This window comes from Leptodactylus fuscus, chromosome 3 (genome assembly GCF_031893055.1).
Source record: "Leptodactylus fuscus isolate aLepFus1 chromosome 3, aLepFus1.hap2, whole genome shotgun sequence".
Taxonomy (NCBI): domain Eukaryota; kingdom Metazoa; phylum Chordata; class Amphibia; order Anura; family Leptodactylidae; genus Leptodactylus; species Leptodactylus fuscus.
Window position 1 is genome coordinate 242,409,221 of NC_134267.1, and position 72,089 is coordinate 242,481,309.

Consider the following 72,089-nt stretch of genomic DNA (forward strand, 5'->3'; position numbering starts at 1 on the left):
CCTTTTTCTGGCCCTGTACATGGTATATAACCCCCCTTTTTCTGGCCCCCCACATGGTATATGACCCCCTTTTTCTGGCCCCGTACATGGTATATGACCCCCTTTTTCTGGCCCTGTACATGGTATATGACCCCCTTTTTCTGGCTCCCCACATGGTATATGACCCCCTTTTTCTGACTCCGTACATGGTATATGACCCCCTTTTTTTGGCCCCGTACATGGTATATGACCCCCTTTTTCTGGCTCCCCACATGGTATATGACCCCCTTTTTCTGACTCCGTACATGGTATATGACCCCCTTTTTTTGGCCCCGTACATGGTATATGACGCCCTTTCTCTGGCCTCGTACATGGTATATGACCCCCTTTTTCTGGCCCCGTACATGGTATATGACCCCCTTTTTCTGGCCCCGTACATGGTATATGACCCACTTTTTCTGGCCCCGTACATGGTATATGACCCCCTTTTTCTGGCCCCGTACATGGTATATGACCCCCTTTTTCTGGCTCCCCACATGGTATATGACCCCCTTTTTCTGGCCTCGTACACGGTATATGACCCCCTTTTTCTGGCCCTGTACATGGTATATGACCCCCTTTTTCTGGCCCCCCACATGGTATATGACCCCCTTTTTCTGGCCCCGTACACGGTATATGACCCCCTTTTTCTGGCCCCGTACATGGTATATGACCCCCTTTTTCTGGCCCCCCACATGGTATATGACCCCCTTTTTCTGGCCTCGTACATGGTATATGACCCCCTTTTTCTGACCCCGTACATGGTATATGACCCCCTTTTTTCTGGCTCCCCACATGGTATATGACCCCCTTTTTCTGGCCCCCCACATGGTATATGACCCCCTTTTTCTGGCTCCCCACATGGTATATGACCCCCTTTTTCTGGCTCCGTACATGGTATATGACCCCCTTTTTCTGGCCCCCCACATGGTATATGACCCCCTTTTTCTGGCTCCCCACATGGTATATGACCCCCTTTTTCTGGCTCCGTACATGGTATATGACCCCCTTTTTCTGGCTCCCCACATGGTATATGACCCCCTTTTTCTGGCCCCGTACATGGTATATGACCCCCTTTTTCTGGCCCCCCACATGGTATATGACCCCCTTTTTCTGGCCCCCCACATGGTGTATGACCCCCTTTTTCTGGCCCCATACACGGTATATGACCCCCTTTTTCTAGCCCTGTATATGGTATATGACCCCCTTTTTCTGGCCCCGTACATGGTATATGACCCCCTTTTTCTGGCCCCGTACACGGTATATGACCCTCTTTTTCTGGCCCCGTACATGGTATATGACCCCCTTTTTCTGGCCCTGTACATGGTGTATGACCCCCTTTTTCTGGCCCTGTACATAGTATATAACCCCCCTTTTTCTGGCCCTGTACATGGTATATAACCCCCCTTTTTCTGGCCCCGTACATGGTATATAACCCCCCTTTTTCTGGCCCCGTACATGGTATATGACCCCTTTTTCTGGCTCCCCACATGGTATATGACCCCCTTTTTCTGACTCCGTACATGGTATATGACCCCCTTTTTTTGGCCCCGTACATGGCATATGACGCCCTTTCTCTGGCCTCGTACATGGTATATGACCCCCTTTTTCTGGCCTCCCACATGGTATATGACCCCCTTTTTCTGGCCCCGTACATGGTATATAACCCCCCTTTTTCTGGCCCCGTACATGGTATATGACCCCCTTTTTCTGGCTCCCCACATGGTATATGACCCCCTTTTTCTGACTCCGTACATGGTATATGACCCCCTTTTTTTGGCCCCGTACATGGTATATGACGCCCTTTCTCTGGCCTCGTACATGGTATATGACCCCCTTTTTCTGGCCCCGTACACGGTATATGACCCCCTTTTTCTGGCCCCCCACATGGTATATGACCCCCTTTTTCTGGCCCTGTACATGGTATATGACCCCCTTTTTCTGGCCCCGTACATGATATATGACCCCCTTTTTCTGGCCCCCCACATGGTATATAACCCCCCTTTTTCTGGCCCCGTACATGGTATATGACCCCCTTTTTCTGGCCCCGTACATGATATATGACCCCCTTTTTCTGGCCCCGTACATGGTATATGACCCCCTTCTTTTTAGCCTGTAAGCAGGATTTCTCTCTCTCCGCATTTTTTTGCTCTTTTTGGGCAGACACCCGGCGCCCTCCATTATCGTCTATATCGGGTCCGCGGAATTCCAAGGGTAAATACTATTTTAAGCGGATTATCCTTCTGTTCTGGGGGTCGCTGAGCAGGTGACTGTCGGTGGAATACCCTGATCAATTGCCCAGTGTACCCACCCCTAATGCCGGCCCTGTGTGTGGCACCTCAGAGCTGTCTGTGTCTGGGCTCAGGTGATCCCTATGGTATTATATAATGTGTGACATGGCCGGGGATCCTGAGCCTCACCACACAGCGCCACCTAGTGATCTCACACATACATTACACCTCCCATAGGATTGTACAGTAACCAAATGGCCAATGGGAGGACATCACCTGGGTAAGGGGAGGAGTCAGCTGATGACTGGTTCCCATAGTAACAGGAACTTCCTGTGTGTGTCAGTGAGGAGATTGTGGAGAGAAGCGAAGCCCCGTGAGGTAAACAGAAAGCTCAGTGCGGCTATACATACAGAGATAGGACCACAGGTATATACATACAGAGATAGGACCACAGGTATATAGATACAGAGATAGGACCACAGGTATATAGATACAGAGATAGGACCATAGGTATATAGATACAGAGATAGGACCACAGGTATATAGATACAGAGATAGGACCACAGGTATATACATACAGAGATAGGACCACAGGTATATACATACAGAGATAGGACCACAGGTATATACATACAGAGATAGGACCATAGGTATATAGATACAGAGATAGGACCACAGGTATATACATACAGAGATAGGACCATAGGTATATAGATACAGAGATAGGACCACAGGTATATAGATACAGAGATAGGACCACAGGTATATAGATACAGAGATAGGACCACAGGTATATACATACAGAGATAGGACCACAGGTATATACATACAGAGATAGGACCACAGGTATATACATACAGAGATAGGACCATAGGTATATAGATACAGAGATAGGACCACAGGTATATACATACAGAGATAGGACCATAGGTATATAGATACAGAGATAGGACCACAGGTATATAGATACAGAGATAGGACCACAGGTATATAGATACAGAGATAGGACCACAGGTATATACATACAGAGATAGGACCACAGGTATATACATACAGAGATAGGACCGTAGGTATATAGATACAGAGATAGGACCGTAGGTATATAGATAGAGATAGGACCATAGGTATACAGACACAGGTATATGAGCAACAGTATATGGACAAGGGTATGCATACCTCCCAACGTCCCGATTTCCGCGGGACATTCATGATTTGGGTGACAGTCCCGGTTGGAGGGAGGTATGTCCCGATTTCAACTCAGATCTGCGTCGAACACATATGCGGCTGAAGCAAGGAGCTGACACAGATCAGCTCCTCGCTTCGCCGCTGCGCGCCTCTCTCCCTGACACATATGCGGCTGAAGCAAGGAGCTGACCTGTGTCAGCTCCTTGCTTCAGCAGCATATGTGTCAGCGAGAGAGGCGCGCAGAGAGCGGCGAGGGAGCGGAGGAGAAGGTAAGTGTAATGTGGAGGTGGAACATGAATCTGGGGGCAGATGAAGGAGAGGACGGCATGACACTGGGGGCAGAGATGGAGGGGACATGAATCTGGGGGCAGAGATGGAGAGGACATGAATCTGAGGGCAGAGATGGAGGGGACATGAATCTGGGGGCAGAGATGGAGGGGACATGAATCTGGTGGCAGAGATGGAGGGACATGAATCTGAGGGCAGAGATGGAGGGGTCATGAATCTGGGGGCAGAGATGGAGGGGACATGAATCTGGGGGCAGAGATGGAGGGGACATGAATCTGGGGACAGAGATGGAGGGGACATGAATCTGGGGGCAGAGATGGAGGGGACATGAATCTGGGGGCAGAGATGGAGGGGACATGAATCTGGGGGCAGAGATGGAGGGACATGAATCTGAGGGCAGAGATGGGGGGACATGAATCTGAGGGCAGAGATGGGGGACATGAATCTGGGGGCAGAGATGGAGGGGACATGAATCTGGGGGCAGAGATGGGGGGGACATGAATCTGAGGGCAGAGATGGAGGGGACATGAATCTGGGGGCAGAGATGGAGGGAACATGAATCTGGGGACAGAGATGGAGGGGACATGAATCTGGGGTCAGAGATGGAGGGGACATGAATCTGGGGGCAGAGATGGAGGGGACATGAATCTGGGGGCAGAGATGGAGGGGATATGAATCTGGGGGCAGAGATGGAGGGACATGAATCTGAGGGCAGAGATGGAGGGGACATGAATCTGGGGGCAGAGATGGAGGGGACATGAATTTGGTGGCAGAGATGGAGGGACATGAATCTGAGGCCAGAGATGGAGGGGACATGAATCTGGGGGCAGAGATGGAGGGGACATGAATCTGGGGGCAGAGATGGAGGGGACATGAATCTGGGGGCAGAGATGGAGGGACATGAATCTGAGGGCAGAGATGAGGGGGACATGAATCTGAGGGCAGAGATGGGGGACATGAATCTGGGGGCAGAGATGGAGGGGACATGAATCTGGGGGCAGAGATGGGGGGACATGAATCTGAGGGCAGAGATGGGGGACATGAATCTGGGGGCAGAGATGGAGGGGACATGAATCTGGGGGCAGAGATGGAGAGGACATGAATCTGGGGGCAGAGATGGAGGGATATGAATCTGGGGGCAGAGATGGAGGGGACATGAATCTGGGGATAGAGATGGAGGGGACATGAATCTGGGGGCAGAGATGGAGGGACATGAATCTGAGGGCAGAGATGGGGGAACATGAATCTGGGGGCAGGGATGGGGGGACATGAATCTGGGGGCAGAGATGGAGGGGGGACATGAATCTGGGGGCAGAGATGGAGGGGACATGAAACTGGGGGCAGAGATGGAGGGGACATGAAACTGGGGACAGAGATGGAAGGGGGACATGAAACTGGGGGAAGATGAAGGGTGTATATGAAACTGGGGGAGAGATAGAGGGGGGACATATAATTTACGGGTGACTGTAGGAGGATTATACTGTGTGCGGGCACATGAAAAATTAACGAGTGGGCGAAGTCAACACAAAAGTGGGAGGGGCTAAATTTGCCGCGGCACGCCGCACATTTTGTCCCTCTTTTGGTTCTTCAAAAGTTGGGAGGTATGGGTATGTATACAGGTGTATGAGCCCAGGTATATGTATACGGGTGTATGAGCCCAGGTATATGTATACGGGTGTATGAGCCCAGGTATATGTATACAGGTGTATGAGCCCAGGTATATGTATATGGGTGTATGAGCCCAGGTATATGTATACGGGTGTATGAGCCCAGGTATATGTATACGGGTGTATGAGCCCAGGTATATGTATACAGGTGTATGAGCCCAGGTATACGTATACAGGTGTATGAGCCCTGGTATAGGTGTACAGGTGTATGAGCCCAGGTATAGGTATACAGGTGTATGAGCCCAGGTATATGTATACAGGTGTATGAGCCCAGGTATACGTATACAGGTGTATGAGCTCAGGTATATGTATACAGGTGTATAAGCCCAGGTATACGTATACAGGTGTATGAGCTCAGGTATACGTATACAGGTGTATGAGCCCAGGTATACGTATACGGGTGTATGAGCCCAGGTATAGGTATACGGGTGTATGAGCCCAGGTATAGGTATACGGGTGTATGAGCCCAGGTATAGGTATACGGGTGTATGAGCCCAGGTATATGTATACAGGTGTATGAGCCCAGGTATATGTATACGGGTGTATGAGCCCAGGTATAGGTATACGGGTGTATGAGACCAGGTATATGTATACAGGTGTATGAGCCCAGGTATAGGTATACAGGTGTATGAGCCCAGGTATATGTATACAGGTGTATGAGCCCAGGTATATGTATACAGGTATATGAGCCCAGGTATATGTATACAGGTGTATGAGCTCAGGTATACGTATACAGGTGTATAAGCCCAGGTATACGTATACAGGTGTATAAGCCCAGGTATACGTATACAGGTGTATGAGCTCAGGTATACGTATACAGGTGTATGAGCCCAGGTATAGGTATACAGGTGTATGAGCCCAGGTATATGTATACAGGTGTATGAGCCCAGGTATATGTATACAGGTGTATGAGCCCAGGTATACGTATACAGGTGTATGAGCTCAGGTATACGTATACAGGTGTATAAGCCCAGGTATATGTATACAGGTGTATGAGCCCAGGTATATATATTGTGAGAAGGTGACAGGCAGATTGCTGGAGTCCCGGTCTGGGTCTGTCCTTGAGAACTGAGTTTTGGCGAGACCAAACTAGGACACGTTCTGCTTCGTTTGATCATTTGGCCAGAAGTAAGCCAGACATATAGCTCGCCTGATTCTGTATTAGTTAGAGCTTGGACAAGCAGGGGTTTGGTTTTGTCTTTTTGCCTGAAGTTAAAGGGGTTTTCCAAGAAATTTTTTTATTTTTTTTTAAAAGGTCTGTTATTAACCTGTTGATATATATACATTTTTTTAAAAAGGTGTAAATTAGTAGTTAGGCGGGGGAAGGGGGTTTAGTTAGGGGTAAAGTTTTAATTTATCCCGGACAACGCCTTTAAGGCTGTATTTTATTTTGCTTATTTTTGTACCTGAGATGAAGGTTTATTTATTTTGCCATTTTTTCTAAATAAACCTGTTTGCACCACATTTTCTCTCCCAGTCTCTGAATAGTTGGGCCTGCACCATTGCTGCTACACAGCTACTTTCCCCAAATTTGGTGGAGAATGCGGGCAACCTAATTTTAAAGCAGTCTTAAAGAGACATACACCTTTTTTTTTCCGCTATGTCCCGGTTGAAGGCTGCAGAAGAGATTAATACGGAGACTTTGATGAGAACTTTGTGAAGCAGTTTTGGGCAGGTCATCCTACAACACCAGCAAGTGCTGTCATAGCAGGAGATAAACTTGCTCCTTATGGAGATACTGAGCAGAGGATGGTAGGAGAGTGTGCTGGTGAAAGAGAGATCCAGAAAGTACAGACTGAGCTGTCTTACAGAGTACCCTACAAAAGATGATGTCCATGTATGACGTGGAGGCATACCTTCGGGTTTTTGTGCGAGTGACCGAGGGAGAGAAATTGCCAAGGGATCAGTGGGCCGATGTAATGGCGCCAAGGAACCTCAGAAAGCTGACTCTGACCTGTGTGAACAGGAGGCTACGGACTACTTCAAACTGAGAGATGAGACCCAAGTATAGTTTTGGCACTTCCGGTTTGTGTTGAAAGCCCCTTCTTTGGCTCAACAATGTCATGCGCCAAATTTACACCAGAATCTGGGGCACATTGTTGACTATGTACGGCCCATCGTCAGCTGCCCGGACTAAATGAAGTGTCGGTAATCACGTCTGATCAATCTTGAATCTAAATTTAACCCTCTACCTGCTGGCTGTGATGGATCAGGAAACATCTATGACCTATCACTACCTTACATCCCAGGACCTACAGAAAGATCTCAGCATCACTCCAGGTGATGATCATTAATGAGATGGACACGCATGACATCCACATGAACATGACTGGAGTTGACCACCACAGTCCAGGAAGATCAGCTATGAATAATAGATACTAAAAGATGGTCTGTAAGGACCTACATTCCAGGACCTACAGACTGATCTCACCACCACTACCACAGTGCTAAAGGTGACATTAGAGAGCAATACATGATGAGGTCTACATTAGTGTGACAGGAGGGGGCCACAGTCCAGAAAGATGAGCTGGAGAACACAACACTGGACGATGTCTCGAAGGATCTACCTTCAAGGACCTGCAGAAAGTTTTTGCTAATACTGAGGTAAAAGTGCCGTAGGTGACCATTAGTGGGAGGAACCCACCTGACATCAACGCAAGGGTGAGTCCACCACTGTCCAGGAAGATCAGCTGAATAATAGAAGACAATGGAAGAGAACTTACATCCCAAGACCAACAAGCAGGTCCTACCACCACCACTGAGGTCTAAGTGCAGGAGGCAACCAGAAGAGAGAGGGGCAGACAAGACACTCACATGGAGGTGGCAACAGGAGACCACCACCATCTAGGAAGAAGACTAGAGATACTGATACTGATTTTCCAGCAGGGGGCGTTGTGTGGGGTGAAGACATGATGTGATGGATGAGGACTCCTCGGTCACACGGGATAATAGAGTTAGACTGAGCAGAGCTGTGACAGAGGAAGGGTCTGGATAAGTGGATTACCGGGTGACGCACTCGGGCCGCCTCATCACATTTATATCCTCAGACGTCTGACACAGATTGATGAGTCTCAGTACAGAGGACACGGCTGAAGTCCACTCTCCCGAATCATCGCCCGTCTTTTCTGCATCCAGGGACCGGGCGACACATCTATTTACTGAATCATCATCTCCATATGTCGTCACCCATTATTACACCGAGGACAAGTCGTCCTACAAACTATCTGGCCAAGATCACGCCGTCCTACTGTGTGTCCTCTGCTGAAGTCAGCTCCTCCCACTACGGGGTGACAAGGAGCAAAAGAAATCATAAGATGTAGAGGCAGGTCCTCCCACTGTGAGGTGACACAGAGCAGAAGAAGTTATAAGATATGGAGTAGCTCCTCCTAATGTAGGAGACATAGCAGGAACCATTGACCGGAATGTATCCAACAGCAGCCTGTAACCCGCAGCATCATATTCCCTGCAGCAGCCTGTAACCCGCAGCATCATATTCCCTGCAGCAGCCTGTAACCCGCAGCATCATATTCCCTGCAGCAGCCTGTAACCCGCAGCATCATATTCCCTGCAGCAGCCTGTAACCCGCAGCATCATATTCCCTGCAGCAGCCTGTAACCCGCAGCATCATATTCCCTGCAGCAGCCTGTAACCCGCAGCATCATATTCCCTGCAGCAGCCTGTAACCCGCAGCATCATATTCCCTGCAGCAGCCTGTAACCCGCAGCATCATATTCCCTGCAGCAGCCTGTAACCCGCAGCATCATATTCCCTGCAGCAGACTGTAACCCGCAGCATCATATTCCCTGCAGCAGCCTGTAACCCGCAGCATCATATTCCCTGCAGCAGCCTGTAACCCGCAGCATCATATTCCCTGCAGCAGCCTGTAACCCGCAGCATCATATTCCCTGCAGCAGACTGTAACCCGCAGCATCATATTCCCTGCAGCAGCCTGTAACCCGCAGCATCATATTCCCTGCAGCAGCCTGTAACCCGCAGCATCATATTCCCTGCAGCAGCCTGTAACCCGCAGCATCATATTCCCTGCAGCAGCCTGTAACCCGCAGCATCATATTCCCTGCAGCAGCCTGTAACCCGCAGCATCATATTCCCTGCAGCAGACTGTAACCCGCAGCATCATATTCCCTGCAGCAGCCTGTAACCCGCAGCATCATATTCCATGCAGCTGCCTGTAACCCGCAGCATCATATTCCCTGCAGCAGCCTGTAACCCGCAGCATCATATTCCCTGCAGCAGCCTGTAACCCGCAGCATCATATTCCCTGCAGCAGCCTGTACCCCACATCATATTCCTGAGATGGCGAACGTATGGCACCTGTGTGGTCTCCCGGATCGCTCACTAACGGAGAATCCAATACAGGATTCCCCATTGATGAGCGATGGCTGCCTTCAGTTGTATGTGCAAATGCACATACAGCTGAAAGCTGTCAGTGTAGGCTGCAGATCGTGTGACCGCAGCCTACACTGACTGCAGAGTTAGACCTCTGCCCCGATGCAGGCGCGTTGATGTGAGTCATCAGTGCCTGTAGTCAAAAGGAGGTGGATGCGGCGGCTCTTCATGGGTAAGTATAAGAGTGTGTGAGAGTCATATCTAAGGAGCATATAATATTGTGGGGGATACTGTGGAGCATATAATACTGTGGGGGGTACTGAGGAGCATATAATATTGTGTGTGGGGGCCACTGTGGAGCATATAATACCGTGGGGGGTACTGAGGAGCATATAATACTGTGTGGGGGCCACTGTAGAGCATATAATGTGGGGGTTACTGAGGAGCATATAATACTGTGGGGGGTACTGAGGAGCATATAATACTGTGGGGGGTACTGAGGAGCATATAATATTGTGTGTGGGGGCCACTGTGGAGCATATAATACTGTGGGGGGTACTGAGGAGCATATAATATTGTGGGGGGTACTGAGGAGCATATAATATTGTGTGTGGGGGCCACTGTGGAGCATATAATACTGTGGGGGGTACTGAGGAGCATATAATATTGTGTGTGGGGGTCACTGTGGAGCATATAATACTGTGGGGGGTACTGAGGAGCATATAATACTGTGGGGGGTACTGAGGAGCATATAATACTGTGTGTGGGGGCCACTGTGGAGCATATAATACTGTGGGGGGTACTGAGGAGCATATAATACTGTGTGTGGGGGCCACTGTGGAGCATATAATACTGTGGGGGGTACTGAGGAGCATATAATACTGTGTGTGGGGGCCACTGTGGAGCATATAATACTGTGGGGGGGTACTGAGGAGCATATAATACTGTGTGTGTGGGCCACTGTGGAGCATATAATACTGTGGGGGGTACTGAGGAGCATATAATATTGTGTGTGGGGGCCACTGTGGAGCATATAATACTGTGGGGGGTACTGAGGAGCATATAATACTGTGTGGGGGCCACTGTGGATCATATAATACTGTGGGGACCACTGTGGAGCATATAATACTGTGTGGGGGGGCCACTGTGGAGCATATAATACTGTGGGGGGTACTGAGGAGCATATAATATTGTGTGTGGGGGCCACTGTGGAGCATATAATACTGTGGGGGGTACTGAGGAGCATATAATATTGTGTGTGGGGGCCACTGTGGAGCATATAATACTGGGGGGGATACTGAGGAGCATATAATACTGTGGGGGGTACTGAGGAGCATATAATATTGTGTGTGGGGGCCACTGTGGAGCATATAATACTGGGGGGGATACTGAGGAGCATATAATACTGTGTGGGGGGCCACTGTGGAGCATATAATACTGTGTGTGGGCCACTGTGGAGCATATAATACTGTGGGGGGTACTGAGGAGCATATAATACTGTGGGGGGGGGGCACTGTGGAGCATATAATACTGTGGGGGGGCACTGTGGAGCATATAATACTGTGGGGGGCACTGTGGAGCATATAATACTGTGGGGGGTACTGAGGAGCATATAATACTGTGTGGGAGCCACTGTGGAGCATATAATACTGTGGGGGGTACTGAGGAGCATATAATATTGTGTGTGGGGGCCACTGTGGAGCATATAATACTGTCTGGGGTCCCTTCACTATTTATATCACACAGTATATGGTTTATAGCAGACATAATATTAGTACAGGCTGTAATAACATTACACGGTCACTATAACACAGATCTGTGAAGGACGTTCCTGACATAATACCCTTCTGACGGTGAAGAGCTACGTACCAGTACCGATAGCTCTTCACCCGGGGCACAGATCATGAAATTCAGCGCACTGTCAGCTTTCCAGTGGTTTATAAAACCGCCTGCGCCCCAACTGATGAAAGGTCCTCTTTAAAGATAACAACCTTTTATATCAATAAAAAAACAGGGCCTGGATGCCTTTCTCAAACACAACAATACAATGTCTACCAATAAGTATTTGGACACCGGTGGTCCGAGCGGCTCGAGAGGCAATTACAGCCTCAACCCTCCGGGGCTTTCCACAAGTCCTTGGATGACGGCTAGTGGTATTTTATTCCATTCAGCTTGGAGAAGACAGGTAAGCTCTTTCACCGATTTTGGACAGCTGCTGAACCCCTTAGTTCGGCGATCCAACTCGTCCCAGAGGTGCTCGATAGGGTTCAAGTCTGGACAGGGTAACCTGATTGTTACTGTACCAAGCCATGGTAGACCTCGCTACATGACAGCTGGAAGTGACATTGGTCCGACCCATAGAACCACCATAATGTAGGAAGTGCACTGTTATCTAAAATAGTGCAATAGGCGTCGATGCTGAGTTTACCATGTACTGGGACCAAGGGTCCCTACCAGGAGAAACCCCCCCCCCCAGACCATAACTCCACCTCCGCAGAACTTTAGTGGGTGTCCAAATACTTATTGGTAGACAGTATATAACAGTTATGGACTCTAGATTTAAGGACACGTTGATCCAGGGGATTTATACTGACTGCCAGATTTGGAGTCGGGAAGAAATTTTTTTCCCTGAAATGGGGCAATTGGCCGGAGCCTCATGGGGGTTTTTTGCCTTCCCCTGGATCAACACTGAAGGGGATTGTAGGGTTATAGGTTGTACTTGATGGACTGAGGTCTTTATCCAACCTCATCTACTATGTAACTATGTAAATAAGAGTAACGTGATCCTGTATAACGTGATCGGGTGTAACATGGTTCTGGTACAGACCTCACACTGGCACAGATTCTTACATTTATTTACTCTACCGAAAATACAGATAATTAGTGTTTTTGCCCCCCCCCTAGAAGTCAGGATTTGGGATCATCCCCCAAACCCTACACCCCACCAAAGTCTCCATGAGGGGTCGCTGTCCTCTGTCGTGGCCCAGAATCTACAAGAAAATGAGAAAATAGTAAATTAGTCTGATGTAAAAGTCACATACAGATCCATGCTGTAAGGAAAGGGGGCCGGGTAGTGACACATGGGGGAGGGGGGATAGTGACACATAGGGCGGGGGGGTAGTGACACATGGGGGGGTAGTGACACATGGGGGGGTAGTGACACATGGGGGGGGTAGTGACACATGGGGGGGTAGTGACATATAGGGCGGGGGGGTAGTGACACATGGGGGGGTAGTGACATATAGGGCGGGGGGGTAGTGACACATGGGGGGGTAGTGACACATGGGGGAGGGGGGATAGTGACACATAGGGCGGGGGGGTAGTGACACATGGGGGGGTAGTGACACATGGGGGGGGTAGTGACACATGGGGGGGGTAGTGACACATGGGGGGGTAGTGACATATAGGGCGGGGGGGGTAGTGACACATGGGGGGGTAGTGACATATAGGGCGGGGGGGGTAGTGACACATGGGGGGGTAGTGACACATAGGGCGGGGGGGTAGTGACACATGGGGCGGGGGATAGTGACACATGGGGTTTAAGACTTTAGCAACAAGTGAGCTCATCCCATATTTGGAGTCACTACTTCGTTATGTCACACTGTGTGACTGATGACATCATTGCTGTTGCCTTTTTGGCCCCGCCTCCACCTATTATTACATGAGGGGTGGCATATTTGACTATTTACTAGAGGATTGTGGGAAGTCGCTGCACAAAATGCTCTCCTATAGTGAGGGGCCACGACTCCCGTCCCCTCGGCTCTTACCCTCTGTAGTTTCAGGCCTCTCTTCTTCAGCTTCCACTTCCTCTGTATCAAATATGTCTTCTTCCTCATCCCCCTGAGACACTACAAAGTACAGACCAGGAACATGTGACCCCGGGAGGAAAAAACACCAAAATCACTGAATCACAAGCATATACTATGCAACTGTGTGATATTACATGGGCTGTGCCTGTATTACATGTGTCATATTACACTGAACTGTTTGTATTACATGTGTGATATTACATGGGGAGTGTCTGTATTACATGGGGAGTGTCTGTATTATGTGTGTGATATTATATGAGTGTTTCTGTATTACATGTGTCATATTACATGGGAACTGTTTGTATTACATGTGTGATATTACATGGGAGTGTCTGTATTACATGTGTGATATTACATGGGGAGTGTCTGTATTACATGTGTGATATTACATGGGGAGTGTCTGTATTACATGGGGAGTGTCTGTATTACATGTGTGATATTATATGAGTGTTTCTGTATTACATGTGTCATATTACACGGGAACTGTTTGTATTACATGTGTGATATTACATGGGGAGTGTCTGTATTACATGTGTGATATTACATGGGGAGTGTCTGTATTACATGTGTGATATTACATGTGGAGTATCTGTATTACATGTGTGATATTACATGGGGAGTGTCTGTATTACATGTGTGATATTACATGGGGAGTGTCTGTATTACATGGGGAGTGTCTGTATTACATGTGTGATATTATATGAGTGTTTCTGTATTACATGTGTCATATTACATGGGAACTGTTTGTATTACATGTGTCATATTACATGGGGAGTGTCTGTATTACATGTGTGATATTACATGGGGAGTGTCTGTATTACATGTGTGATATTACATGGGGAGTGTCTGTATTACATGTGTCATATTACATGGGGAGTGTCTGTATTACATGTGTGATATTACATGGGGAGTGTCTGTATTACATGTGTGATATTACATGGGGAGTGTCTGTATTACATGTGTGATATTACATGGGCTGTGTCTGTATTACCTGTGTGATATTACATGGGGAGTGTCTGTATTACATGTGTGATATTACATGGGCTGTGTCTGTATTACCTGTGTGATATTACATGGGGAGTGTCTGTATTACCTGTGTGATATTACATGGGGAGTGTCTGTATTACATGTGTGATGTTACATGGGGAGTGTCTATTACATGGGAAGTGTCTGTATTATGTGTGTGATATTATATGAGTGTTTCTGTATTACATGTGTCATATTACATGGGAACTGTTTGTATTACATGTGTGATATTACATGGGGAGTGTCTGTATTACATGGGGAGTGTCTGTATTACATGGGGAGTGTCTGTATTACATATGTGATATTATATGAGTGTTTCTGTATTACATGGGAACTGTTTTTATTACATGTATCACATTACACCGGTAGCGTCACCTCAGAGTAGAATTATTCGGCCTCCTCTGGGCTCAGGCTTGGGTCCTGATCCTCTTCGGGCCACTTCCGGCCTTCTGAATAACATCAGCAGTGATTGGGCCTCGGCATTCATGTTGTTTACATGATGTATAGATACAAGTGTCAGGATGCCAGTGTGACCCACATGACCACCTCAGCCCAATCAGAAACCTCAGCAGTCCCTGACATCATTCTGGCAGTTGGAAGAGGTCTGAAGAGGACAGGGAGCCATGCTGAAGCTCAGGGGAGGTGAGTACCACTGCTTGTCATGTTTACTCACCTCTCCTAGGCCTCCAATAATTATACTCTGGGGCCTGAAGTTCCGGTTTGGTCAAAATGAATGTTGCCCCCTGGCAACCTCAGTGCCCGGGAAAACCTTATTATAATCCCTCCCTGATTACATGTGATATTCCCTGGAGATCTCTGGAGAGGGTCAGTGATATCCAGTCTATATCCCAGCACAGGTAGGTTCTACCTACCTATAATAAATGGTGTTATTGGTGCAGATAATCGTTTAATACCCGGGGTCGGGACCTACCCCTCACCTGCGTGAAAATCGATGGTCCTCAGCATATCAGACACATTATCTACGTTAACACAAAAATGATCCATGTTTTCGTAGCCGGGGTCTGGGCGGTCTATTGTGGAAACCTTGGACATGTCTGTGATCCTGGGGAAAAAATAGAGATGAGTATAGACTACATACCGACATATATGTGATGGGTGGATGGCGAGACACTACAATTCTAGATAAACATGGCGAGACACCACTTGGCGGGACAGAACATGGTAGGACACAACAGGACGAGACACAACCTGGTGACACACAACATAGCGAGATACAATATGGCGGGACACAACCTGGCAGGATGCAACATGGCGAGACACAAAATGGCGAGAATCAACATGGCGAGACACAACACTGTGAGACATAACCTGGTGGGACACCACATGGTGAAAACCAACATGGCGAGACACAACAATGTGAGGCATAACATGGCAGGACACAGCATAGTGAGACATGAAGAAGATATGATGAAATATAAAAGATCAGAAGAAAAGACTGAAGATCAAGGAAGAATGTGGTGGGACAAGGCTGGACATGATGGAGACAGTAGGCAGGACATGATGAAATATGGAAGAAGATGGGGCGGCAGCACATGAGATGTGACGTCATAGGAAATGTCTCCATTTTTGTCAGGGTTTCTGGCCCTCATACTCACTTCTTGATCAGCTCCTTTGCGTGCTGTAAGAAGAGAGAAGACACATGAGATCCTGACCCTGCGGCGGGATTAGTCACTGACCGGAGTCATATCTATGGACGCGTCTCCACCACATGGCAGTCTCTCACCTGCAGGAATTGCGCCATCTGTGGTTCATCCATAGACTGTATTGATGACTCTACTAGTTTAGAGGTGACCTCCAGGTGGTCTCCATGTTGGCGGATCAGGCCCCGCACGTACTGCAGCTTCTCCTCCTGCTCGCGGGTGATCATCTGCAGCAGCTCCTTCTTCCTCTCCTCCAAGATGTTATACAAGGAGTCAAAGCGCTGGCTGAGGTGCTGCTTCTGTCTGCGGCTGTTGTCCTGTGTCACATGGGATAGGATTAGACACAGCTCAGTGGCTCCACATATATACTGTATATACTCACACACACATATACTGTATATATACAGGACTCCTGCATTACCACTCTAGAATCGGTGAGGGTTTCGAGCACTTACTTCGATACTTTTACAGATTTCCTCCATCTGGGTGATGATCGCTTGGATTCGGTCATTACCGGCCACCAACATGGCGATGCCGTCACTGAGGTCACTCTGCGGAGACACTGAGGTCACTAACAGTCTCTTCTGGTAACAAGTAACATGGTTCATATGGGGGTACAGAGGGCGTATGGGGGTACATGGTTCATATGGGGGTACACAGGGCGTATGGGGGGACCATGGTTCATATGGGGGTACATGGTTCATGTGGGGGTACACAGGGCGTATGGGGATACATGGTTCATGTGGGGGTACACAGGGCGTATGGGGATACATGGTTCATGTGGGGGTACACCCCAACATGATTGGGTCAAATATGGGGTTGTGACCACAGACCACTAGTGCACACTCTGACAACTGACTGCCCAGACTGGAGATGATTTTTACCACATTTAGGAGACTAAATGGAAAAAAGTTTCCCCGGGTGATCTACTGACGGGTGGTGGAATCTGGTAACACAAGTCACTGATCTCCAGGACCTGACCCTGACCGCTGAGACCCAGCGTTCAAGACATAGACGATCATAGACTCAGGGCGGAGGGGGGGTAACTGGAGACCACTGGTCCTTGTGGTCGGTGACGGGCTCACATACCTTCTGTCTCTTGTAGATGCTGGAGAGCGGGGCCACCTCACAGTCCTTGTGGGCTCCGAACACCTTACACATGGAGCAGGTCGGGGTCTCGCATGTCAGGCAGTAGATATTGATCTTCTCGTCCTCGTGCTCCTCACACATCAACTGCTGCTCAGTTTTGGTGTTTAGAGGCCTGAAAGGGGATCAGACTGACAGATTCAGTCTAACAGATGGGAATATCAAGGGCCACACGGTAATATTAGGGGCCACATGGAAACTCAGACAGAGGACTCCCACAAACGGCAAAAACTCCAATATGGAAATCCTCAACCATCCTGAAGTCATGGCTAAGGACTGCGGCCACCACTAGGGGGAGCTCACTACACAGATATATACAGCCGGAGCGGTCACGAGTGACACCTACCTGGAGGACTCCTGCTTGTAGATATCTATGATATTTTCCACCAGCAGATTCCTTTGTAGCCCGTACACCCCATGTCTGTCTAGAACAACCTCGTGTCGACATGAAGGGCAGCGGAAACGTCCTCCGGAGGATACGGTGCTGGATCCGCGGGACTGCCAGAGGGGATTTGAGGCCTACGGGAAAAAAAATGAAGGCTAATATCAAGAGCAATGTCAGGAATGAGAATGGATCATTTCTGGCCATTACTGGAAGCTCGAGGATGCTGACATCATGGCGGACAATAGTACATTAACCCTTCTCTGGCAGTACATTCCCCACCTCCTGAGTAACATCTTTGTTGTCCTCTGCAGCAATGTTCTGTATATCTGCTGGTCACAGATGTCCTCATGGTGTGGTGACACCTTCATCTGACCTAGGACTGGTTGGGTCTTCTTGTGCCACGTTCTGCTGAACATAATGGGAAACTAAAGGTGGTCTGATATACAGCCCTGTACACTGTGAGGACTACTACTACTCCTCTCCACCCCATACACTGTGAGGACTCCTCCTCCTCTCCACCCTCCATGATACGGTCTAAGCTGTAAGTCTGGGGTGTCCCCTGATATTCGCTCCCCCTCCTTATACATTCCCTTCCTGCCGCCGCCAGTTGTGTTCTAATGATTTGGCGATTTGGGGTTTTTTGTCCTCACATTACTAGACGTTATATTTTCTTATGTTTCTGGTGACGCGGCCATATAAGGGCTTGGTGTTTGCGGGATGAGATGTATTTTGTAATGACACCATGTTTGGGCGCCTGTAACTTATTGAATACATTTATTAACTCTTTCTTGGTCGAATAAAAATAATATTCAATTCTGGCATGGAGTTTTACTTTTTCAAAATTTTTTGCCATGCAGCGTACGGTATAAGTAACATGTGACCTTTATTCTGCAGGTCGGTACAGTTACGTCGTGTAGTGTACAGTATAAGTAACATGTGACCATTATTCTGCGGGTCGGTACAGTTACGGCGTGCAGTGTACAGTATAAGTAACATGTGACCATTATTCTGCGGGTCGGTACGGTTACGGCGTGCAGTGTACGGTATAAGTAACATGTGACCTTTATTCTGCGGGTCGGTACAGTTACGTCGTGTAGTGTACAGTATAAGTAACATGTGACCATTATTCTGCGGGTCGGTACAGTTACGGCGTGCAGTGTACAGTATAAGTAACATGTGACCATTATTCTGCGGGTCGGTACGGTTACGGCATGCAGTGTACAGTATAAGTAACATGTGACCTTTATTCTGCGGGTCGGTACAGTTACGTCGTGTAGTGTACAGTATAAGTAACATGTGACCATTATTCTGCGGGTCGGTACAGTTACGGCGTGCAGTGTACAGTATAAGTAACATGTGACCATTATTCTGCGGGTCGGTACGGTTACGGCGTGCAGTGTACAGTATAAGTAACATGTGACCTTTATTCTGCGGGTCGGTACGGTTACATCGTGCAGTGTACAGTATAAGTAACATGTGACCTTTATTCTGCGGGTCGGTACGGTTACGGCGTGCAGTGTACAGTATAAGTAACATGTTACCTTTATTCTGCGGGTCGGTACGGTTACAGCATGCAGTGTACAGTATAAGTAACATGTGACCTTTATTCTGCGGGTCGGTACGGTTACGGCGTGCAGTGTACAGTATAAGTAACATGTGACCTTTATTCTGCAGGTCGGTACGGTTACGGCGTGCAGCGTACGGTATAAGTAACATGTGACCATTATTCTGCAGGTCGGTACAGTTACGGCGTGCAGTGTACAGTATAAGTAACATGTGGCCTTTATTCTGCAGGTCGGTACGGTTACGTCGTGTAGTGTACAGTATAAGTAACATGTGACCTTTATTCTGCGGGTCGGTACGGTTACGGCGTGCAGTGTACAGTATAAGTAACATGTGACCTTTATTCTGCGGGTCGGTACGGTTACATTGTGCAGTGTACAGTATAAGTAACATGTGTCCTTTATTCTGCGGGTCGGTACGGTTACGGCGTGCAGTGTACAGTATAAGTAACATGTGACCATTATTCTGCGGGTCGGTACGGTTACGGCGTGCAGTGTACAGTATAAGTAACATGTGACCTTTATTCTGCGGGTCGGTACGGTTACATCGTGCACTGTACAGTATAAGTAACATGTGTCCTTTATTCTGCGGGTCGGTACGGTTACGGCATGCAGTGTACAGTGTAAGTAACATGTGTCCTTTATTCTGCGGGTCGGTACGGTTACAGTGTGCAGCGTACAGTATAAGTAACATGTGGCCTTTATTCTGCGGGTCGGTACGGTTACGGCGTGCAGTGTACAGTATAAGTAACATGTGGCCTTTATTCTGTGGGTCGGTACGGTTACGGCGTGCAGTGTATAGTATAAGTAACATGTGACCTTTATTCTGCGGGTCGGTACGGTTACGGCATGCAGTGTACAGTATAAGTGACATGTGACCTTTATTCTGCGGGTCGGTACGGTTACGGCATGCAGTGTACAGTATAAGTAACATGTGACCTTTATTCTGTGGGTCGGTACGGTTACGGTGATTCCTCATTTATATTATTTTTTATGCGATACTAATTTTGCAGAACAAACACATTTGTGGACATAAATCAGTGATTTTTGCATCTTCTGAGATGTGCAGCGTTTCTATTTTCCAATTTTCAGAGTTAGTTGAGGGCTTATTTTTTATGGGACAACCTGTGCTTTTTGTTGGTACTGTGTTGGGTACATGGGACTTTTCAATCCCTTTTCTTAGCATTTTCTGTTGTTAAAGGGAGCACCCCCTAGTGGGCTAGGGGGTGAGGTGCTGTCTTCCTATTTACATCATGAAAGACAGATTTGCATATTCTTCCCATGAGTGGAGTGCATATGACTTAACCCTTTCCCGACATCCTCCATACTAGTACGGCGCATGCCGGGTGTGTAACTATGGCAACCGCCCGGGAGCGGGGCAGCCGCCATAGCCGCTGGGTTTCTACTTCTTTACGCAGTAGACAACCGGTGCTAATGTCTCCAATCCGTCCCCGAACCGATCCGTCCCGATCCAAATAGATTGAAACAGCTGTCCTCGGCGGAGAGACTGTACTTGGTAAAATCCCACATCATTGCAGCAAAGGCCTCTGGGAAGGTCAGGCATGATGGTAAAGGGAGCGCCCCCTAGTGGGCTGCATGACTGAGGCACTGTCTTCCTATTTACATCATGGAAGACAGATTTGCATATTCTTCCCAATCATTCTTTCCAGTGTTTTTTCCCCCGACTTTCACAGTGCAGGTTAAATAAAATCTCAGTTTTATTGCGTTGGGTTGTTACAGACGCAGCCATACCAAATACCGTATATACTCGAGTATAAGCCGAATTTTTCAGCACAGTTTTTATGCCCCCCTCGGCTTATACTCAAGTCAGGGTCCACGGACCAGAGACCTGCAAGGACCTGCATAAATTAAACAAAGGGGGAGGTCCTTTAGTGCTACAGTAATGATATAGGACACTCCCCCTTCTCTAGCACTAAAGGACCTCCCCCTTTTTTTAATTTATGCAGGTCCTTGCGGGTCTCTGTGCTCTTTGGAGAGAGATGAAAGCACAGGAGGCCCCTGCTCCTGTGTCTGCATCGAGGAGAGGAAGCTTCAGTACAGTGACAGTAACACACAGGGACCTGCAGGGGTCACTAGTCCTAGTAATGTCAGGCATTTGGGGTTATTCATTTAGTTTCAGTAACTCCATGTGCCTCATATTACAGGACCTTAATGATGAAGATACCTAATTATTACCTCCATATGTCCCACATATCAGTAACTCTTTTGTGAGGCACACAGGGGGTTAATGTGAGGGACATGATGGGGTTAACTGCTATTACTATGAGGCCCATGGAGTTACTAAGCTGTAATACACATGACCAGACTATCTGCAATAGTGGATTTCCCCCACTAGGCTTATAACTCAAGTCAATACGTTTTCCCAGATTTTTATGGTAAAATTAGGGGCCAAGGCTTATATTCAGGTCGGCTTATACTCGAGTATATATGGGGAGGTAATTTTTTTTTAATATACATTTTTAGGGTTTTCTTTTATTTAGTTAATTTTATATAAGAAAAGGGGTCTTTTGGGGGCTTTGGTCATTTATTTTTATTTTCTTAACTATTTAGTGATGTCCAACTACAGGACCTGAAGCGGTGATGCTCTGAGCGCCGGCTCACCACTATGCAGTACAATACACCTATACTGCAGGGTGTAGAGGAAGTCTGTTCTGTGGCAGGATCAACCAGGTATTGGGGGCTCCGAGCAGCTCATGGTCACCGGCCAGACCCCGGGCTGCAGAAAATACATAACAGCTCCCAACTATCTCATTGCTGGGTGTAAGGGGGAGATGGATGGGGGACATTTACATGGCAGAGCCCTCTGGATGCCGCAGTCATGTTCCAGGGCCCCATAATGACCAGGGGTTTCCCTTCTTACACACTGATCGCTGATACGTGTCAGGATAGTACGTACAGGACTTACATAACACAGGGGCCAAACCCATCAGGTAAAAGGGAAATCCTCACCAAACAAAAATCATCAGATGTTTCCTTGCTTTGTTTTCAATGCATCTGAGACCGTTCTTGGCAGAAAGATGAAGCCATTGTATAATAGACAATATCTGCATATATGGGCAGTGCACAGTACTACTTCTCTTATATATATGGGCAGTGCACAGTACTACTTCTCTTATATATATGGGCAGTGCACAGTACTACTTCTCTTATATATATGGGCAGTGCACAGTACTACTTCTCTTATATATATGGGCAGTGCACAGTACTACTTCTCTTATACTGTATATATGGACAGTGCACAGTACTACTTCTCTTATATATATGGGCAGTGCACAGTACTACTCATATATATGGACAGTGCACAGTACTACTTCTCTTATACTGTATATATGGACAGTGCACAGTACTACTTCTCTTATACTGTATATATGGACAGTGCACAGTACTACTTCTCTTATACTGTATATATGGACAGTGCACAGTACTACTTCTCTTATACTGTATATATGGGCAGTGCACAGTACTACTTCTCTTATACTGTATATATGGACAGTGCACAGTACTACTTCTCTTATACTGTATATATGGACAGTGCACAGTACTACTTCTCTTATACTGTATATATGGACAGTGCACAGTACTTCTCATATATATGGACAGTGCACAGTACTACTTCTCTTATATATATGGACAGTGCACAGTACTACTTCTCTTATATATATGGACAGTGCACAGTACTACTTCTCTTATACTGTATATATGGACAGTGCACAGTACTACTTCTCATATATATGGACAGTGCACAGTACTACTTCTCTTATACTGTATATATGGACAGTGCACAGTACTACTTCTCTTATACTGTATATATGGACAGTGCACAGTACTACTTCTCTTATACTGTATATATGGACAGTGCACAGTACTACTTCTCTTATACTGTATATATGGACAGTGCACAGTACTACTTCTCTTATACTGTATATATGGACAGTGCACAGTACTTCTCATATATATGGACAGTGCACAGTACTACTTCTCTTATATATATGGACAGTGCACAGTACTACTTCTCTTATATATATGGACAGTGCACAGTACTACTTCTCTTATACTGTATATATGGACAGTGCACAGTACTACTTCTCATATATATGGACAGTGCACAGTACTACTTCTCTTATACTGTATATATGGACAGTGCACAGTACTACTTCTCTTATACTGTATATATGGACAGTGCACAGTACTACTTCTCTTATACTGTATATATGGACAGTGCACAGTACTACTTCTCTTATACTGTATATATAGACACTGCACAGTACTACTTCTCTTATACTGTATATATGGGCAGTGCACAGTACTACTTCTCTTATACTGTATATATGGACAGTGCACAGTACTACTTCTCTTATACTGTATATATGGACAGTGCACAGTACTACTTCTCTTATACATATGGACAGTGCACAGTACTACTTCTCTTATACATATGGACAGTGCACAGTACTACTTCTCTTATATATATGGACAGTGCACAGTACCACTTCTCTTATATATATGGACAGTGCACAGTACTACTTCTCTTATACTGTATATATGGACAGTGCACAGTACTACTTCTCTTATACTGTATATATGGGCAGTGCACAGTACTACTTCTCTTATACTGTATATATGGACAGTGCACAGTACTACTTCTCTTATATATATGGACAGTGCACAGTACTACTTCTCATATATATGGACAGTGCACAGTACTACTTCTCTTATACTGTATATATGGACAGTGCACAGTACTACTTCTCTTATACTGTATATATGGACAGTGCACAGTACTACTTCTCTTATATATATGGACAGTGCACAGTACTACTTCTCTTATACTGTATATATGGACAGTGCACAGTACTACTTCTCTTATACTGTATATATGGACAGTGCACAGTACTACTTCCCTTATACTGTATATATGGACAGTGCACAGTACTACTTCCCTTATACTGTATATATGGACAGTGCACAGTACTACTTCTCTTATACTGTATATATGGACAGTGCACAGTACTACTTCTCTTATACTGTATATATGGGCAGTGCACAGTACTACTTCTCTTATTCTGTATATATGGACAGTGCACAGTACTACTTCTCTTATACTGTATATATGGACAGTGCACAGTACTACTTCCCTTATACTGTATATATGGACAGTGCACAGTACTACTTCTCTTATATATATGGACAGTGCACAGTACTACTTCTCTTATACTGTATATATGGACAGTGCACAGTACTACTTCTCTTATCCTGTATATATGGACAGTGCACAGTACTACTTCTCTTATCCTGTATATATGGGCAGTGCACAGTACTACTTCTCTTATACTGTATATATGGGCAGTGCACAGTACTACTCTTATATATATGGACAGTGCACAGTACTACTTCTCTTATGCTGTATATACGGACAGTGCACAGTACCACTTCTCTTATACTGTATATATGGGCAGTGCACAGTACTACTTCTCTTATGCTGTATATACGGACAGTGCACAGTACCACTTCTCTTATACTGTATATATGGACAGTGCACAGTACTACTTCTCTTATACTGTATATATGGGCAGTGCACAGTACTACTTCTCTTATACTGTATATATGGGCAGTGCACAGTACTACTTCTCTTATACTGTATATATGGGCAGTGCACAGTACTACTTCTCTTCTCCTGTATATATGGACAGTGCACAGTACTACTTCTCTTATACTGTATATATGGACAGTGCACAGTACTACTTCTCTTATACTGTATATATGGACAGTGCACAGTACTACTTCTCTTATATATATGGACAGTGCACAGTACTACTTCTCTTATCCTGTATATATGGACAGTGCACAGTACTACTTCTCTTCTCCTGTATATATGGACAGTGCACAGTACTACTTCTCTTATACTGTATATATGGACAGTGCACAGTACTACTTCTCTTATACTGTATATATGGGCAGTGCACAGTACTACTTCTCTTCTCCTGTATATATGGACAGTGCATAGTACTACTTCTCTTATATATATGGACAGTGCACAGTACTACTTCTCTTATACTGTATATATGGACAGTGCACAGTACTACTTCTCTTATCCTGTATATATGGACAGTGCACAGTACTACTTCTCTTATACTGTATATATGGACAGTGCACAGTACTACTTCTCTTATCCTGTATATATGGACAGTGCACAGTACTACTTCTCTTATACTGTATATATGGACACTGCACAGTACTACTTCTCTTATACTGTATATATGGACAGTGCACAGTACTACTTCTCTTATCCTGTATATATGGACAGTGCACAGTACTACTTCTCTTATCCTGTATATATGGACACTGCACAGTACTACTTCTCTTATACTGTATATATGGACAGTGCACAGTACTACTTCTCTTATACTGTATATATGGACAGTGCACAGTACTACTTCTCTTATACTGTATATATGGACAGTGCACAGTACTACTTCTCTTATACTGTATATATGGACAGTGCACAGTACTACTTCTCTTATACTGTATATATGGACACTGCACAGTACTACTTCTCTTATACTGTATATATGGACAGTGCACAGTACTACTTCTCTTATACTGTATATATGGACAGTGCACAGTACTACTTCTCATATACTGTATATATGGACAGTGCACAGTACTACTTCTCTTATACTGTATATATGGACAGTGCACAGTACTACTTCTCTTATCCTGTATATATGGACAGTGCACAGTACTACTTCTCTTATACTGTATATATGGACAGTGCACAGTACTACTTCTCTTATACTGTATATATGGACAGTGCACAGTACTACTTCTCTTATCCTGTATATATGGACAGTGCACAGTACTACTTCTCTTATCCTGTATATATGGACACTGCACAGTACTACTTCTCTTATACTGTATATATGGACAGTGCACAGTACTACTTCTCTTATACTGTATATATGGACAGTGCACAGTACTACTTCTCTTATACTGTATATATGGACAGTGCACAGTACTACTTCTCTTATACTGTATATATGGACAGTGCACAGTACTACTTCTCTTATACTGTATATATGGACACTGCACAGTACTACTTCTCTTATACTGTATATATGGACAGTGCACAGTACTACTTCTCTTATACTGTATATATGGACAGTGCACAGTACTACTTCTCATATACTGTATATATGGACAGTGCACAGTACTACTTCTCTTATACTGTATATATGGACAGTGCACAGTACTACTTCTCTTATCCTGTATATATGGACAGTGCACAGTACTACTTCTCTTATACTGTATATATGGACAGTGCACAGTACTACTTCTCTTATACTGTATATATGGACAGTGCACAGTACTACTTCTCTTATCCTGTATATATGGACAGTGCACAGTACTACTTCTCATAGATGAGATTGTAAGGCTGATACGCTCTTCAGTGTGCCAGGTCTGAGATTCGGATGGACATGAAGGTCCTGGTGGATGGATAAGTCCCTGTATAATCGGGCAGTATACCGGTAGTAGTGACCACAATACTTAGTATTACACATCCACCATCCAGTTCCCCTACGAATAAATTCCAAGGATTGCCGGAGACTCCTGAGCCTCGCAGACAAGACACTTCAAAGACTAGGGATCACGTCTCAGGACCCGGCTCTTGGTCATGTTCTGATGATATGAATCCTACGAGTGGTAGAGAGGATTTCCTGAACAATTATTTCACAGACTCCTATACTAAACATAGCTTTGTTGTGACATCAGGTCGGGCGAGTAGATCGGGGCAGGCGAGTAGATCAGGGCGGGTGAGTAGATCGGGGCGGGCGAGTAGATCGGGGCAGGCGAGTAGATCGGGGCGGGTGAGTAGATCGGGGCGGGCGAGTAGATCGGGGCGGGCGAGTAGATCGGGGCGGGCGAGTAGATCGGGGCGGGCGAGTAGATCGGGGCGGGCGAGTAGATCGGGGCGGGCGAGTAGATCGGGGCAGGCGAGTAGATCAGGGCGGGTGAGTAGATCAGTGCGGGCGAGTAGATCGGTGCATCATCTACATTTACCACCACCAGGATGAAGAACAAATGTCATGATAATAATAACTCCTGAACTCTGGCTGGCGTGTTACTTCGGCTGAAGACCATCACGAGTATTAAAGGCCATCTTTGGTACAGCTCAGGTTATAGGCTCTTCCAAGACATCATTAGGGAAGACCTTACCCCTCTGTTCCCATGAAGGATCTTGGAGATCACCACAAGAGATAATTGTTCTTGATGGTAATTTTTTGTTCCAGACCACAATAGTCAATACAAGGATGAAGAATCAGACATGGAACCTGAAACGTAGAGCCTCGGGCTCATATTTTTTCAGTACATCATCAAAATCGGCTTATTGCAGAGGCAGATCTGGTAGTTCCTACAGCCCCAAGGACACCATAACTGTAGCTGGATAATGGGATTGGCAGTAAGGTCCCCAGATTCGGGATGATCCGCCTGCTGTACCAATTGGTGATAGGAGCATGCTTGCACAACTAGGGTAGACCTTATGAGCAATGGACTGATACATGTCAGAAAACATCAAAAGCAACCTTCTCGGTGTGCAAGGGTCATACCTACAGAATAAAGGAACATTAGCCTACAGGACCAGCTTTGGAAGTGGTCAACAGGCTGGGGACTTTTCAAGTCAGATGGTGAGACAACTATGGACCGATGTCAGACGTGACAGATTAACTGGAATAATCCATTCCCGAGAAACGTTCCTTTTAGACTAGGCACTGGAGATTCCCACCTTGACGACACACCAACCTACATAATGAGTAATCCCACCGCAGTAGAGATAGAAGTTGCTTCTGCATCCATGTTACACTGGTTCTTATAGGAATTCTGACACCCGAACCTGTGGAGGCCTTTGCAAGGTCCTGGATAAGAAATTCTCTTCTCGTGATCGGATTCTCCTAGATGATCTCTGAGCCATAAACTGAGGAGCTAGAGGATAAACACCTGCCAAGTTATCTTTGATTCAACCTTCTAAGCCCACCAAAATACCACTAGGGCCTCTTCGTTCCGTCAGACTTCAGAAGCTAGGGTGCAGAATAAGGTTGAGCCGATCTTGAGATTTCAGGATCGATTTTAAATCCGATTTCCGATCATTTTCCAGCCGATCCCGATCGTGAAATTTGCTCGATCGCCGATCGGGATCCGATCTGTTCCAACCCGATCGCACAATCCTAGTGCAGAATTAAACGGCATTTTGGCCAACAGTCACAGCACCCTGGCAGAGACGTAGCCGGAAGAATGTAGCTGAAGAGGTCTGGCCGGTTTCTTCAAAGACTGTGAGGAAAGGAGATAGGAACTCCTAAAGATTAGATGTAACCTGAGAAATTGGAGCAGTTGATCCTGGCAATTTCATGGATGGGTAACTTCTCTAACCAGGTCTTGTATGGCTGACAAGAGCGTGTCAACGGGATCCATGGTCCGAGCAGACTGTAATGGGAGCTGCGACACTAAACTGGTTAGATTTAGGGTTACTTTGGAGGGCATTGTGCAACTTCGGTACAGGGATCAGGTCTTTGTTGCTTCCTTAATGAGGGATGAGCTGGATGGATCAAGAAACACAGACGCAAGGCATGAAAGGGACAGATGAGGACATGGTCAGTAAGAAGCTGAGGCAAAGGCAGGCAGAGCCAGGTAACCCGGCAGAGGTCGGTACAGACGGGATGGGTTCAGATAAGGGTAAACAGGCGAAAATAAAGAAAGCCAAACACCTTCACAAGAGTGCTAGAAACCTTACTGTGCAGGCACCTTCACATGGTGTAAGGTGCGGAGGATTGGCTAGGACAAATGACATGAATTTAGGCACACATGGGTCGTAAGGTGTGAGGCCGTGACCTAGTGCCGCCAGAGACAGTCCAGCAAGTAGAGGAGATGCCAATGGGCAGGAGACACGTGAGATGCCACAGACAACCAGCACTACACCATCTAATAACACAAACTAAGGCTTCTCACTCCCTCCTTACCCCGAAGTGCCAGGACCTAGTACACATCACGGGGATGAAGATCGACCTACGGCTGACAAAACTGAGTCTCAATTTCTCCTATAAACTTTCCGTTATTACCCCATTACTGGGTGCAGTCAGAGCACCTGTAGAAAATCTGTTGTCAGGTTTCATGAGCTCCCCTCCTTACAGTTTACTCTCCACCACTGTTCTTTGGCCCACACCAGTCTGCGTTCTCGGTGTCCTCACTGTCTCGGCTTTGATTGGTCAGAAGTTACGTTATCACTGCCCGTCTGCGTTGCATTTGCTTCCATAACACAGATCTCACTTCTATAACAAACAGCAATAGCCCAGTCCTGATTATATTCATTGCCCTGGTTATCTACTGTTGCCCCAAGTTCTGCCCCCTTTACTTTTATCCAGATTTATAATACTCGGTCACCTTTCCCTGACTACGTCTTTTCATAGATGAAAACATTTATCGGATTCGAAACAGAATTGTGGGAAAGCAACTAAGTATAAAGGCAGGACTGTGTGTAAAGTGCTGCGGAATGTGATGGCGCTATATAATAATAATGATAGATCATGGAGAGTCTGCCGCACATTGAGTAGCATCAGCACTGGGGAGGCAATGTGTCAGCTATAGGTGCAGGTCCTGTCCAGGTCACATGACCACAACACTTCCATGTGCCAGGCTATAATCCCGGCTGCTAGCGTCATCATCCCAGTACTGGAGTCTTGTGACCCTAAAGATTGTTGCCATGGTCAGCAGTGCCAAAGGGTGGACACAGGCAAGTAGTTTCTATATTAGAAGTTAAAAACTATATAGATGGCTGAAGCCCTTGGTCTACTCTCCCCTCGACCCTTTAGAATCTGGTATTCACACCCTGACAAATCCTCCAATGATCTCCTAAATCTGATGGTAACCACTACGTACCCATTCTTCAAGAACTCTCTGTAACATTTAACATTGACCACCAACCACTCCCCTGTGTGCTCTGCTCTATCGCCCTACTGGACACCACTCTCTCTCTTGGGTCTCCTCCTATCTCTCCGAATTGCTGTCGAGATTCCTCAGGACTCTATCCGAGGTACTTTTCTAATTCTATCCAGTCCCTACAGAACAAACTATCAGCAGATTTGTCTTTTAGGGTCATCTTTATGATGATGGAACCAATTCTGTTTTCTTTAACATCTGTTTGTTTCCACTGTCTTCTCTATAACCTAAACCTAATACTTCCATTTCAGTCTGTGGTTGTACCATAATTTCGAGGAAGCATGCCCTTATGTCGTTCCTTCACCCCCTAAATTCGAATGCTCACCACTCATGGCACCTGCACCTCAGAAACATCTCCAGAATCCAACCTTCTCTAACTATAGAAACAGCAAAAATTCTTATTGTTACTCTGGGTTGTTGTTGTCTTGATTCTTAAGACTCCTAACCAAATGGTTTTCCACTTTGCTCTTCTCTTTCTGACACATCCTACCCTGCACTACTTGTCGTTCCGACTCATCTTCCCTGCGTCATTCGTCGCTCCGACTTTTCTCCCCTGCGCCACTCGTCATTCCGACTTCTCTACCCTGCGTCACTCGTCGCTCCGACTTCTCTACCTTGCGTCACTCGTCGTTCCAACTTCTCTACCTTGCGTCACTCGTTCTGACTTCTCTACTTTGCGCCACTCATCATTCTGACTTCTTTACCCTGCACCACTTGTCGTTCCGTCTTCTCTACCCTGCGTCACTCGGCGTTCCGAATTCTCTACCCTGCGTCATTCATCGTTCCGTATTCTCTACCATGCACCATTCTGATTTCTCTACTTTGCACCACTCATCGTTCCGACTTATCTACCCTGTGTCATTCGTCACTCCGACTTTTCTCCCCTGCGCCATTTGTCATTCCAACTTCTCTACACTGCGCCTTTAGTCGTTCTGACTTCTCTACCGTGTAAATCGTTATTCTTACTTCTCTACCCTACGTTACTCGTCGTTCCATATTCTCTACAATGCACCACTCGTCATTCTGATTTTTCTACTTTGCGCCACTCATCGTTCCGACTTCTTTACCCTGCACCACTTGTTGTTCTGACTTCTCTACCCTGTGCCACTCGTCATTCCGACCTCTCTATCCAGCATCATTTGTCGTTACGACTTCTTGACCCTGTGCCACTCGTCGTTACGACTTCTCTACACTGCGTCTCTCGTCGTTCTAACTTCTTTACCCTGCGTCTCTCATTACTCTGACTTCTCTACCCTGCGTCACTCGTCGTTCCAACTTCTCTACCCTGCACCACTAGTCGTTCTGACTTCTCTACCCTGCGCCACTCGTCTTTCTGACTTCTCTACCCTGCGTCTCTCATTGCTCTGACTTCTCTCCCCTGCATCACTTGTCGCTCCGACTTCTCTCACTTGTGCCAGTCATCGCTCCCTCTTCTCTACCCTGTGCCACTCGTCTTTCTGACTTCTCTACCCTGCGCCACTCGCGGCCCTGCTGCCTCTACCTTGTGTCAGTCACTGCTATGGTTGCCCATGCACTATTGAATACAATTAACGTAAACTTATCACTCCCATCAAAGTCACACCACGGCTGCAGAGTCCGAGTAGGAATCAATTTTAGCTGGGGTCAGAGTAGAAAAACGTTACCGACATGGAATTGAAAATAAAATGATTTTATAATATTCAATTATTGATATTATATTATGTATATATTATGTATATCTATTCACTATAATAGGGATCAGTCACTGGATTATTATTAATATTACACAGTCCATGGTTTGGCCTTCGGACTCCACAGCCCTGTGTCACACGTTCTCGTAAAACACTTCTGACTGGTGTTCAGTTTCATGATCCACCAAATGCAAATTTGGAGATGATCTACTATAATAAAATTTTCCCAGTCTACGCTCCATATACACACTACACTGTGATCCCTCCATAGACTGCACTGTATATACACACTACACTGTGATCCCTCCATAGACTACACTGTATATACACACTACACTGTGATCCCTCCATAGACTACACTGTATATACACACTACACTGTGATCCCTCCATAGACTACACTGTATATACACACTACACTGTGATCCCTCCATAAACTACACTGTATATACACACTACACTGTGGGCCCTCCATAGACTACACTGTATATACACACTAAACAATGGGACCTCCATAGACTACACTGTATATACACATTACACTGTGATCCCTCCATAGACTACACTGTATATACACACTACACTGTGGGACCTCCATAGACTACACTGTATATACACATTACACTGTGATCCCTCCATAGACTACACTGTATATACACACTACACTGTGATCCCTCCATAGACTACACTGTATATACACACTACACTGTGGGCCCTCCATAGACTACACTGTATATACACACTACACTGTGGGCCCTCCATAGACTACACTGTATATACACACTACACTGTGGGCCCTCCATAGACTACACTGTATATACACACTACACTGTGATCCCTCCATAGACTACACTGTATATACACACTACACTGTGATCCCTCCATAGACTACACTGTATATACACACTACACTGTGATCCCTCCATAGACTACGCTGTATATACACACTACACTGTGGGCCCTCCATAGACAATCTTTGGGTTCTCGCTTTCTACGCCCTATATAAACACCAGACTGTGGGCACTCCATAATCTACAGACAAAATAGCAGATCCTCTAACCGACATGGTATATACACACATAAAACCTGGGCCCTCTATAATCTACAATCTATATACACAATAAAATGTTGGAACTCCATAACCTACATTGTATATACGCACCAGGATATAAACACAGGCTACACCCTACATACATATTAACACTTCCCACTCTCCATGGATTACACAACTAGTGTACACAACTCGTTACAGTCACTGCATATACAAAGAGCTTCTTCCTTCTACGAAAACACAAAGTCTAACTCTATGTCCAAAGTTCCAAGTCTACAAAGTGATGACATTCCACCACCCTCCAACAACACGTGAGCCCAGACATGTAGAAGATAGGACTTATAACATGGCCTCCGGCAGGCAGTACCTGGAATATGTCATTGGCACACTTGCGGCACAGGTTATGTTGGCAGGGCAGGATCACCACAGGTTTGGTAAACATCTCCAAGCAGATGGGACATATCAGTTGCTTCTCCAGATTGTCCATAGTTTGAGTGTCCCCCCCCAAGGACTTAAATCCCACGGCAAAATTCATCCCTTCGTAGGACACAAGCTACGCAGACAAGACACAATGCGGATGGTGACCACACGGGATCTGCTCGCTCACTCACTCATCAGACCTGCACACACTCTAACTTTAGAGGTCCTTATCATACCCTCTGGGGCGGGAAGAGACCCTTTAACCCCTTTCTGTCCAGGGAAGTAAAACATCCCAGACCTTATGACCAGTGTGGCCACGGACAGCTGCCCAGACAGTGTTAATAATCGGCGTTGGGAGGGGGCTGAGAAATTCCAGGGGTATTTTTAGCTGCGGGATGAGGACAGACAGTGATGAGGAAGGGGGGGGGTCTGCAGCTGTCACCCACAGCAGGTGACACTGAGTCACACAATGATACACCAAATAACAAAGACACAAATAAATGGCCCCAAAGGGAAACGACAACTTAACCCCATCCTCCGTGTCACTGCCACATGGGTGGGTCATCACTAGACAGACATGAAGGACCGGAGGGGGTGAGAAGGGGAGCTCTTGAAATTTTATTAAACCTTCATGATACTAAGATACATTCCCCTCCCACCCGGAGCTTGAACATGTCATGGTGAAGACACAGCACCAACATTTCATGGCGCTCAATGGCCCCCCGGCACCGATTCATTGGCAATTGCATGTGCTGGTGACTAAATGAGACGTTTGGCAAAACCTACAATCTGTTCCGAAATGGAGATCGGCGCTAGGCCGGCCCGAAGATCAGCGCCACAGTCACAGTGAAAGAGTATATAAAAAGAATACAGATGGAGACGAGATGGACACGCAGATCTGGAATAACGAAGGAGAACCGTCCCACACAACGCACTGCCAATCACGGCAATACCCAGGAGTCCACACAACTAAGAAACTTCAGCTCCACGCCGTACAATACTGGGGCGGAGGAGATGTGAACAATCCGACACAAGCGACAAGTATAAAAGAAAAAACAGGCGAAGCCTCCGGAGAGAACGACGGAAAGATACCATATAAAAAGTTCAATACTTCTCAGAACAGACTCGTTGTGCAGTAATATCGTGCGCTGGCCACGGAGGGCACGCGCACAAGAAACAAGATGGAGGAAGCGGCTGCGGCCCCAGTGTCTCACAGTAGTCATTGGCATCAAGTATAAAATCATTCTGATGCAAACATTTAGTGCGGGTATGAAACAAGGATTCGGACCGGTGTGGCTCTCCTCAGTCGTCGCTCAGTCCTCAGCCAGTAGTGGGTACAGGACGCACCTGCGGGATAAGAGATGGGGGTCGTTTTGAGTCCCTCGTTTGGTACATTAGCCCATGTCACTTTGCGAGACGTCTGCATGAAGTTGACATCTCGTGAGACGGAAAGGCTTACTAGGAAAACATCTATCTGCAAAATACAAAGCGGCTGGTCCATTGCTAAACCAAGGCTCCTGGGTCGGAGCGGCTGTGTGCTCTTCATCCACGGACGGAAGGGCGGCAGACACAAGTCTTTGGTAGAAGTGTTCGCTTTTCCCAGGAATAGTAAGCAGTCGCCTCCTCGTCCTTATGGTCTGGAGGGAGTGACAGGAGATGAAACGGTCCACTCAGAGATGTTGGAGAAGAACTTATGATGCTGTAGAAAGTGCTAAGGGTCATGTAGAACCGCTGGACTCCTTCTCCAAAAGAGCACTAAATCGGGGGTCTCCAGAAGTGACAAGAAGGGAATCCTGTCCGATACCGCTGCTACAAAGAGACCTGAGGAGAAACAAAGGAACGTGAGGGACATACAGCAGAGACGGGACAGCTTATAAAGAATCAGCACTTACTGTATTAGGATTTCTGCTGCTCGGGGTGGATGGGGGGTCCTGAAGATGGCTGCAGGTTGATGACTTCACCTATGACAGACAAGCACAGGTATTAGGTGACCAGTAACTTAAAAGGTCACGAGAATGGGGTGTGAAGAGTCACTCACCATCCTCTGCCCTGATCTGAGCCTCCAGGTCCTCGGGGTTCACACACTTGTAGGAATCATCTTCTTCCTCGGGAGGTTTACACCGACCGCAGCAACAACCACAACAGCAGCAGCAACAGCAACACGTGATTATACCGAAACAGCAAATCAGACCCTGGAACATACACGATAGACATCAGCTCCGCACCAAATACACGGCACCCCGACCATAACGTGGACCTCCTCCTACAGGCTGCCACGTACAGGGCCACATATCAGTCATTACAGAACTGTAACCGGGGCGTAACACCATCACTGGCCGCCATAGGTGACGGCACCAGACTGCAGTCCTCACCTTGAACCACCACTTGGACATAAGGAAGTAGTACTTGACGCTCTCCTCCCCAAACTGCTCGGCCACGTAGAGACCCATGGAGCCGTATTCGTCGTAAATCTTGCGCTTGTTTTCATCGCTCAGCGTGGTGTTGGCATTATTAATCTCCTTGAACTTCTCCGCCGCCTCTGGATTGTCGGGGTTTTTGTCTGGGTGATACTTTAATGCCAGTTTCCTATAAAGATGGCAGGGAGGGAAGGTCATAACAAGGAAGTGTCTCCCGCTTCCTCATTCACTATTACGAGGGGCTTTGGCCTAGCTCCTACACACCGCTATTTGGCCGATCATCGTAAAAAATACACCGCACCTACCGGATCCAGAACAGCGACACATTCAACAGCCAGTTCTTATAAAAGACTGTGGAGCTGGACGGAGCCAGAGGTTTATGTTACCCAATAGTCACCTGTGCTAAAATGGCTACCAACCGGTCAGTAGATCACAGTCACCTGCATGCTCAGCTTCCCGCACATGTGGGGTGTACAATGTCTCAAAGGCGTTTATAGGGTTCATCACAATGGGGAGGATGGGTAATGCAACGCAGAGGGACAGCACATGTGAGACAGCCCAGAGCAAACAGAGAAAGATAATCTTACAAAACAACCGGACAAAGTCTTACCTGTACGCCTTCTTTATGTCGTCCTGAGACGCCCCCTTCTCCAGACCCAGGACCTGGTACAAGGAGATTCCCGACCGGGACATCGATCTCTGTGGTCTGTGAGGCTCCGCCATCGTGTCCTGGGACAGAAAGAAATTATAGAGAGTTTATAATACAAAGGTAGTGACACGGAAATAAAGTAGTATACAGAAAAATATACAGTATATAAGATGGAGGCCGAAAGAATCAAGAGAGAAACTGAAATCAAATAATTCTGCACCAAAATAAATAAGAAACTAAAACTGAAAGTGATCCCTGACCAATCATCAGATTTATCGCCAATCCACCGATTGAGGACGACTGTGCAGGATCTACAGGCCCGGCTGTAACATCTGTGGTAAATGTACTGCTATATACCATACACAGCCTGTATATACCTCCATGTCCTGCCGTATCTCATCTTGTATCCAGACTACAGGTGTAACATCTGTGGTAAATGTACTGCTATATACCATACACAGCCTGTATATACCTCCATGTCCTGCCGTATCTCATCTAGTATCCAGACTACAGGTGTAACATCTGTGGTAAATGTACTGCTATATACCATACAGAGTCTGTATATACCTCCATGTCCTGCCGTATCTCATCTTGTATCCAGACTACAGGTGTAACATCTGTGGTAAATGTACTGCTATATACCATACAGAGCCTGTATATACCTCCATGTCCTGCTGTATCTCATCTTGTATACAGACTACAGGTGTAACATCTGTGGTAAATGTACTGCTATATACCATACACAGCCTGTATATACCTCCATGTCCTGCCGTATCTCATCTTGTATCCAGACTACAGGTGTAACATCTGTGGTAAATGTACTGCTATATACCATACACAGCCTGTATATACCTCCATGTCCTGCCGTATCTCATCTTGTATCCAGACTACAGGTGTAACATCTGTGGTAAATGTACTGCTATATACCATACACAGTCTGTATATACCTCCATGTCCTGCCGTATCTCATCTTGTATCCAGACTACAGGTGTAACATCTGTGGTAAATGTACTGCTATATACTATACACAGCCTGTATATACCTCCATGTCCTGCCGTATCTCATCTTGTATCCAGGCTACAGGTGTAACATCTGTGGTAAATGTACTGCTATATACCATACACAGCCTGTATATACCTCCATGTCCTGCCGTATCTCATCTTGTATCCAGACTACAGGTGTAACATCTGTGGTAAATGTACTGCTATATACCATACAGAGCCTGTATATACCTCCATGTCCTGCCGTATCTCATCTTGTATCCAGACTACAGGTGTAACATCTGTGGTAAATGTACTGCTATATACCATACACAGTCTGTATATACCTCCATGTCCTGCCGTATCTCATCTTGTATCCAGACTACAGGTGTAACATCTGCGGTAAATGTACTGCTATATACCATACACAGTCTGTATATACCTCCATGTCCTGCCGTATCTCATCTTGTATCCAGACTACAGGTGTAACATCTGCGGTAAATGTACTGCTATATACCATACACAGCCTGTATATACCTCCATGTCCTGCCGTATCTCATCTTGTATCCAGACTACAGGTGTAACATCTGTGGTAAATGTACTGCTATATACCATACACAGTCTGTATATACCTCCATGTCCTGCCGTATCTCATCTTGTATCCAGACTACAGGTGTAACATCTGTGGTAAATGTACTGCTATATACCATACACAGTCTGTATATACCTCCATGTCCTGCCGTATCTCATCTTGTATCCAGACTACAGGTGTAACATCTGTGGTAAATGTACTGCTATATACCATACAGAGCCTGTATATACCTCCATGTCCTGCCGTATCTCATCTTGTATCCAGACTACAGGTGTAACATCTGTGGTAAATGTACTGCTATATACCATACAGAGCCTGTATATACCTCCATGTCCTGCCGTATCTCATCTTGTATCCAGACTACAGGTGTAACATCTGTGGTAAATGTACTGCTATATACCATACACAGTCTGTATATACCTCCATGTCCTGCCGTATCTCATCTTGTATCCAGACTACAGGTGTAACATCTGTGGTAAATGTACTGCTATATACCATACACAGTCTGTATATACCTCCATGTCCTGCCGTATCTCATCTTGTATCCAGACTACAGGTGTAACATCTGTGGTAAATGTACTGCTATATACCATACACAGCCTGTATATACCTCCATGTCCTGCCGTATCTCATCTTGTATCCAGACTACAGGTGTAACATCTGTGGTAAATGTACTGCTATATACCATACAGAGCCTGTATATACCTCCATGTCCTGCTGTATCTCATCTTGTATCCAGACTACAGGTGTAACATCTGTGGTAAATGTACTGCTATATACCATACACAACCTGTATATACCTCCATGTCCTGCCGTATCTCATCTTGTATCCAGACTACAGGTGTAACATCTGTGGTAAATATACTGCTATATACCATAAACAGCCTGTATATACCTCCATGTCCTGCCGTATCTCATCTTGTATACAGACTACAGGTGTAACATCTGCGGTAAATGTACTGCTATATACCATACACAGTCTGTATATACCTCCATGTCCTGCCGTATCTCATCTTGTATCCAGACTACAGGTGTAACATCTGCGGTAAATGTACTGCTATATACCATACACAGCCTGTATATACCTCCATGTCCTGCCGTATCTCATCTTGTATCCAGACTACAGGTGTAACATCTGTGGTAAATGTACTGCTATATACCATACACAGTCTGTATATACCTCCATGTCCTGCCGTATCTCATCTTGTATACAGACTACAGATGTAACATCTGCGGTAAATGTACTGCTATATACCATACACAGTCTGTATATACCTCCATGTCCTGCCGTATCTCATCTTGTATCCAGACTACAGGTGTAACATCTGTGGTAAATGTACTGCTATATACCATACACAGTCTGTATATACCTCCATGTCCTGCCGTATCTCATCTTGTATCCAGACTACAGGTGTAACATCTGTGGTAAATGTACTGCTATATACCATACACAGTCTGTACATACCTCCATGTCCTGCCGTATCTCATCTTGTATCCAGACTACAGGTGTAACATCTGTGGTAAATGTACTGCTATATACCATACAGAGCCTGTATATACCTCCATGTCCTGCCGTATCTCATCTTGTATCCAGACTACAGGTGTAACATCTGTGGTAAATGTACTGCTATATACCATACAGAGCCTGTATATACCTCCATGTCCTGCCGTATCTCATCTTGTATCCAGACTACAGGTGTAACATCTGTGGTAAATATACTGCTATATACCATACACAGCCTGTATATACCTCCATGTCCTGCCGTATCTCATCTTGTATCCAGACTACAGGTGTAACATCTGTGGTAAATGTACTGCTATATACACCATACAGATCCTGTATATACCTCCATGTCCTGCCGTATCTCATCTTGTATCCAGACTACAGGTGTAACATCTGTGGTAAATGTACTGCTATATACCATACAGAGCCCGTATATACCTCCATGTCCTGCCGTATCTCATCTTGTATCCAGACTACAGATGTAACATCTGTGGTAAATGTACTGCTATATACCATACACAGCCTGTATATACCTCCATGTCCTGCCGTATCTCATCTTGTATCCAGACTACAGGTGTAACATCTGTGGTAAATGTACTGCTATATACCATACAGATCCTGTATATACCTCCATGTCCTGCTGTATCTCATCTTGTATCCAGACTACAGGTGTAACATCTGTGGTAAATGTACTGCTATATACCATACACAGCCTGTATATACCTCCATGTCCTGCCGTATCTCATCTTGTATCCAGACTACAGGTGTAACATCTGTGGTAAATATACTGCTATATACCATACACAGCCTGTATATACCTCCATGTCCTGCCGTATCTCATCTTGTATCCAGACTACAGGTGTAACATCTGTGGTAAATGTACTGCTATATACCATACACAGCCTGTATATACCTCCATGTCCTGCCGTATCTCATCTTGTATCCAGACTACAGGTGTAACATCTGTGGTAAATGTACTGCTATATACCATACAGAGCCTGTATATACCTCCATGTCCTGCCGTATCTCATCTTGTATCCAGACTACAGGTGTAACATCTGTGGTAAATGTACTGCTATATACCATACAGAGCCTGTATATACCTCCATGTCCTGCCGTATCTCATCTTGTATCCAGACTACAGGTGTAACATCTGTGGTAAATGTACTGCTATATACCATACACAGCCTGTATATACCTCCATGTCCTGCCGTATCTCATCTTGTATCCAGACTACAGGTGTAACATCTGTGGTAAATGTACTGCTATATACCATACAGAGCCTGTATATACCTCCATGTCCTGCTGTGTCTCATCTTGTATCCAGACTACAGGTGTAACATCTGTGGTAAATGTACTGCTATATACCATACACAGCCTGTATATACCTCCATGTCCTGCCGTATCTCATCTTGTATCCAGACTACAGGTGTAACATCTGTGGTAAATGTACTGCTATATACCATACACAGCCTGTATATACCTCCATGTCCTGCCGTATCTCATCTTGTATCCAGACTACAGGTGTAACATCTGTGGTAAATGTACTGCTATATACCATACACAGCCTGTATATACCTCCATGTCCTGCCGTATCTCATCTTGTATCCAGACTACAGGTGTAACATCTATGGTAAATGTACTGCTATATACCATACAGATCCTGTATATACCTCCATGTCCTGCCGTATCTCATCTTGTATCCAGACTACAGGTGTAACATCTGTGGTAAATGTACTGCTATATACCATATAGAGCCCGTATATACCTCCATGTCCTGCCGTATCTCATCTTGTATCCAGACTACAGATGTAACATCTGTGGTAAATGTACTGCTATATACCATACACAGCCCGTATATACCTCCATGTCCTGCCGTATCTCATCTTGTATCCAGACTACAGGTGTATCATCTGTGGTAAATGTACTGCTATATACCATACACAGCCTGTATATACCTCCATGTCCTCCCGTATCTCATCTTGTATCCAGACTACAGGTGTAACATCTGTGGTAAATGTACTGCTATATACCATACAGAGTCTGTATATACCTCCATGTCCTGCCGTATCTCATCTTGTATCCAGACTACAGGTGTAACATCTGTGGTAAATGTACTGCTATATACCATACACAGCCTGTATATAGCGCCATGTCCTGCCGTATCACATCTTGTATCCAGACTACAGGTGTAACATCTGTGATAAATGTACTGCTATATACCATACACAGCCTGTATATACCTCCATGTCCTCCCGTATCTCATCTTGTATCCAGGCTACAGGTGTAACATCTGTGGTAAATGTACTGCTATATACCATACACAGCCTGTATATACCTCCATGTCCTGCCGTATCTCATCTTGTATCCAGGCTACAGGTGTAACATCTGTGGTAAATGTACTGCTATATACCATACACAGCCTGTATATACCTCCATGTCCTGCTGTATCTCATCTTGTATCCAGACTACAGGTGTAACATCTGTGGTAAATGTACTGCTATATACCATACACAGCCTGTATATACCTCCATGTCCTGCCGTATCTCATCTTGTATCCAGACTACAGGTGTAACATCTGTGGTAAATGTACTGCTATATACCATACACAGCCTGTATATACCTCCATGTCCTGCCGTATCTCATCTTGTATCCAGACTACCGGTGTAACATCTGCGGTAAATGTACTGCTATATACCATACACAGTCTGTATATACCTCCATGTCCTGCCGTATCTCATCTTGTACCCAGACTACAGGTGTAACATCTGTGGTAAATGTACTGCTATATACCATACACAGCCTGTATATACCTCCATGTCCTGCTGTATCTCATCTTGTATCCAGACTACAGGTGTAACATCTGTGGTAAATGTACTGCTATATACCATACACAACCTGTATATACTTCCATGTCCTGCAGTATCTCATCTTGTATCCAGACTACAGGTGTAACATCTGTGGTAAATGTACTGCTATATACCATACAGAGCCTGTATATACCTCCATGTCCTGCCGTATCTCATCTTGTATCCAGACTACAGGTGTAACATCTGTGGTAAATATACTGCTATATACCATACACAGCCTGTATATACCTCCATGTCCTGCCGTATCTCATCTTGTATCCAGACTACAGGTGTAACATCTGTGGTAAATGTACTGCTATATACCATACACAGCCTGTATATACCTCCATGTCCTGCCGTATCTCATCTTGTATCCAGGCTACAGGTGTAACATCTGTGGTAAATGTACTACTATATACCATACAGAGCCTGTATATACCTCCATGTCCTGCTGTATCTCATCTTGTATCCAGACTACAGGTGTAACATCTGTGGTAAATGTACTGCTATATACCATACAGAGCCTGTATATACCTCCATGTCCTGCCGTATCTCATCTTGTATCCAGACTACAGGTGTAACATCTGTGGTAAATGTACTGCTATATACCATACACAACCTGTATATACCTCCATGTCCTGCCGTATCTCATCTTGTATCCAGACTACAGGTGTAACATCTGTGGTAAATGTACTGCTATATACCATACACAGCCTGTATATACCTCCATGTCCTGCCGTATCTCATCTTGTATCCAGACTACAGGTGTAACATCTGTGGTAAATGTACTGCTATATACCATACAGAGCCTGTATATACCTCCATGTCCTGCCGTATCTCATCTTGTATCCAGACTACAGGTGTAACATCTGTGGTAAATATACTGCTATATACCATACACAGCCTGTATATACCTCCATGTCCTGCCGTATCTCATCTTGTATCCAGACTACAGGTGTAACATCTGTGGTAAATGTACTGCTATATACACCATACAGATCCTGTATATACCTCCATGTCCTGCCGTATCTCATCTTGTATCCAGACTACAGGTGTAACATCTGTGGTAAATGTACTGCTATATACCATACACAGCCTGTATATACCTCCATGTCCTGCCGTATCTCATCTTGTATCCAGACTACAGGTGTAACATCTGTGGTAAATGTACTGCTATATACCATACACAGCCTGTATATACCTGCATGTCCTCCCGTATCTCATCTTGTATCCAGGCTACAGGTGTAACATCTGTGGTAAATGTACTGCTATATACCATACAGAGCCTGTATATACCTCCATGTCCTCCCGTATCTCATCTAGTATCCAGGCTACAGGTGTAACATCTGTGGTAAATGTACTGCTATATACCATACAGAGCCTGTATATACCTCCATGTCCTGCCATATCTCATCTTGTATCCAGACTACAGGTGTAACATCTGTGGTAAATGTACTGCTATATACCATACACAGTCTGTATATACCTCCATGTCCTGCCGTATCTCATCTTGTATCCAGACTACAGGTGTAACATCTGTGGTAAATGTACTGCTATATACCATACACAGCCTGTATATACCTCCATGTCCTGCCGTATCTCATCTTGTATCCAGACTACAGGTGTAACATCTGTGGTAAATGTACTGCTATATACCATACACAGTCTGTATATACCTCCATGTCCTGCCGTATCTCATCTTGTATCCAGACTACAGGTGTAACATCTGTGGTAAATGTACTGCTATATACCATACACAGCCTGTATATACCTCCATGTCCTGCCGTATCTCATCTTGTATCCAGACTACAGGTGTAACATCTGTGGTAAATGTACTGCTATATACCAGACAGAGCCTGTATATACCTCCATGTCCTGCTGTATCTCATCTTGTATCCAGACTACAGGTGTAACATCTGTGGTAAATGTACTGCTATATACCATACACAGCCTGTATATACCTCCATGTCCTGCCATATCTCATCTTGTATCCAGACTACAGGTGTAACATCTGTGATAAATGTACTGCTATATACCATACAGAGCCTGTATATACCTCCATGTCCTGCCGTATCTCATCTTGTATCCAGGCTACAGGTGTAACATCTGTGATAAATGTACTGCTATATACCATACACAGCCTGTATATACCTCCATGTCCTGCCGTATCTCATCTTGTATCCAGACTACAGGTGTAACATCTGTGGTAAATGTACTGCTATATACCATACAGAGCCTGTATATACCTCCATGTCCTGCCGTATCTCATCTTGTATCCAGGCTACAGGTGTAACATCTGTGGTAAATATACTGCTATATACCATACACAGCCTGTATATACCTCCATGTCCTGCCGTATCTCATCTTGTATCCAGACTACAGGTGTAACATCTGTGGTAAATGTACTGCTATATACCATACAGAGCCTGTATATACCTCCATGTCCTGCCGTATCTCATCTTGTATCCAGACTACAGGTGTAACATCTGTGGTAAATATACTGCTATATACCATACACAGCCTGTATATACCTCCATGTCCTGCCATATCTCATCTTGTATCCAGACTACAGGTGTAACATCTGTGGTAAATATACTGCTATATACCATACACAGCCTGTATATACCTCCATGTCCTGCCGTATCTCATCTTGTATCCAGGCTACAGGTGTAACATCTGTGGTAAATGTACTGCTATATACCATACACAGCCTGTATATACCTCCATGTCCTGCTGTGTCTCATCTTGTATCCAGACTACAGGTGTAACATCTGTGGTAAATGTACTGCTATATACCATACACAGCCTGTATATACCTCCATGTCCTGCCGTATCTCATCTTGTATCCAGACTACAGGTGTAACATCTGTGGTAAATGTACTGCTATATACCATACACAACCTGTATATACCTCCATGTCCTGCCGTATCTCATCTTGTATCCAGACTACAGGTGTAACATCTGTGGTAAATGTACTGCTATATACCATACACAACCTGTATATACCTCCATGTCCTGCCGTATCTCATCTTGTATCCAGACTACAGGTGTAACATCTGTGGTAAATGTACTGCTATATACCATACACAACCTGTATATACCTCCATGTCCTGCCATATCTCATCTTGTATCCAGACTACAGGTGTAACATCTGTGGTAAATATACTGCTATATACCATACACAGCCTGTATATACCTCCATGTCCTGCCGTATCTCATCTTGTATCCAGGCTACAGGTGTAACATCTGTGGTAAATGTACTGCTATATACCATACACAGCCTGTATATACCTCCATGTCCTGCTGTGTCTCATCTTGTATCCAGACTACAGGTGTAACATCTGTGGTAAATGTACTGCTATATACCATACACAGCCTGTATATACCTCCATGTCCTGCCGTATCTCATCTTGTATCCAGACTACAGGTGTAACATCTGTGGTAAATGTACTGCTATATACCATACACAACCTGTATATACCTCCATGTCCTGCCGTATCTCATCTTGTATCCAGACTACAGGTGTAACATCTGTGGTAAATGTACTGCTATATACACCATACAGATCCTGTATATACCTCCATGTCCTGCCGTATCTCATCTTGTATCCAGACTACAGGTGTAACATCTGTGGTAAATGTACTGCTATATACCATACAGAGCCCGTATATACCTCCATGTCCTGCCGTATCTCATCTTGTATCCAGACTACAGATGTAACATCTGTGGTAAATGTACTGCTATATACCATACACAGCCTGTATATACCTCCATGTCCTGCCGTATCTCATCTTGTATCCAGACTACAGGTGTAACATCTGTGGTAAATGTACTGCTATATACCATACAGATCCTGTATATACCTCCATGTCCTGCTGTATCTCATCTTGTATCCAGACTACAGGTGTAACATCTGTGGTAAATGTACTGCTATATACCATACACAGCCTGTATATACCTCCATGTCCTGCCGTATCTCATCTTGTATCCAGACTACAGGTGTAACATCTGTGGTAAATGTACTGCTATATACCATACACAGCCTGTATATACCTCCATGTCCTGCCGTATCTCATCTTGTATCCAGACTACAGGTGTAACATCTGTGGTAAATGTACTGCTATATACCATACAGAGCCTGTATATACCTCCATGTCCTGCCGTATCTCATCTAGTATCCAGACTACAGGTGTAACATCTGTGGTAAATGTACTGCTATATACCATACAGAGCCTGTATATACCTCCATGTCCTGCCGTATCTCATCTTGTATCCAGATTACAGGTGTAACATCTGTGGTAAATGTACTGCTATATACCATACACAGCCTGTATATACCTGCATGTCCTCCCGTATCTCATCTTGTATCCAGACTACAGGTGTAACATCTGTGGTAAATGTACTGCTATATACCATACAGAGCCTGTATATACCTCCATGTCCTGCCGTATCTCATCTTGTATCCAGACTACAGGTGTAACATCTGTGGTAAATGTACTGCTATATACCATACACAGCCTGTATATACCTCCATGTCCTGCCGTATCTCATCTTGTATCCAGACTACAGGTGTAACATCTGTGGTAAATGTACTGCTATATACTATACACAGCCTGTATATACCTCCATGTCCTGCCGTATCTCATCTTGTATCCAGACTACAGGTGTAACATCTGTGGTAAATGTACTGCTATATACCATACACAACCTGTATATACCTCCATGTCGTGCCGTATCTCATCTTGTGTCCAGACTACAGGTGTAACATCTGTGGTAAATGTACTGCTATATACCATACAGAGCCTGTATATACCTCCATGTCCTGCCGTATCTCATCTTGTATCCAGACTACAGGCCTGTAACATCTGTGGTAAATGTACTGCTATATACCATACAGAGTCTGTATATACCTCCATGTCCTGCTGTGTCTCATCTTGTATCCAGACTACAGGTGTAACATCTGTGGTAAATGTACTGCTATATACCATACACAGCCTGTATATACCTCCATGTCCTGCCGTATCTCATCTTGTATCCAGACTACAGGTGTAACATCTGTGGTAAATGTACTGCTATATACCATACACAGCCTGTATATACCTCCATGTCCTGCCGTATCTCATCTTGTATCCAGACTACAGGTGTAACATCTGTGGTAAATGTACTGCTATATACCATACAGAGCCCGTATATACCTCCATGTCCTGCCGTATCTCATCTTGTATCCAGACTACAGATGTAACATCTGTGGTAAATGTACTGCTATATACCATACACAGCCCGTATATACCTCCATGTCCTGCCGTATCTCATCTTGTATCCAGACTACAGGTGTATCATCCGTGGTAAATGTACTGCTATATACCATACACAGCCTGTATATACCTCCATGTCCTCCCGTATCTCATCTTGTATCCAGACTACAGGTGTAACATCTGTGGTAAATGTACTGCTATATACCATACAGAGTCTGTATATACCTCCATGTCCTGCCGTATCTCATCTTGTATCCAGACTACAGGTGTAACATCTGTGGTAAATGTACTGCTATATACCATACACAGTCTGTATATACCTCCATGTCCTGCCGTATCTCATCTTGTATCCAGACTACAGGTGTAACATATGTGGTAAATGTACTGCTATATACCATACACAGCCTGTATATAGCGCCATGTCCTGCCGTATCACATCTTGTATCCAGACTACAGGTGTAACATCTGTGATAAATGTACTGCTATATACCATACAGAGTCTGTATATACCTCCATGTCCTGCCGTATCTCATCTTGTATCCAGACTACAGGTGTAACATCTGTGGTAAATGTACTGCTATATACCATACACAGCCTGTATATACCTCCATGTCCTGCTGTATCTCATCTTGTATCCAGACTACAGGTGTAACATCTGTGGTAAATGTACTGCTATATACCATACACAGCCTGTATATACCTCCATGTCCTGCCGTATCTCATCTTGTATCCAGACTACAGGTGTAACATCTGTGGTAAATGTACTGCTATATACCATACACAGCCTGTATATACCTCCATGTCCTGCCGTATCTCATCTTGTATCCAGACTACCGGTGTAACATCTGCGGTAAATGTACTGCTATATACCATACACAGTCTGTATATACCTCCATGTCCTGCCGTATCTCATCTTGTACCCAGACTACAGGTGTAACATCTGTGGTAAATGTACTGCTATATACCATACACAGCCTGTATATACCTCCATGTCCTGCTGTATCTCATCTTGTATCCAGACTACAGGTGTAACATCTGTGGTAAATGTACTGCTATATACCATACACAGCCTGTATATACCTCCATGTCCTGCTGTATCTCATCTTGTATCCAGACTACAGGTGTAACATCTGTGGTAAATGTACTGCTATATACCATACAGAGCCTGTATATACCTCCATGTCCTCCCGTATCTCATCTAGTATCCAGGCTACAGGTGTAACATCTGTGATAAATGTACTGCTATATACCATACACAGCCTGTATATACCTCCATGTCCTGCCGTATCTCATCTTGTATCCAGGCTACAGGTGTAACATCTGTGATAAATGTACTGCTATATACCATACACAGCCTGTATATACCTCCATGTCCTGCCGTATCTCATCTTGTATCCATGCTACAGGTGTAACATCTGTGGTAAATGTACTGCTATATACCATACAGAGCCTGTATATACCTCCATGTCCTGCCGTATCCCATCTTGTATCCAGACTACAGGTGTAACATCTGTGGTAAATGTACTGCTATATACCATACAGATCCTGTATATACCTCCATGTCCTGCCGTATCTCATCTTGTATCCAGACTACAGGTGTAACATCTGTGGTAAATGTACTGCTATATACCATACAGAGCCTGTATATACCTCCATGTCCTGCCGTATCTCATCTTGTATCCAGACTACAGGTGTAACATCTGTGGTAAATATACTGCTATATACCATACACAGCCTGTATATACCTCCATGTCCTGCCGTATCTCATCTTGTATCCAGACTACAGGTGTAACATCTGTGGTAAATGTACTGCTATATACCATACACAGCCTGTATATACCTCCATGTCCTGCCGTATCTCATCTTGTATCCAGGCTACAGGTGTAACATCTGTGGTAAATGTACTACTATATACCATACAGAGTCTGTATATACCTCCATGTCCTGCCGTATCTCATCTTGTATCCAGACTACAGCTGTAACATCTGTGGTAAATGTACTGCTATATACCATATACAGCCTGTATATACCTCCATGTCCTGCCGTATCTCATCTTGTATCCAGACTACAGGTGTAACATCTGTGGTAAATGTACTGCTATATACCATACAGAGCCTGTATATACCTCCATGTCCTGCCGTATCTCATCTTGTATCCAGACTACAGGTGTAACATCTGTGGTAAATGTACTGCTATATACCATACACAACCTGTATATACCTCCATGTCCTGCCGTATCTCATCTTGTATCCAGACTACAGGTGTAACATCTGTGGTAAATGTACTACTATATACCATACACAGCCTGTATATACCTCCATGTCCTGCCGTATCTCATCTTGTATCCAGACTACAGGTGTAACATCTGTGGTAAATGTACTGCTATATACCATACAGAGCCTGTATATACCTCCATGTCCTGCCGTATCTCATCTTGTATCCAGACTACAGGTGTAACATCTGTGGTAAATGTACTGCTATATACCATACACAACCTGTATATACCTCCATGTCCTGCCGTATCTCATCTTGTATCCAGACTACAGGTGTAACATCTGTGGTAAATGTACTGCTATATACCATACACAGCCTGTATATACCTGCATGTCCTCCCGTATCTCATCTTGTATCCAGGCTACAGGTGTAACATCTGTGGTAAATGTACTGCTATATACCATACAGAGCCTGTATATACCTCCATGTCCTCCCGTATCTCATCTAGTATCCAGGCTACAGGTGTAACATCTGTGGTAAATGTACTGCTATATACCATACACAGCCTGTATATACCTGCATGTCCTCCCGTATCTCATCTAGTATCCAGGCTACAGGTGTAACATCTGTGGTAAATGTACTGCTATATACCATACACAGCCTGTATATACCTCCATGTCCTGCCGTATCTCATCTTGTATCCAGACTACAGGTGTAACATCTGTGGTAAATGTACTGCTATATACCATACACAGCCTGTATATACCTCCATGTCCTGCCGTATCTCATCTTGTATCCAGGCTACAGGTGTAACATCTGTGGTAAATGTACTGCTATATACCATACACAGTCTGTATATACCTCCATGTCCTGCCGTATCTCATCTTGTATCCAGACTACAGGTGTAACATCTGTGGTAAATGTACTGCTATATACCATACACAACCTGTATATACCTCCATGTCCTGCCGTATCTCATCTTGTATCCAGACTACAGGTGTAACATCTGTGGTAAATGTACTGCTATATACCATACACAGTCTGTATATACCTCCATGTCCTGCCGTATCTCATCTTGTATCCAGGCTACAGGTGTAACATCTGTGGTAAATGTACTGCTATATACCATACACAGTCTGTATATACCTCCATGTCCTGCCGTATCTCATCTTGTATCCAGAGTACAGGTGTAACATCTGTGGTAAATGTACTGCTATATACCATACAGAGTCTGTATATACCTCCATGTCCTGCTGTATCTCATCTTGTATCCAGACTACCGGTGTAACATCTGTGGTAAATGTACTGCTATATACCATACACAGCCTGTATATACCTCCATGTCCTGCCATATCTCATCTTGTATCCAGACTACAGGTGTAACATCTGTGGTAAATGTACTGCTATATACCATACACAGCCTGTATATACCTCCATGTCCTGCCGTATCTCATCTTGTATCCAGGCTACAGGTGTAACATCTGTGGTAAATGTACTGCTATATACCATACACAGTCTGTATATACCTCCATGTCCTGCCGTATCTCATCTTGTATCCAGAGTACAGGTGTAACATCTGTGGTAAATGTACTGCTATATACCATACAGATCCTGTATATACCTCCATGTCCTGCCGTATCTCATCTTGTATCCAGACTACAGGTGTAACATCTGTGGTAAATGTACTGCTATATACCATATACAGCCTGTATATACCTCCATGTCCTGCCGTATCTCATCTTGTATCCAGACTACAGGTGTAACATCTGTGGTAAATGTACTGCTATATACCATATACAGCCTGTATATACCTCCATGTCCTCCCGTATCTCATCTTGTATCCAGGCTACAGGTGTAACATCTGTGGTAAATGTACTGCTATATACCATACAGAGCCTGTATATACCTCCATGTCCTCCCGTATCTCATCTTGTATCCAGACTACAGGTGTAACATCTGTGGTAAATGTACTGCTATATACCATACACAACCTGTATATACCTCCATGTCCTGCCGTATCTCATCTTGTATCCAGGCTACAGGTGTAACATCTGTGGTAAATGTACTGCTATATACCATACACAGTCTGTATATACCTCCATGTCCTGCCGTATCTCATCTTGTATCCAGAGTACAGGTGTAACATCTGTGGTAAATGTACTGCTATATACCATACAGAGCCTGTATATACCTCCATGTCCTGCCGTATCTCATCTTGTATCCAGGCTACAGGTGTAACATCTGTGGTAAATGTACTGCTATATACCATACACAGCCTGTATATACCTCCATGTCCTGCCGTATCTCATCTTGTATCCAGGCTACAGGTGTAACATCTGTGGTAAATGTACTGCTATATACCATACACAACCTGTATATACCTCCATGTCCTGCCGTATCTCATCTTGTATCCAGGCTACAGGTGTAACATCTGTGGTAAATGTACTGCTATATACCATACAGAGCCTGTATATACCTCCATGTCCTGCCGTATCTCATCTTGTATCCAGGCTACAGGTGTAACGTCTGTGGTAAATGTACTGCTATATACCATACACAGCCTGTATATACCTCCATGTCCTGCCGTATCTCATCTTGTATCCAGGCTACAGGTGTAACATCTGTGGTAAATGTACTGCTATATACCATACACAGTCTGTATATACCTCCATGTCCTGCCGTATCTCATCTTGTATCCAGACTACAGGTGTAACATCTGTGGTAAATGTACTGCTATATACCATACAGAGCCTGTATATACCTCCATGTCCTGCCGTATCTCATCTTGTATCCAGGCTACAGGTGTAACATCTGTGGTAAATATACTGCTATATACCATACACAGTCTGTATATACCTCCATGTCCTGCAGTATCATCTTGTACAGAGTCCTAGATCCAATGGTCCAGTGTTCCCCAATACTCTTCTCCTATAATACTGCCATCCCCTCCATACATCACTATTACACTGACCCCACATAAGCCCCCGTGCACACACGTGTATTACCACCGCTCCTATATCTCTGTATTTTGCAGCCTGGGATCACATATGACATGTACAGGTCGGTAGAGGTCACAGCCGGGACACGACTATCATCCATGAGCTGTCTGCGCCGTTTTCTCATGGACTTGTACAACTGACCCCGACTCCACCGCACTGAGTAATAACTGTCTCAGGATGGAGAATTGGGACCCCTCCATGACTAGCACCTCCTGGCGGACAGTTGTCATACTGCCTGTCAGTCAGTGGGTGGCGCCGCCCCCGGACACCCCCATGTTATTCTCTTGTATAAGGAGGGTGTGAATACTTCCCTGCAGGTCGCTGCTCCTGAGATCTAGATAATCTGCCAGCGCGGAGAGGCGACCTCTGAACCTCAGTAATCGGCTTATGTGAGCAGAGTACACAGGTGCTGGGCGGGGAGCGGGCGCCGTCTGCGACACAACACTCACCCCAACTATGGCCATCAGGGGCACCGCTACAGGTCATGTGACCGCTATCTACCCCACTGCCAATCACAGATATACCCCCATATAGACTAAGTATCACTGCCACCACCTAGTGCTATACCTATATACTATATACCGCACCCAGTGACCTGTGTGTGACTGCAGCCTGATAGACCCCAGGAGGGGTCACATGCGGACTGTATGGTGAGGTATGATACACACAGTCACATCACATATATATATATATATATATATATATATATATATACATACACTATATACAGGAGGATGGGTATACATAATTATATAAAGGATAAACATTATATATACATATAGAGGAGATGGTGTGTGTATATACAGTATATATATACACACGGATATTATATTATGCACATATAGAGGAGGAGGGGCATATATATTATATACAAACACAGGAGAAGGGATACACATATTATATACAGACACTATATATATACAGGGAGAGGGGTGCACATATATTATATACAGATACTACATACATATATACAGGAGGAGGAAGTAACATATATACAGACACTATACACATATATTATAGACATATATACAGGGGGAGGTGCGTGCATATATTATATACAGACACTATATACACATATAGAGGAGGGGTGTACATACCTATATATACAGTCTCTATAGGGGGCTCATACAGTCTCTGACCTCACCCTCAGCTCGTGTTTCCAGCTCCCGGAAGTGCAGAAATATTTGACCACGCCCACTTTCCCGGGACCTGTAATCCTGACCACACCCACCGGAAGTTTTTGCTACTCTATCACATGGTTAGTAGTCACGTGATTCTATGCTACGGCAGCCATATTTAGTAAGGGCAATGCAAAATGTATCTATTATCAGTATCCTGCAGGTAATAATTACTATCCCGTACCCCTACACCTCCCCCTGTCCTATCCCGTACCCCCTACACCTCCCCCTGTCCTATCCCGTACCCCCTACACCTCCCCCTGTCCTATCCCGTACCCCTACTCCTCCCCCTGTCCTATCCCGTACCCACTACACCTCCCCCTGTCCTATCCCGTACCCCCTACACCTCCCCCTGCCCTATCCCGTACCCCCTACACCTCCCCCTGCCCTATCCCGTACCCCCTACACCTCCCCCTGCCCTATCCCGTACCCCCTACACCTCCCCCTGCCCTATCCCGTACCCCTACACCTCCCCCTGCCCTATCCCGTACCCCTACACCTCCCCCTGTCCTATCCCGTACCCCTACACCTCCCCCTGTCCTATCCCGTACCCCTACACCTCCCCCTGTCCTATCCCGTACCCCTACACCTCCCCCTGTCCTATCCCGTACCCCTACACCTCCCCCTGTCCTATCCCGTACCCCCTACACCTCCCCCTGTCCTATCCCGTACCCCCTACATCTCCTCCAGTCCTATCCCGTACCCCTACACCTCCTCCTGTCCTATCCCGTACCCCTACACTTCCTCCTGTCCTATCCCGTACCCCTACACCTCCCCCTGTCCTATCCCGTACCCCTACACCTCCCCCTGTCCTATCCCGTACCCCTACACCTCCCCCTGTCCTATCCCGTACCCCTACACCTCCCCCTGTCCTATCCCGTACCCCTACACCTCCCCCTGTCCTATCCCGTACCCCTACACCTCCCCCTGTCCTATCCCGTACCCCTACACCTCCCCCTGTCCTATCCCGTACCCCCTACATCTCCTCCTGTCCTATCCCGTACCCCTACACCTTCTCCTGTCCTATCCCGTACCCCTACACCTCCTCCTGTCCTATCCCGTACCCCTACACCTCCTCCTGTCCTATCCCGTACCCCTACACCTCCTCCTGTCCTATCCCGTACCCCTACACCTCCTCCTGTCCTATCCCGTACCCCTACACCTCCTCCTGTCCTATCCCGTACCCCTACACCTCCTCCTGTCCTATCCCGTACCCCCTACATCTCCTCCTGTCCTATCCCGTACCCCCTACATCTCCTCCTGTCCTATCCCGTACCCCTACACCTCCTCCTGTCCTATCCCGTACCCCTACATCTTCTCCTGTCCTATCCCGTACCCCTACACCTCCCCCTGTCCTATCCCGTACCCCTACACCTCCTCCTGTCCTATCCCGTACCCCCTACACCTCCTCCTGTCCTATCCCGTACCCCCTACACCTCCTCCTGTCCTATCCCGTACCCCCTACACCTCCTCCTGTCCTATCCCGTACCCCCTACACCTCCCCCTGTCCTATCCCGTACCCCTACACCTCCCCCTGTCCTATCCCGTACCCCTACACCTCCCCCTGTCCTATCCCGTACCCCTACACCTCCCCCTGTCCTATCCCGTACCCCTACACCTCCCCCTGTCCTATCCCGTACCCCTACACCTCCCCCTGTCCTATCCCGTACCCCCTACACCTCCCCCTGTCCTATCCCGTACCCCTACACCTCCCCCTGTCCTATCCCGTACCCCTACACCTCCCCCTGTCCTATCCCGTACCCCTACACCTCCGCCTGTCCTATCCCGTACCCCTACACCTCCCCCTGTCCTATCCCGTACCCCTACACCTCCCCCTGTCCTATCCCGTACCCCTACACCTCCCCCTGTCCTATCCCGTACCCCTACACCTCCCCCTGTCCTATCCCGTACCCCTACACCTCCTCCTGTCCTATCCCGTACCCCTACACCTCCCCCTGTCCTATCCCGTACCCCTACACCTCCCCCTGTCCTATCCCGTACCCCTACACCTCCCCCTGTCCTATCCCGTACCCCTACACCTCCCCCTGTCCTATCCCGTACCCCTACACCTCCCCCTGTCCTATCCCGTACCCCTACACCTCCCCCTGTCCTATCCCGTACCCCTACACCTCCCCCTGTCCTATCCCGTACCCCTACACCTCCCCCTGTCCTATCCCGTACCCCTACACCTCCCCCTGTCCTATCCCGTACCCCCTACACCTCCTCCTGTCCTATCCCGTACCCCTACACCTCCCCCTGTCCTATCCCGTACCCCTACACCTTCTCCTGTCCTATCCCGTACCCCTACACCTCCTCCTGTCCTATCCCGTACCCCCTACATTTCCTCCTGTTCTACTGGACTGGTGAGGCATTGAGATTAGAGATGGGAGAATTGTCTCGTAAGGAGCCAGATTTGAATCTGAATATTCCTATTTTTTCAGTCTTAATGAAAATCAAACAATTTATAATTTGTCTTGGACAGACTAAAGTGGCTGCCGCCGGTAAATTATAATATCTGGGGTATAATAGGTGGTGGCTGAGGGGTGGTGGCCTTCGGCTACCTCTTGTAGGTCTCCTCGTGGTGTTTGGTGCTCTTCTGTGATGTCACGCCCAGGGTTACGGCTGAGGCCTGTGATTGGGTCTCAGGGGTGACATGTGTACGCCACTGGGCCCCCAATTATTATGAGACCCCAGAGTATAATAATTTCCATCCGGTGTTTACCCATCTTTAGTTAGGATATGACATAGATTTGCGGGAATAGTCTTGCGCCAAACGTGTGACACAGTATAAAACTGGCCTAGTGGGATTGATGAATTTTTCCCAATGTGCTCTAGGTGTGATAGGACATAACTAAAGGTTTCCCATCTAGCACCAGGTCACGGGGCGACATTGTCACTTCTTTTGGGGGTTAGTGATTGTGATGTCCAGACTCTAGCTCTCTACTGCAAAACTACTCGCACCATTGTAGAACAAATTTCTAAACATAACTGCAAAATCTGAAGGACTTACATATAAGTAACATATAAGTAAGGCCCGGCTCACATCTGCGGTCGGGGATTCTGTTCCCCTTTCCTCCAAGCATAAGCTGACCTCCTCCATAGACTGCTGTCTATAGTACTGAACCTGTGATCAGAACATCGCTGCTTCAGGTTCCCTAGTGGGACATCACTAAAAAGTAAAGAAAAAAGTGTATGAAAATAAACAAATTAATAAAGCAAGGAAATAATGATTTTTCACCACCTTGCCTTAAAAAATTGCTATAAAAATTATCAAAAAGTCACATGTACCCCAAAACAGTACAAATAAAAAGCAGAGTTTGTCGTGCAAAAAATAAGTCCTCAACCAACTCAACTGAAAAAAAAAAATTGCTACATATCGCAGAAGTTGGCGATGCAAAAATAAATGATTTCTTTAGGTTATTGTTCTGCAAAACTAGCAACGCATAAAAAAACCAAACATAAATGAGGTATCGCCGTAACCGTACCGACCCGCAGAATAAAGGCCACATGTTACTTATACTGTACACTGCACGCCGTAACTGTACCGACCCGCAGAATAAAGGTCACATGTTACTTATACTGTACACTGCACGCCGTAACTGTACCGACCCGCAGAATAAAGGTCACATGTTACTTATAATGTACACTGCACGCCGTAACCGTACCGACCTGCAGAATAAAGGTCACATGTTACTTATACTGTACGCTACACGCCGTAACCGTACCGACCCGCAGAATAAAGGTCACATGTTACTTATACTGTACACTGCACGCCGTAACCGTACCGACCCGCAGAATAAAGGTCACATGTTACTTATACTGTACACTGCATGCCGTAACCGTACCGACCCGCAGAATAACAGTCACATGTTACTTATACTGTACACTGCACGCCGTAACCGTACCGACCCGCAGAATAAAGGGAACATGTTACTTATACTGTACACTGCACGCCGTAACCGTACCGACCCGCAGAATAACAGTCACATGTTACTTATACTGTACACTGCATGCCGTAACCGTACCGACCCGCAGAATAACAGTCACATGTTACTTATACTGTACACTGCACGCCGTAACCGTACCGACCCGCAGAATAAAGGGAACATGTTACTTATACTGTACACTGCACGCCGTAACCGTACCAACCCGCAGAATAACAGTCACATGTTACTTATACTGTACACTGCATGCCGTAACCGTACCGACCCTCAGAATAACGGTCACATGTTACTTATACTGTACACTGCACGCCGTAACCGTACCGACCCGCAGAATAACGGTCACATGTTACTTATACTGTACGCTGCATGCCGTAACCGTACCGACCCGCAGAATAAAGGCCACATGTTACTTATACTGTACACTGCACGCCGTAACTGTACCGACCCGCAGAATAAAGGTCACATGTTACTTATACTGTACACTGCACGCCGTAACCGTACCGACCCGCAGAATAAAGGTCACATGTTACTTATACTGTACACTGCATGCCGTAACCGTACCGACCCGCAGAATACAGGTCACATGTTACTTATACTGTACACTGTATGCCGTAACCGTACCGACCTGCAGAATAAAGGTCACATGCTACTTATACTGTACACTGCACGCCGTAACCGTACCGACCCTCAGAATAAAGGTAACATGTTACTTATACTGTACACTGCACGCCGTAACCGTACCAACCCTCAGAATAAAGGTAACATGTTACTTATACTGTACACTGCACGCCGTAACCGTACCGACCCTCAGAATAAAGGTAACATGTTACTTATACTGTACACTGCATGCCGTAACCGTACCAATCCACAGAATACAGGTCACATGTTACTTATACTGTACACTGCACGCCGTAACCGTACCGACCCACAGAATAAAGGTCACATGTTACTTATACTGTACACTGCATGCCGTAACCGTACCGACCCGCAGAATAACAGTCACATGTTACTTATACTGTACGCTGCACGCCGTAACCGTACCGACTCGCAGAATAAAGGCCACATGTTACTTATACTGTACACTGCACGCCGTAACCGTACCGACTCGCAGAATAAAGGCCACATGTTACTTATACTGTACACTGCACGCCGTAACCGTACCGACCCACAGAATAAAGGTCACATGTTACTTATACTGTACACTGCACGCCGTAACCGTACCAACCCGCAGAATAAAGGTCACATGTTACTTATACTGTACACTGCACGCCGTAACCATACCGACCCGCAGAATAAAGGTCACATGTTACTTATACTGTACACTGCATGCCGTAACCGTACCGACCCGCAGAATACAGGTCACGTTACTTATACTGTACACTGCATGCCGTAACCGTACCGACCTGCAGAATAAAGGTCACATGCTACTTATACTGTACACTGCACGCCGTAACCGTACCGACCCTCAGAATAAAGGTAACATGTTACTTATACTGTACACTGCACGCCGTAACCGTACCAACCCTCAGAATAAAGGTAACATGTTACTTATACTGTACACTGCACGCCGTAACTGTACCGACCCGCAGAATAAAGGTCACATGTTACTTATACTGTACACTGCACGCCGTAACCGTACCAACCCGCAGAATAACAGTCACATGTTACTTATACTGTACGCTGCACGCCGTAACCGTACCGACTCGCAGAATAAAGGCCACATGTTACTTATACTGTACACTGCACGCCGTAACCGTACCGACCCACAGAATAAAGGTCACATGTTACTTATACTGTACACTGCACGCTGTAACCGTACCGACCCGCAGAATAAAGGTCACATGTTACTTATACTGTACACTGCACGCCGTAACCGTACCGACCCGCAGAATAAAGGTCACATGTTACTTATACTGTACACTGCATGCCGTAACCGTACCGACCCGCAGAATACAGGTCACATGTTACTTATACTGTACACTGCATGCCGTAACCGTACCGACCTGCAGAATAAAGGTCACATGTTACTTATACTGTACACTGCACGCCGTAACCGTACCGACCCACAGAATAAAGGCCACATGTTACTTATACTGTACACTGCACGCCGTAACCGTACCGACCCGCAGAATAACAGTCACATGTTACTTATACTGTACGCTGCACGCCGTAACCGTACCGACTCGCAGAATAAAGGCCACATGTTACTTATACTATACACTGCACGCCGTAACCGTACCGATCCGCAGAATAAAGGTCACATGTTACTTATACTGTACACTGCATGCCGTAACCGTACCAACCCGCAGAATAACAGTCACATGTTACTTATACTGTACGCTGCACGCCGTAACCGTACCGACTCGCAGAATAAAGGCCACATGTTACTTATACTGTACACTGCACGCCGTAACCGTACCGACCCGCAGAATAAAGGTCACATGTTACTTATACTGTACACTGCACGCCGTAACCGTACCGACCCACAGAATAAAGGTCACATGTTACTTATACTGTACACTGCACGCCGTAACCGTACCGACCCGCAGAATACAGGTCACATGTTACTTATACTGTACGCTGCACGCCGTTACCGTACCAACCCACAGAATAAAGGTCACATGTTACTTATACTGTACACTGCACGCCGTAACCGTACCGACTCGCAGAATAAAGGTCACATGTTACTTATACTGTACACTGCACGCCGTAACCGTACCGACCCCCAGAATAACGGTCACATGTTACTTATACTGTACACTGCACGCCGTAACCGTACCAACCCGCAGAATAAAGGCCACATGTTACTTATACTGTGCACTGCACGCCGTAACCGTACCGACCCGCAGAATAAAGGTCACATGTTACTTATACTGTACACTGCACGCCGTAACCGTACCGACCCACAGAATAAAGGTCACATGTTACTTATACTGTACACTGCACGCCGTAACCGTACCAACCCGCAGAATAAAGGTCACATGTTACTTATACTGTACACTGCACGCCGTAACCGTACCGACCCGCAGCATAAAGGTCACATGTTACTTATACTGTACACTGCACGATGCAACCGTACCGACCCGCAGCATAAAGGTCACATGTTACTTATACTGTAACCATACTGACGCACAGAATAAAGAGCACGTTGCTTATACTGTACACTGCACGCCGTAACCGTACCAATCCACAGAATAAAGGTCACGTTACTTTTACAGTAAACTGCTCACTGTAACCGTACCGACCTGCAGAATAAAGGTCACATGTTACTTATACTGTACACTGCACGCCGTAACCGTACCGACCCGCAGAATAAAGGTCACATGTTACTTATACTGTACACTGCATGCCGTAACCGTACCGACCCGCAGAATAAAGGTCACATGTTACTTATACTGTACACTGCACGCCGTAACCGTACCGACCCACAGAATAAAGGTCACATGTTACTTATACTGTACACTGCACACCGTAACCGTACCGACCCACAGAATAAAGGTCACATGTTACTTTTACTGTACACTACACGCCGTAACCGTACCGAGCCGCAGAATAAAGGTCACATGTTACTTATACTGTACACTGCACACCGTAACCGTACCGACCCGCAGAATAAAGGTCACATGTTACTTATACTGTACACTGCACGCCGTAACCGTACCGAGCCGCAGAATAAAGGTCACATGTTACTTATACTGTACGCTGCATGCCGTAACCGTTTTTGGTGCACAGCCTTAGACGGTTTGGTTTTTGGACACCATGACACTTTTGTAGAGCTGAAATGCCAGTAAAGTGGAATTCCCTGACATGTGACTCCATTTTGGAAACTACACCCCTGAAGGAATTCATCCTGGTGTACAGTTTAACCCTCAAGTGTTACTTTAATTAATTTTCCAGAAATGAATATGCAGCTGTTGGTAAAAAGTGAAATTGGCAATTTTTCTAAGAATCTATCATTTCAGTGTGTAACATGTTTTGCCCGGCTTGTATCAAAGGTAAACGCTCCAAAAGTTGATGTGCCCGGGATACCCGCTTAACAAGTTTTGGAGTGTGTGTCTCTGCTGACACAAGTTGGGCACAGCATATCAGGCACTGAAATGGCATAGCTATGGAAAATTGCAATTTTCACTTTTCATTATCAGCTGCGCATTCATTTCTGGAAATGAAATGAATGCAACACTCAAGGGTTATAAATGCTCACTACACCACCTGATAAATCCCTTCATGGGGTGTAGTTTCCAAAGTGGGGTTATGTGTCTGTGGTTTCCACTTTACTGCCAATTCAGGGGCTCTTCAAAAGTGGAATGATGTCCAAAAACCAAACTGTGCTCTAGAAAACAAAATAGCGCACCTTCCCTTCTGTACCTGGCTGGGCCCAAACAGACGTTTATACCCACATATGGCATTACGTACGTTATCCTGGGTACACCAGTACATGTAGATAATATTATTAGTGTATTTGTAATATAGAAAATTTGATAGTCTTCAGTAGTTGATCCCTTTTTTAACCCCTTAGCGACCCTTGACGTAACTGTACGTCATGGGTCGCATGGGGATGTATGGAGCGAGTTCACACGCTGAGCTCGCTCCATACACGACAGATGCCGGCTGTATTATACAGCCAGGACCTGCCACTAACAGCAGCGGTCGGTGCCCGAGCCGATCGCTGTTGTTAACCCTTTACACACTGCGGTCAAACGTGACCGCAGTGTGTAAATGGCGCGGCCGGCATGGGCGCCGCCATGTTTTGCCGATCGCCGCCCTCCTGAACGTCACAAGAGGGCGGTGATCGGTTGCTATTGAAGGCTTCCGGGCTTGTCTCTGCACTAGATCTATTACATGATGCCAGAGGCAGCCTCTAATAGAAGTGCTGGGATTTTCCTATTCACTGCAATACTGTAGTATTGCAGTGAATAGTATGAGCGATCAGACCCGCTAGGTTTCAAGGTACCTAAGGGGTCTGATCATAAATGTAACAGAAGAAAAAAAAAAGTTTTTAAAAGTATTAAAAAAATAAAAAAAATATAAAAGTTCAAATCACCCCCCTTTCCCTAGATTAGCTATAAAAGTAATTAAAGAACATTAAACATAAACATATTAGGTATCCCCGCGCTCCAAAATGCCCGAACTATTAGAATATTAAAACATTTATCCCGTACTGCGAACGGCGTAGCGGCAAAAAAAAAATAAAAACAGCCAAAAAGCGTTTTTTTCAACACTTTGCCTCCTATAAAAAATTGAATAAAAAGTGATCAAACCATCAGATCTTTCCCCAAATGGTATCAATAGAAACGTCATCTTGTCCCAGATAAAAAGACACCACAACCAGCTCCATACATGGAAATATGAAAAAGTTACAGGTGTTAGAACATGATGACACAAATTTTTTTTTTCTATTTTGCAAAGTTTATCATTTTTTTAAAAGTATCAAAACATTTCAAATACTCTATAAATTTGGTATCACCGCGTTCGTACTGACACGTAGAACACAGGTAACATGTCATTTGTACCAAACAGTGAACGCTGTAAAAATTAAACCCATAAGAAAATGGCGCAAATGCATTTTTTCTCCAATTGCACCTCATTCTGAATTTTTTTCCAGCTTCCCAGTACATTGCACAGCATATTGAATGGCGCCATTACAAAGTACGATTTGTCCCGCAAAAAATAAGCCATCGTGTGACTCTGTGAACTGAAGAATGAAAAAGTTATGGCTCTTGAAATGTGAGGAGGGAAAAACGAAAATGCGAAACCAAAAAATGGCCTGGTCCTTAAGGGGTTAATGGCGAACTAATAATGATGACAGATTACAAGCTTTCGATGCTCTCGGCCTCTTCCTCAGGTATAAAAACAATTTCTAAAGAAAGAATATTTATGAAAAAAGAGACACCTAGGAATAGAGTGTTTGGTGGGAGAGTAGATGGTCATTGGTATATACAAGTAAACAAATCATCAGTTCACAAGTCCCTTATCAGTACAATGAGTGTCTTTATGGCTGCTTTGATTAGTGATGTGATGACTTGTTCCTGTAGAAGGACATAAACCCATGTGACAGATTCAGCCCCCCCTGCAGTGTGTTAAACAAGGTCACCAGCTTGTATTCATAATTTTTTCTGTCTTTCTTGGATTTGAAGTTACCCCTTAAAAATAAAATTTTCATGTCATTGATGATATTATGATCTTGAATGCAGAAGTGTTTTGGCACAGGGAGGTCCATTCTCTGCTCTGTAATCATGCGGCAGTGTGAGTTCATCCACATTCTAAGTGTCTGAGCAGTTTCGCCTGCATACAGGCCCCAGTGGCACACTTGGTACATACATACCACACATTAGGTGTGCTGCAGGTGAAGGTACCTGGGATCTTGTAGTCTTGATCAGAGTTAGGGATCTTTATTTTATCCGTGGGCAGGTTTTGCTCCTTTTTTGTCTGCACAGAAATGTTCCTGTGTTAGTTGGAGGTGACAGTGAGCTGCTAATAACCATATTCCTGAGGTTTGGTGACTGTCTATAGCTCAGGAGAGGGAGGTCTGGAAATATGGATTTTAGACAGTTGTCTTTCTGCAGTAGTGGATGTAGTTTGCATGTGATTCCTCTAATCATCTCCAGGTGAGGGCTATATGTTTCCTGTTTGGTGTTATTATTGTTTATTTATATAGCACCATTAATCCCATGGTGCTCTGTACATTATTATATTAATCCCATGGTGCTGTACATTATTATATTAATCCCATGGTGCTCTGTACATTATTATATTAATCCCATGGTGCTGTACATTATTATATTAATCCCATGGTGCTCTGTACATTATTATATTAATCCCATGGTGCTGTACATTATTATATTAATCCCATGGTGCTCTGTACATTATTATATTAATCCCATGGTGCTGTACATTATTATATTAATCCCATGGTGCTCTGTACATTATTATATTAATCCCATGGTGCTCTGTACATTATTATATTAATCCCATGGTGCTGTACATTATTATATTAATCCCATGGTGCTGTACATTATTATATTAATCCCATGGTGCTCTGTACATTATTATATTAATCCCATGGTGCTCTGTACATTATTATATTAATCCCATGGTGCTGTACATTATTATATTAATCCCATGGTGCTGTACATTATTATATTAATTCCATGGTGCTGTACATTATTATATTAATCCCATGGTGCTCTGTACATTATTATATTAATCCCATGGTGCTCTGTACATTATTATATTAATCCCATGGTGCTGTACATTATTATATTAATCCCATGGTGCTCTGTACATTATTATATTAATCCCATGGTGCTCTGTACATTATTATATTAATCCCATGGTGCTGTACATTATTATATTAATCCCATGGTGCTCTGTACATTATTATATTAATCCCATGGTGCTCTGTACATTATTATATTAATCCCATGGTGCTCTGTACATTATTATATTAATCCCATGGTGCTCTGTACATTATTATATTAATCCCATGGTGCTGTACATTATTATATTAATCCCATGGTGCTCTGTACATTATTATATTAATCCCATGGTGCTCTGTACATTATTATATTAATCCCATGGTGCTGTACATTATTATATTAATCCCATGGTGCTGTACATTATTATATTAGTCCCATGCTGCTCTGTACATTATTATATTAATCCCATGTTGCTGTACATTATTATATTAATCCCATGGTGCTCTGTACATTATTATATTAATCCCATGGTGCTCTGTACATTATTATATTAATCCCATGGTGCTGTACATTATTATATTAATCCCATGGTGCTCTGTACATTATTATATTAATTCCATGGTGCTGTACATTATTATATTAATCCCATGGTGCTCTGTACATTATTATATTAATCCCATGGTGCTCTGTTAAATATCTTGTATTTGCCGGTGAGACTTGTGTCCACTGTTAAATATCCGTACCTGGCCTTGAAATTGTGGGATAGACTTGTGTCACGTGTTGTAGGCCTTATCCACGATAGGAAGAAGTCAGCTTGTTATAAATCAGTGTAGAGGTTTATTAATATCTTGAAGGAAAACACAGGAACAGGGAAAATGTCCAAAGAACACAAATATCAGTCAATTGTCAATAGCTTACATCTTCAGAGAAGTTAAATCATCTGGATATCTTGTAGTTACAGCTTGGTTCATGCTTGTCATCTGGTTGGTGGACTTGGGCTGGTTACGACGTCCATGGATGTCCATCTGCCTGGACCACCCACCCTGGTGTTCCCAAAGACAGACCCAGACATGTGTATTTCTTACTCATTTATATTCATGAGAGTGGGTGTTACCTTCCATCTTGTAGCTATGTAAGGAGATTTCTAAAATGGTCTACTCTAACCGCACCCATGTCCCCAGAATATAAGACTATGATGTCAGTAGAGTGTTAACCCCATGTCTGCTAGAGAATATTGTAAATATATAATATTTAACATGCTCTGTACATTATTATATTAATTCCATGGTGCTCTGTACATTATTATATTAATCCCATGGTGCTCTGTACATTATTATATTAATCCCATGGTGCTCTGTACATTATTATATTAATCCCATGGTGCTCTGTACATTATTATATTAATCCCATGGTGCTCTGTACATTATTATATTAATTCCATGGTGCTGTACATTATTATATTAATCCCATGGTGTTCTGTACATTATTATATTAATCCCATGGTGCTCTGTACATTATTATATTAATCCCATGGTGCTGTACATTATTATATTAATCCCATGGTGCTGTACATTATTATATTAATCCCATGGTGCTCTGTACATTATTATATTAATCCCATGGTGCTCTGTACATTATTATATTAATCCCATGGTGCTGTACATTATTATATTAATCCCATGGTGCTGTACATTATTATATTAGTCCCATGCTGCTCTGTACATTATTATATTAATCCCATGGTGCTGTACATTATTATATTAATCCCATGGTGCTGTACATTATTATATTAGTCCCATGCTGCTCTGTACATTATTATATTAATTCCATGGTGCTGTACATTATTATATTAATCCCATGGTGCTGTACATTATTATATTAGTCCCATGCTGCTCTGTACATTATTATATTAATTCCATGGTGCTGTACATTATTATATTAATCCCATGGTGCTCTGTACATTATTATATTAATCCCATGGTGCTCTGTACATTATTATATTAATCCCATGGTGCTGTACATTATTATATTAATCCCATGGTGCTGTACATTATTATATTAGTCCCATGCTGCTCTGTACATTATTATATTAATCCCATGTTGCTGTACATTATTATATTAATCCCATGGTGCTCTGTACATTATTATATTAATCCCATGGTGCTCTGTACATTATTATATTAATCCCATGGTGCTGTACATTATTATATTAATCCCATGGTGCTGTACATTATTATATTAATCCCATGGTGCTGTACATTATTATATTAGTCCCATGCTGCTCTGTACATTATTATATTAATCCCATGGTGCTCTGTACATTATTATATTAATCCCATGGTGCTCTGTACATTATTATATTAATCCCATGGTGCTGTACATTATTATATTAATCCCATGGTGCTGTACATTATTATATTAGTCCCATGCTGCTCTGTACATTATTATATTAATCCCATGTTGCTGTACATTATTATATTAATCCCATGGTGCTCTGTACATTATTATATTAATCCCATGGTGCTCTGTACATTATTATATTAATCCCATGGTGCTGTACATTATTATATTAATCCCATGGTGCTGTACATTATTATATTAGTCCCATGCTGCTCTGTACATTATTATATTAATCCCATGTTGCTGTACATTATTATATTAATCCCATGGTGCTCTGTACATTATTATATTAATCCCATGGTGCTCTGTACATTATTATATTAATCCCATGGTGCTGTACATTATTATATTAATCCCATGGTGCTGTACATTATTATATTAATCCCATGGTGCTGTACATTATTATATTAGTCCCATGGTGCTCTGTACATTATTATATTAATTCCATGGTGCTCTGTACATTATTATATTACTCCCATGGTGCTCTGTACATTATTATATTAATTCCATGGTGCTCTGTACATTATTATATTAATCCCATGGTGCTCTGTACATTATTATATTAGTCCCATGCTGCTCTGTACATTATTATATTAATCCCATGGTGCTCTGTACATTATTATATTAATCCCATGGTGCTCTGTACATTATTATATTATTCCCATGGTGCTGTACATTATTATATTAATCCCATGGTGCTCTGTACATTATTATATTAATCCCATGGTGCTCTGTACATTATTATATTATTCCCATGGTGCTGTACATTATTATATTAATTCCATGGTGCTTTACATTTGGGGGGTTACATACAATACACAGAATATATAGGTAGATATAATACTAACAGTGATCGGCTGGCACAGTGGGGTAGAGGGCGCTCTGCCCGCGAGGGCTTACAATCTATGAGGGAAGGGGGTAGAGACAGAAGGAGAGGGGGAGACTGTACAGATGGGGGTGCGGTGATAGTGTTATTGGGGGGTGTAGGCCTTCCTGAATAGGGGAGTCTTCAGCGCCTTCTTGAAGCCTGTGATTGTGGGGGTCAGTCTTATGTGTCGTGGTAAGGAGTTCCAGAGTATGGGGGATGCGCAGGAGAAATCTTGGAGACAGTTGTGTGAGGAGCGGATGAGAGCAGAGCGGAGTAGGAGGTCATTGGAGGATCTGAGGTTACGTGTGGGCAGGTAGCGGGAGATGAGGTCAGAGATATATGGAGGGGACAGGTGAGGTCAGAGATATATGGAGGGGACAGGTTGTGGATGAGGTCAGAGATATATGGAGGGGACAGGTGAGGTCAGAGATATATGGAGGGGACAGGTGAGGTCAGAGATATATGGAGGGGACAGGTTGTGGATGAGGTCAGAGATATATGGAGGGGACAGGTGAGGTCAGAGATATATGGAGGGGACAGGTGAGGATGAGGTCAGCGATATATGGAGGGGACAGGTGAGGATAAGGTCAGAGATATATGGAGGGGACAGGTGAGGTCAGAGATATATGGAGGGGACAGGTGAGGATGAGGTCAGAGATATATGGAGGGGACAGGTAAGGATGAGGTCAGAGATATATGGAGGGGACAGGTGAGGATGAGGTCAGAGATATATGGAGGGGCCAGGTTGTGGATGAGGTCAGAGATATATGGAGGGGCCAGGTTGTGGATGAGGTCAGAGATATATGGAGGGGACAGGTGAGGATGAGGTCAGAGATATATGGAGGGGACAGGTGAGGATGAGGTCAGAGATATATGGAGGGGACAGGTGAGGATGAGGTCAGAGATATATGGAGGGGGCAGGTGAGGATGAGGTCAGAGATATATGGAGGGGCCAGGTTGTGGATGAGGTCAGAGATATATGGAGGGGACAGGTGAGGATGAGGTCAGAGATATATGGAGGGGACAGGTGAGGTCAGAGATATATGGAGGGGACAGGTTGTGGATGAGGTCAGAGATATATGGAGGGGACAGGTTGTGGATGAGGTCAGAGATATATGGAGGGGACAGGTGAGGATGAGGTCAGAGATATATGGAGGGGACAGGTGAGGTCAGAGATATATGGAGGGGACAGGTGAGGTCAGAGATATATGGAGGGGACAGGTTGTGGATGAGGTCAGAGATATATGGAGGGGCCAGGTTGTGGATGAGGTCAGAGATATATGGAGGGGACAGGTGAGGATGAGGTCAGAGATATATGGAGGGGACAGGTGAGGATGAGGTCAGAGATATATGGAGGGACAGGTTGTGGATGAGGTCAGAGATATATGGAGGGGCCAGGTTGTGGATGAGGTCAGAGATATATGGAGGGGACAGGTGAGGATGAGGTCAGAGATATATGGAGGGGACAGGTGAGGATGAGGTCAGAGATATATGGAGGGGACAGGTGTGGATGAGGTCAGAGATATATGGAGGGGACAGGTGAGGATGAGGTCAGAGATATATGGAGGGGACAGGTGAGGATGAGGTCAGAGATATATGGAGGGGACAGGTGAGGTCAGAGATATATGGAGGGGACAGGTGAGGATGAGGTCAGAGATATATGGAGGGGACAGGTTGTGGATGAGGTCAGAGATATATGGAGGGGACAGGTGAGGATGAGGTCACAGATATATGGAGGGGGAAGGTGAGGATGAGGTCAGAGATATATGGAGGGGACAGGTTGTGGATGAGGTCAGAGATATATGGAGGGGACAGGTGAGGATGAGGTCAGAGATATATGGAGGGGACAGGTGAGGTCAGAGATATATGGAGGGGACAGGTGAGGATGAGGTCAGAGATATATGGAGGGGCTAGGTTGTGGATGAGGTCAGAGATATATGGAGGGGCCAGGTTGTGGATGGCTTTGTATGTTAGTGTTAGTAGCTTGAACTCAATTCGCTGGGCTATAGGTAACCAGTGGAGGGACTGGCAGAGGGGAGCAGCCGATGAAGATCGGGGGGAGAGGTGAATTAAGTGAGCAGCAGTTTAAGGTGGACGGGAGGGGGGGCGAGGGTGTTTGCTAGGAGTCCATGGAGAAGGGTGTTGCAGTAGTCTAAGCGAGAGATTATGAGGGCCTGGACGAGCATCTTGGTAGTTTCAGGGGTGAGAAAGGAGCGGATTTGATGGATGTTCTTGAGTTGGAAGCGGCAGGGATTGTTGAGGGTTTGAACGTGTGACTTAAAGGATAGGTCAGAGTCCAGGGTTACCCCAAGGCATCGGGCCTGTGGGACAGGGGTAATTGTGGTTCTGTTAACTTTGATAGATGGGTCAGGTGGGGGGCCATACGGGGTGGGGTGAAGATGATGAACTCCATTTTCTCCATCTTGAGTTTGAGAAAGCGGGAGGAGAGGAAGGAGGCTACGGCCACTAAACAATCTGGAACTCTGGCCAGCAGGGAGGTCATGTCAGGTCCAGAGATGTAGATTTGGGTGTCATTGGCATAGCAGTGGTACTGGAAACCATGAGATTCTATGAGTTGGCCCAGGCCAAGGGTGTAGATGGAGGGACGGCTTCTTAAATATAGGTGTGACTGTAGCATGTTTGAAGGCGGAGGGGAAGGATCCATTGGCTAGGGATAGGTTGAAGAGGTGGGTTAGGGCCGGAGTAATGGTACTGTATTTTAATAACTTCAATCTTGGTATTCTGGTGGTCCTGGTTATCCAATAGCTAACACGGTACAAAAATATTTTTTCCTTCTATAAAATAGTGTATTTGTGTGATATGACTGTTTGAAAATCAGACCATTTCACATTTTGAAAATTGCCATTTTTTTTTCCAAAATTTCCAATTTTTTTTTTTAATAAATACAATACCACTAACATGAAGTACAATGTGTCAGGAAAAAACAATCTCAAAATCACTTGTGTATGTTAAAGCGTCTCAAAGTTCTTTCCATATTAAGTGACACGTCAATTTTGAAAAACAAGGCCTAGTCTTTAATGCACTTTTGGGCGGTGTCCCTAAGGGGTTAAAATTAAAGGAGTTTTCTGGGCAAATTTTTTTTTTTTTTTTAATAAAAAGATCTGTTAGCACTATTAATGGGTTAACACCCACTCTACAAATCTATAAAAATATTTCTCCTGTACGGTAAATGCCGTAGCAGGAAAAAAACGTCAAAAGTGCCAAATTGCCGTTTTTTGACTGTTTTGCCTCTGATAAAAATTTTAATAAAAAGTGACCAAAGCAAAAGCAATTCCCCAAAATGGTAGAGGAGGAGGTGATGGTTCAACAGTGTCAAATGCTGCCGAGCAATCCAGAATAATAAGAGTAGGTCATCACTGGATTTAGCCGTTGCAGTAGAGTGCAGAGCGCGGAAACCAGATTGTAAGGGGTCAAGAAGAGAGATAGGGGATTAAACAAGAATAGACCAAGTGTTCCAAAATTTTAGAGATGAAGGGGAGGTTAGAGACGGGTTGATAGCAGTACAGGACGGGTCTAGGGAGGGTTTCTTCAGCAACAGGGTTATGGCAGCA

At 45.0% G+C, this 72,089-nt stretch overlaps 2 protein-coding genes across 2 annotated transcripts; both read right to left on the reverse strand.

Annotated features, from left to right (window-relative positions):
- Nucleotides 1-12,564: 12,564 nt before the first annotated feature.
- Nucleotides 12,565-33,808, reverse strand: TRIM54 (tripartite motif containing 54). The gene is made up of 9 exons (XM_075269365.1): nt 33,420-33,808; nt 17,725-17,897; nt 17,322-17,493; nt 16,688-16,783; nt 16,316-16,549; nt 16,188-16,210; nt 15,510-15,634; nt 13,504-13,584; nt 12,565-12,726 (listed from the first exon to the last, which is right to left on the reverse strand). Exons 1-9 carry the CDS (start codon nt 33,585-33,587, stop codon nt 12,671-12,673), a joined length of 1,128 nt encoding a protein of 375 aa, XP_075125466.1. The 5' UTR covers nt 33,588-33,808; the 3' UTR covers nt 12,565-12,670.
- Nucleotides 33,809-34,070: 262 nt separating this feature from the next.
- Nucleotides 34,071-54,145, reverse strand: DNAJC5G (DnaJ heat shock protein family (Hsp40) member C5 gamma). Its single transcript, XM_075269366.1, has 6 exons — nt 54,029-54,145; nt 36,500-36,618; nt 35,845-36,058; nt 35,511-35,664; nt 35,365-35,433; nt 34,071-35,293 (listed from the first exon to the last, which is right to left on the reverse strand). The coding sequence occupies exons 2-5, from the start codon at nt 36,610-36,612 to the stop codon at nt 35,369-35,371; spliced, it is 546 nt and encodes a 181-aa protein (XP_075125467.1). The 5' UTR covers nt 36,613-36,618; nt 54,029-54,145; the 3' UTR covers nt 34,071-35,293; nt 35,365-35,368.
- Nucleotides 54,146-72,089: the final 17,944 nt, after the last annotated feature.

Coding starts and splice junctions, on each gene's coding strand:
- TRIM54 (XM_075269365.1), bottom strand. CDS start 33,587: ATGAATTTTGCCGTGGGATTTAAGTCCTTGGGGGGGGACACTCAAACT. Junction 17,898..33,419: donor GTGCCAATGACATATTCCAG/GTACTGCCTGCC, acceptor TTTTTCCCGTAG/GCCTCAAATCCCCTCTGGCA. Junction 16,211..16,315: donor AGATGGCGCAATTCCTGCAG/GTGAGAGACTGC, acceptor CTCTTCTTACAG/CACGCAAAGGAGCTGATCAA.
- DNAJC5G (XM_075269366.1), bottom strand. CDS start 36,612: ATGGCGGAGCCTCACAGACCACAGAGATCGATGTCCCGGTCGGGAATC. Junction 36,059..36,499: donor GACATAAAGAAGGCGTACAG/GTAAGACTTTGT, acceptor CCATCTTTATAG/GAAACTGGCATTAAAGTATC. Junction 35,434..35,510: donor TCAGATCAGGGCAGAGGATG/GTGAGTGACTCT, acceptor TGTCTGTCATAG/GTGAAGTCATCAACCTGCAG.